Source organism: Lacerta agilis, chromosome 3 (assembly GCF_009819535.1).
Source record: "Lacerta agilis isolate rLacAgi1 chromosome 3, rLacAgi1.pri, whole genome shotgun sequence".
NCBI lineage: Eukaryota > Metazoa > Chordata > Lepidosauria > Squamata > Lacertidae > Lacerta > Lacerta agilis.
In genome coordinates this window covers 111,129,760-111,201,848 of record NC_046314.1, presented here as the reverse complement: position 1 = coordinate 111,201,848, position 72,089 = coordinate 111,129,760, and the positions used below count along the sequence as shown (strand labels likewise).

Below are 72,089 nucleotides of genomic sequence, written 5' to 3'. Positions count from 1 at the left end.
TGGAGGGCACAAGGAGAAGGGGACGACAGAGGATGAGATGGTTGGACAGTGTTCTCGAAGCTACTAACATGAGTTTGGCCAAACTGCGGGAGGCAGTGAAGGATAGGCGTGCCTGGCATGCTCTGGTCCATGGGGTCACGAAGAGTCGGACACGACTGAACGACTGAACAACAACAACAAGTCGCCAGGTAGGAAGCCGGTCACCTTTGACCTTTTATGCCAAGTTAAGACTTGTCTGCTGGTCCATTTATGAGGTGAGACTCTTTTCGGCAGCTTATTCAATAGCATTTTTTGGTGCACTGCGTGTGAGTGAAGTGGTGCTGGAGTCAGCACAGAGAAGGGCTCCCAGGGGCTTGTTATTGCAGGATGTTTGGCTTTCTGATGTGGAGATAGTTCTCACCATCAGGAATTCCAAAATGGATCAGTTGGGCAGAGGTGCCTTAATGAGGCTGCCTGCCACTGGTTAGCCTGGCCCTTGTCCAGTCAGAGATGCCAAGAAATATTTGTCACTTCTCCTCCTGATTCACGAGGATGGGTCCACGTTGGGGAGGCATCCATTTGCTGCAGTGATGCGTAAGGTGATTACAGCATGTGGCCTGCTGGCCAGCGATTATGCACCTCATTCTTTCCTCATTGGTATAGCCACTACTGCTTTGCACTGGGGCCTGTCCACTGACAGGATTAAGGATCTGGGCCACTGGAAGTCTGACACATACATACAGGGGTTATGTGCGGAAGCAGGGCTGAGGTGCAGTTATTAATTTTGCTTTGTTCATTCCTAGGTCCGCCTGCCTTGAACGTCTGGATAGTCGGGCACAGCATTGTCCACTGGGCTGGCAGAAGGGCAGCGGAGTCTGGATTCAGACGAAGGCTCGGACTCTCCAACCATGTGTGCGTCTCCTGGATATCCAGACGAGGAATACGTTGGGAGGAGCTTCTCCCAATGGTGCGGGCGAAGGTGTCTGCGGAAGGCACACCTGCAGCAAAGGTGGTGCAGCTGGGCAAGAACTATTTGCCGGAAGCTCCCGGCTTGAGCCTGCAGACCCGCATGCAGGAGGACTTGTAAGAGTTGAAGGCAGCTCTTCCTGGAATCAAAATATTTTGGTCGCAGCTGTTGCAGCGACATGTGTGACCAGGTAGCCAATGCCCAGCTGTCACCGAGAGAGCCAGGAAGCACTTTCAGAGCACAGTGGCCAAGAAGGTTCTGGCCTTGGGCGGGACGGTGATCCGTCACCCAGGCATTACCTTTCGTGATTCGTCCCTTTACAGGCTTGATGGGGTTCATCTTCTGTGATTGGGAATGAATTGTGGCTGACCACCGTGTCAGTGGGGTTAAGGGACTGGTTACAGGTATGAGTGGTTGGTGGTGAGCGAGGGTGCTCGTGTGGCAGATAGGCTCTGGTTCATGTGATAGGGATGGGAGAAAAGTCTCACCATCCCTATGTGAAGGGTATTCTGTTAAAGGAATCCAGGGACTCAACTTGGTTTGGCCCTCCACCGAAAGGGGGTTGTGTCCATGCCTGAGTCCAGGGGAGCATCTGAGGAGTGAAACAGGCTTTTCACCTGCCTCAGGTGTCCACACTTGACTGACCTATGATAGAGCTCTGGGACAGTGCTTCCTGCAAGGGTGTAGGGAGCTAGTCGAATAAAGTCAATAAAGTTGTGGCCTAAATTCTGCCTCTAAAAAACCCCTAAAATTTTAGTCAAATGTGTTTTCATTTAGGGGGAGGTCTCTGGGTTTGAACACACAACTGTATATTGTGTTTTGAAATACACACAACTGTATATTGTGTTTTGAAAAGTTTAATATTGGTTAGTAATAATGAGAAAAAGGTGGTGGTGAAGAGGAGGCGGAGAATAATAATGAATCATCTCCAGGATGGAGGTTCGTCAAAAGGACAAAATAACCAAAACAACCCAGAGCCCTCAGCTAAGCATACTTTATAGGGAAGGGCCATAACTCAGTGGCAGAACATCTTCTTTGCTTGCAGAAGGTCTCAGGGTCAACCTCTGGCACCTTCACTTGGGATTGTGAGAGAAACCGAACAGAAAGCCTGGAGAGACTGACCTAAATGGACAACCGCTGACAAGACAGACAAGGCTAAGTTGGATGTACCAATGATCTGACTCTGTGTCTGTTCCCATGAAACATTCATTCACAGCCAGCATAATTTTGAAGGCTTTTTATTTCCATTAATTTAATGGTACGCAGCAATGTGCCCCTTCATAGCAGGACATTTTTTTAATTTGGTTCGAAGGACAGTATTCTTCATTGCAGTAGCCTCCTATATTTTTACATAAAGTTTCAATTTCCTTTCTGTTATCCTGCCCTGCATAAAAGAAGAACAATTGTTTTAGAGGTGAAGGGAATAAATATACATCATTGTATGACCTCAGCTATCTCTCTCCACCCCCCAAATGAAACACTATTCGCAATGGATTTCAAAAGGGGTGGGAAAAACAATTTTTATTTGTTGAGATTGTCCAACATTATATAATGCTAGGTGCCCAGAGTGGCTGGTGAAACCCTGCCAAATGGATAGGGTATAAATAATAAAAGTATTGTTAAAATAATAATAATAATAATAATAATAATAATAATAATAATAATAATAATAATAAATGTGTTGGCTGCTTCTTACTTCTCAACATTTCTTTCCTTCAGCTCTTTCCTTAATACTTTTTGACCTATGTGTGCCTCTTACACTTTCATCTTGTGGATATCATCTCTGTCAGCCTAAATTTCTTTGTGAGCTCATGCCAGAATGAATTCACCTTTCATACTGAATTTTCTATATAATTCATTGGATTTATATACCAGTTGATTGTAAAAACGAACAAACCTCAAAGATTTGTTACATAAGATAAAAGAGTGAAATCAAGAAGAAATTGCAACCACACTTTAAAACAAACCAATGTTAAAATACTAAAACAGATCAATGTTACCACAACTCTCTAAGCATATGTGCAGCCTTTTATAAATAAGAATGCTTTTAGCAGACACTGAAAAGAATACAGATAAGGCGCCTGCTTGGTCTCAATAGGGAGGGAGTTTCAAAGTTTGGAATTCCCTCAACAAGCAGATGTTTTCCCAGTATAATAATTAATTCCCAGTATAAAAAATAATTTGTCAGGCTGCAAAGCCACAGATACAAGCTGGCCGTGCTGGTGTTAAATGACTTCTAATCCCATATTTTCCTCTTTCATTTATGTCTCAATGTGTGTGTTTTTTAAGTTCAATGCATGATTTACCTGCAGAAGACAGGAGCATCCCAGAAAACAGAAGGGCAAGCACAAAAAGCCAGCGCAAACGCATTGCTGAAGCTTTACTCAGATCTCAAGTTGAGCAGCAAGAGCAGACTACTGAGGCAGAATACTCTGATGATCACTCTGTGCCTCCTGGATCACTTAATAGCCACCTATTTGTAGGGTTTTGTGATCTACTGACACGTAAGCTCTGTGCATGGGTAATCCGGATGTGATGCACGTGATGACAGGAACTATTCATCAAGGATACAAAAGAGGAACATAAAGTGAAGTTCATTACATTAACCAAGAAATATTTTCACAGTTCAAGGATTCAATGGCATCTATTGTTTTAAGAGTTGCTGTTTCCTGCTTTCAGTATTGTGGTCCGTGGTTGTTGCTCCTCAAGGAAACACTGTGTATCAAACAAGGAAATACTGAACAGTGTGCATTAACTTAAGGAAGTTTTCCGGATTCGGTGCATTTTAAATTTGATTTTATAAGCCTTTGGTTGACAGCTGAGTGGAACACTAAGAGCACTATTGCTGTTCCGGGGAAATAGAGCCAGATGATGATGAAGAAGAAGAGTTTGGATTTGATATCCCGCTTTTCACTACCCGAAGGAGTCTCAAAGCGGCTAACATTCTCCTTTCCCTTCCTCCCCCACAACAAACACTCTGTGAGGTGAGTGGGGCTGAGAGACTTCAAAGAAGTGTGACTAGCCCAAGGTCACCCAGCAGCTGCATGTGGAGGAGTGGAGACGCGAACCCGGTTCCCCAGATAACGAGTCTACCGCTCTTAACCACTACACCACACTGGCTCTCGCCAGTGAGCAAGGTATACATGATAAAATTATTATCTCTGAGATCCAGCGCCGAGGGCCTTCTGGTGGTTCCCTCATTGCGAGAAGTAAGGTTACAGGGAACGAGACAGAGGGCCTTCTCGGTAGTTTCGCCTGCCCTGTGGAACGCCCTCCCATCAGATGTCAAGGAAATATGCAGCTATCCTATTTTTAAAAGACACATGAAGGCAGCCCTGTTTAGGGACGTTTTTAGTATTTAACGCTGTATTGTTTTTAATCACTCGATTGGGAGCCGCCAAGAGTGGCTGGGGAAACTCAGCCAGATGGGCGGGGTATAAATAAATAAATTGTTGTTGTTGTTGTTGTCATCTGAGAAAACTGTTGTGATACACAGGACCAAATGCCTTGAATGCAAAAGTGCTCAGTTTGCATAGGAGACTATAGGAAAGATGTTGTTTTGGTGCACTGAGAGCATCCACAATATGGTTGAATGTAACTGGGAGAGATTTCATAATGAGAGGAAACAACATTACATTTAGTCAAATCATTATTTCCTACTTTGGTACACTGTGTCTCCTTGAGCTGTAGTAGTCATGGACCACATCACCTATATCATTTTGTTAATACATTTATTAAATTTATGTACCACAATTTTATCTGAAAATAACAGGGTGGTTCACAACATTAAAATACAAAATGAAAACGCAAAATACATTATAAATGCATAATAAAACAAAAGAAGAACCAGAGACCAAATTGCGAACATGTGCTGGATTATGGAGAAAGCTAGAGAGTTCCAGAAAAACATTTACTTCTGCTACATTGATGATGATGATGATGATGATGATAATAATAATAATAATAATAATAATAATAATAATAATAATAATATAATACTCTGTGCTGAGATACCTGCATCTCAACTCTATAATTCTATGATCCAGCATCTAATGTCTCTCTCTCTCTCTCTCTCTCTCTCTCTCTCTCTCTCTCTCTCTCTCTCTTATGAGGAACAGTTGACGAAGCAGGGTATGTTTAGTCTGGAGAAGAGGAGACTGAAAGGAGATACGATAGCCAACTATACCTCAAAGGCTGTCACATGGAAGATGGAGCAAGCTTGTTTTCTTCTGCTCCAGATGGTACAACCCAAACCAATGGCTTAAAGTTGCAAGAAAGCAAATTCCGACTAAACATCAGGAAGAACTTTCAGATAGTCAGAGCTGTCTAAGATGCCTCACACAAGTGCAGTTGCTAAGGGGGAGAAAAAATAGCTGTTAGCTCAGTTTAAGTCCATCATGTGTAAATATGCCCCTCTCTTCCAAAAACTCACCCTGAGTACTTCCTTCACCCATAGCCTTGACAAATGCTCTTCTCAAAGCCCATCTTGAATAGCTTCTCACCAGTAAACAGCCAAGAGGACCGTTGAGACTAGAATTACACTGCTACAAAAAATCTTCATAGTTAAAATAATGTGTTGGGAGACTCTGCCACTGAAAAGGATCAGTAAAACTGAGAGATGATGAACACAAGAAGTCATTTAAAACGGGTTCATGTTCCAGTTATTTATGGAGTGGTTGAAAAGATATTATGTGCAAGATGTTCCATTTCTGTTGATTTGCTAAAACATTATCTGGCCACTGCTTGACCGATCAAAGGAGAATTGTCTTGTTTTTCTCCAGTGGAGGCTAAGGTGTATAAGAGACCAAATATGTCTGCGAATTGGTTAAAATATGCAGATATACGGCAACAGGAAGGCCAAACTTTTAAGCTGAAAAGCTATGAACAATTGAAAGACGGTGTTTCGGACTGGTTGCAGTATCATCAAATAAATGTTTTTAAGCTAGATAAAAAAAATTGGCTTTCAGATAGAAAAATCAAAATTGCTGAAGTGTTTCCATGCACATGTCTGTACTTTAAAGCTCTGTGTCCAGGGCTGTATTTAGCATAAGTGGCACCGGGGTGCAAAGATCCTCCTGGAGCCCCCTCCACCAGGTTGCCTAGTACCAGGCACAGAGGAGGGCGGAAGCGGGTGGCAGCCTCAGCGTCTAGCTGGCTTGGTCACCCACAAACCTGTGGTGCTGCTGTGGCGCTCCAACCAACGGACTCAATTCTCGGACCCCGGACTCAATTCTCAGACCCCAGACTCTTGGCTTGGCGCCCCTGAGAGCCCGGCACCTGGGTGCCCCACACCCCTATCACCTAAGGGTAAGACTGTGTCCAAGCACCCCCACTTTTCTCTCTCTTTTTTTGCACCAGAGCTTCTGTGTGAAAACTCACTCTTTAAAGCTGAATTGGAGCAAATATCAATTTGAGTTTCCCATGGATTGCTCCTGACAAGTGGTAACCTGTTAAAACAGGTTAAAAACTTTTTTTTAAAACCTAGGCATTCACTTCCAATATGATGCCTCCTGGGATAATCATTATAAACTTTCACTTAACGGAGTGGATACTTTTGCTCTGGCCATTACTTGTTTCTTCTTCAACAGAGGGAATCAAAATTGTAGGACCTTTCTGGGCTCTTGAGTGCAGGATCATGAACACAAAGAGGCAAGACGCCATGCAGGATACAACAGGTTTATTTTGGATTGCATATGCAAGGCAAAAGGTGCAGGGCAATTAGCTCGCCAACTGCACACCTAGGAACCGGTGTGCACGTCTTTTATACATGACTATAGGAATTCGAAACTTATTCATAATTACCTCACATGTTTTATGAGAAATCACATGTTTTCTGGGAATTCAAAGCCTTCAAGCCTCCCCCCAGAGCCCACCTTCTTGTCCATCGCATGATTCACATAAGAATGTGAAGGGGGTTTCCTGTCAGAAAATATCTCCTACAAGTTAGCAACACAGAAATCATTTTATGTGTGTGTCTGGCTTATGAGCACAAAGGTCCACTATTGTTTGTTCAAGGTTTAGCGCTCAGGTCTATTTATATTTGCACCTGGGCTTACTAGTCAGCAAGAAAGCAAGGGGCACGACTTCAGCTAACTAGCAAGAAACGTCTGGGGACCATTCAGAGTATTAGCAAAAACATTGCATCAAGCAGGGAATACAAAAGCATAAAAGCAATAATAGCAAGGGGCCTATTAACATTATGAAAATACCCCTAACGAACTTCAATTGAATATCTAGCCGGATACTTACAATATGATTAGGCTAATACTGAACATAAAAGCTCACTTAAAATATGAAGCTAATACATTGGGCAGCAACAGAAATCTCTTCCCTTTCTTGTCGATTGCAAACTGAGTGTCCAGGCTATTTTTGACTCATTAAACTAAGCTGCAGTTACAGGTGGGTAGCCGTGTTGGTCTGCCATAGTCGAAACAAAATAGAAAATTCTTTTCAGTAGCACCTTAGAGACCAACTGAGTTTGTTCTTGGTATGAGCTTTCGTGTGCATGCACACTTCTTCACGAAAGCTCATACCAAGAACAAACTCAGTTGGTCTCTAAGGTGCTACTGGAAAGAATTTTCTATTTTGTTTAAACTAAGCTGCATTGTTCTCTCATCTCTCTTAACAAGGAACAAGTGAGGGAGCCGTCCTGTCTCTCCCTCCCTCCCGACAGAGCGTGCATTCGCGTTATCTTAACCTTGAGACACTTGGCAGATATTTCTATACTGCGAGTGAGGGGCCTCTTGTCCTGCCAATTTTATGATTAACAATACGCCAACTAAGAACTGCTTTTACAGATCGAGGTATACAAAGAAAACTTAAAATCCAAGAAAGCTTTACAGAATAGCATAATGAAAGAGCTTAGAAAATATACTAGAAAATAAAACTCTTTTCCTTCAAAATGTCCCAGCTGCACTAAAGGTTTCTCAATGCCAAAGTAGGCCCAAAACGTCTGTATGGCGTACCATTATGGATCGGCGCAATTAACCAATCATTTGAACGCATCCAATCAAAAATTCTGTGCAAAATCCTGGAACTGCCAAATTGTGTGCTGTATGCAGCCATGTGTCTGGAAACTGGCCAAGGGCTTCTGGAAACCAAAGCGTGGTTCACCACTATTAAATTCTGGCTCCACTTACATTTTAAGTCTGATCCTTCTTCTTTAACTTTCCATATGCTGGAAGAATCCCACCACTCCAAATGGTTGGCTGGCATTAAGAGCAGAAAATCAGAACCTGTGGCCTATCCTTTGAGTCACTGCTTACTGTCCCACAATTGGAAGCATTCCAGACAATCAAGCACAGAATAATAGAGATTTTATTCCAAACCCTTAGCAGTGCAGCCAATAAAACCTGTTCCCCATTGGGGTTGGGAATTCCACCCTCATTTGGCCAGGATGCTCCATATTTACATCTCCTTTATTATTCCCTCTACGCAGAGCTCTTTCCCTTGCAAGATTTAATGTTTTGCCGTCTGCAAGGTGGGTTCTTGAGAATCCCATATTGTGAATGACACTGCCCTCGTGGCACAAAGCAGTTCAAATCCATCACACACGTTTTATTTCATTGCCCATTTTATGCAAAAATATATAAATATTTCTTCCCCCCTTATTGAAGGAGGGGATCTATCTCACCAACTCTCTCAAGGTGACCTATCTGTTCACTAATTGTAGGAACAATGTTGTGGAGAATGTGGCAAGATTTTTGAGTGATGTCATGAAATTGTGTCACCATAGGCCACCTTTGTATATCACGATGTCTGGACAATTTTATACTAAAGTGCCTAATGTGGTGGAATATTGCCTGCTGATGATTCAGTTCATCATGGGTTAACCTATCACTCCCATGTTAGGTAGGTGTTCCCTGGGAGGTGGAGCTAGTTGGCATATTAAAAGGAGGGGGAACAACCTTGAAAGGCAGTTGGGGGTTTGGCAGTTGGGGGTGGAGGGTTAGAGAGAGAAAATGAGAGGTTAGGCTTTGGGGACTGGGAGGAAAGGTCATTACCATTGCTAAAGGGATGCAGGAAATATTATAACAAAGCTGAATTACATAAGAAGATTTGTACCAGTAATAACCCGAGATATCCATGTTTTCAAGTTACCTAATAAAGTTAAATGTGCTTAAACGTTCGTTGACTGTGGCAGTGTATCAGTACCTTAAGAGGTGTGACTAAGAGGAGAGAACAAAGCTTTCCTGTGGAAGAGGAAACTGTTTGCTTATTCTCCTGTCATACAGAGGGCTGGACAGTGAAGCCAAGTGTGCCACTTATTTGCCTAAAGGGAAGGCAAACTGCAGTAGTTGGGAACCCTGGTAGGGAGATCCCATAGGTGGCAATAGGTATTCAAACGTAGAGCCCTGAGGTACCCCAGAGACAACTCCCATATGAAGGATTCATCCTAGCTGTTAGTGAAACCTAGGGAGAGTCACTGTTGGGGAAGTATTGAAGGGGAGGGAATAGGATCCCTCACACCTCCTACTATATTTTGTTACCTGTGCTGTTTTCCAATCTATGTATATGATGTACTCTTACTATGCCAACAAAGGAGACTGATTGATTCACTAAGTGAGTCAGAGATGGGAGACAAGGAAGAAGAAAACATAGATATTTCTTTTGATATTATAGGAATATGGTGACTGTTAATATTCTGGGTGCTTTAAAAGTGTATATATTTAGCTATTTGGTGTGATAACTGTATATTGTGTTTTGAAATTTAATAAAGTTTAATATTGGTTAGTAATAATGAGAAAAAGGAGGTGGTGAGGAGGAGGTGGAGAATAATAATGAAACATCTCCAGGATGCAGCTTTGTCAAAAGGACAAAATAACCAAAACAACCCAGAGCCCTCAGCTAAGCATACTTTATAGGGAAGGGCCATAACTCAGTGGCAGAACATCTTCTTTGCTTGCAGAAGGTCTCAGGGTCAACCTCTGGCACCTTCACTTGGGATTGTGAGAGAAACCGAACAGAAAGCCTGGAGAGACTGACCTAAATGGACGACTGCTGACAAGACAGACAAGGCTAAGTTGGATGTACCAATGATCTGACTCTGTATCTGTTCCCATGAAACATTCATTCACAGCCAGCATAATTTTGAAGGCATTAAACTGGGCTTTTTATTTCCATTATTTTGGTACGCAGCAAGGTGCCCCTTCATAGCAGAACATTTTTTGCCTGTGGTCAATAGGACAGTATCCTTCATCGCAGAAGCCTCCTATATTTTCACATGCATTTTCACCTTCCTTTTTGTTATATTGCGCTGCACAAAAAGAAGAAAATTGTTTTAGAGGTGAAGGGAATAAATATACATCATTGTATGACCTCAGCTACCTCTCCCCACCCCCAAATGAAAGACTATTCGCAATGGATTTCAAAAGGGGTGGGGAAAACAATTTTTTTTTTTTTGAGATTGCCCAACATTATATAATGCCAGCTGCCCAGAGTGGCTGGTGAAACCCTGCCAAATGGATAGGGTATAAATAATAAAGGTATTGTTATAATAATAATAATAATAATAATAATAATAATAATAATAATAATAATAATATGTTGGCTGCTTCTTACTTCTCAACATTTCTTTCCTTCAGCTCTTTCCTTAATACTTTTTGACCTGTGTGTGCCTCTTATACTTTCATCTTGTGGATATCATCTCTGTCAGCCTAAATTTCTTTGTGAGCTCATGCCAGAATGAATTCACCTTTCATACTGAATTTTCTATATAATTCATTGGATTTATATACCAGTTGATTGTAAAAACGAACAAACCTCAAAGATTTGTTACATAAGATAAAAGAGTAAAATCAAGAAGAAATTGCAACCACACTTTAAAACAAACCAATGTTAAAATACTAAAACAGATCAATGTTACCACAACTCTCTAAGCATATGCGCAGCCTTTTCTAAATAAGAATGCTTTTAGCAGACACTGAAAAGAATACAGATAAGGCGCCTGCTTGGTCTCAATAGGGAGCGAGTTTCAAAGTTTGGAATTCCCTCAACAAGCAGATGTTTTCCCAGTATAATAATTAATTCCCAGTATAAAAAAATAATTTGTCAGGCTGCAACGGGGCAAAGCCACAGATACAAGCTGGCCGTGCTGGTGTTAAATGACTTCAAATCCCATATTTTCCTCTTTCATTTATGTCTCAATGTGTGTGTTTTTTAAGTTCAATGCATGATTTACCTGCAGAAGACAGAAGCATCCCAGAAAACAGAAGGGCAAGCACAAAAAGCCAGCGCAAACGCATTGCTGAAGCTTTACTCAGATCTCAAGTTGAGCAGCAAGAGCAGACTACTGAGGCAGAATACTCTGGTGATCACTCTGTGCCTCCTGGATCACTTAATAGCCACCTATTTGTAGGGTTTTGTGATCTACTGACACGTAAGCTCTGTGCATGGGTAATCCGGATGTGATGCACGTGATGACAGGAACTATTCATCAAGGATACAAAAGAGGAACATAAAGTGAAGTTCATTACATTAACCAAGAAATATTTTCAGAGTTCAAGGATTCAATGGCATCTATTGTTTTAAGGGTTGCTGTTTCCTGCTCTCAGTATTGTGGTCCGTGGTTGTTGCTCCTCAAGGAAACACTGTGTACCAAAGCAAGGAAATACTGAACAGTGTGCATTAACTTAAGGAAGTTTTCCGGATTCGGTGCATTGTAAATTTGATTTTATAAGCCTTTGGTTGACAGCTGAGTGGAACACTAAGAGCACTATTACTGTTCTGAGGAAATAGAGCCAGATGAGCAAGGTATACATGATAAAATTATTATCTCTGAGATCCAGCGCCGAGGGCCTTCTGGTGGTTCCCTCATTGCGAGAAGTGAGGTTACAGGGAACGAGACAGAGGGCCTTCTCAGTAGTGGCGCCCACCCTATGGAACGCCCTCCCATCAGATGTCAAGGAAATATGCAGCTATCCTATATTTTAAAGACACATGAAGGCAGCCCTGTTTAGGGACGTTTTTAGTATTTAACGCTGTATTGTTTTTATCGATTGGGAGCCGCCAAGAGTGGCTGGGGAAACTCAGCCAGATGGGCGGGGTATAAATTTATTATTATTATTATTATTATTATTATTATTATTATTATTATTATTATTATCATCTAAGAAAACTGTTATGATACACAGGACCAAATGCCTTGAATGCAAAAGTGCTTAGTTTGCATAGGAGGCTGTAGGAATGATGTTGTTTTGCTGCCCTGAGAGCATCCACAATATGGTTGAATGCAACTGGGAGAGATTTCATAACAAGAATAAACTACATTACATTTAGTCAAATCATTATTTCCTTGCTTTGGTACACTATGTCTCCTTGAGGTGTAGTAGGCATGGACTCCAATAAAGCAGGAAATAACATATAGGCAGAAACTTTTAAAACAATAGATGCTATTGAACCCCAGAACCCTGAATACATACAATGGATAATGCCATGGACTTTACTGTCAGCTCCTTGAACATTATGGCTTCCCAATGAATAAAATACAGAATATATGGCGATTAACTTTTTTTTTCTCCCTGATTAAGTTTCTGTCATCATGAGCAGTACATCTGAATCATCCATAGGGCTTAGATGTCAGTATGTTACAATGACTGCTCCCCGCATCAAACGGGGTGCGCATTTTGCATGGCCGCGAGTAGCTTCCTGAGATCATGGTGCAGCTCCTGGCAGTTGGGTCTGGCACCACCTTCCCAGGTTGGATACCCGTGAGTCTCCACCCAATCCCGGCTGGGGAGGTGTTGTCGGGGGGATTGGCCAGGTAGAAGGAGGAATTATACAGTACACACAATAGAACCTGAGTCATACCTGGGAAGCGGCCGTTGGATTCAGAGCTTCCCCACCCACCACTCCCTCATTTGACGTTTACTCTGCAGGTTAACCACCTTCTTTTTCCACAGCCACACATGCACGCAGGCGCTGCTATGTCAAGGTCGCTGTTGAAGGGCCGGAAAGGACTTTCCCTGCATTGGCAGGTTTTGCGTTTCCTGTAGGATGTTTGTGTTACTGTGTTTTGTGATGTGGGACTATTGTCCTTTATTCTCTCTCTTTGCTGTCTGATGAGAAAGAGGAAGGAGCTAAGTTAGAATGCTCCATGTATTATATGTAAATATAATACAGAATGTTCCATGTATTATATGTAAATAAAAGTAGATTAGCCAAAATGCTGTGCTATTGAGTCTCTTACGCGAACTGCCAATACTCTGCAGGATCGTAAGTGTGCTAATGCTTCTTGGTATCAGTCGCTGTGATGTTTGGGTTGGAGAATGCTTTTGAAGCTCCTGAGCAAACAACCAGGAGGGAAAGAACATGCCAGTCGGGCATGTGTCTCTGCCAGGGTCCTACACGCGAGTAGGGTGATCCTAACACAGGGGTCCTTTACCTTTTTATAGTCACTTGCTGAAAGGGTCTATCCTGAGTCACAATGTGGTTTTGGAGCTCAGAGGTCAACAGCCAATATAATTTTCTCACTGCATCAGCTGTAGGAGAAATGCTGAAAATAAAGACGCCCTGTGTACACTGCCTTCATAGACCTGATGGAGGTCTTTGACCTTGTCAGCTGACTCACTACACTGCTCAACAAGATAGGATGTCCACCTAATTATATGAATACGATAAATGTTAATGTTATGGGTACTTAAAAAGTTTCTATAGTTATTTGGTGTGATTCTTGTGTATTTTTTTATAAAAAAATTATATTGTTAAATACTAATTATTAAAAATGAGAGTGAGGAAGTAGAGCAAAGGGAGGTGGAGAAGAATGATAATGGAGACGAGGCTGAGCTGGAGGGGCCCATGGTCTGACTCAGTATATATTCCCATGACACATTCATTCACAGACAGCACAATTAGGAAGACATTAAACTGGACTTTTTATTTCCATTCCATTCTGACTAGCTCTTAGAGGGTACGCAGCAAGGTACATTGCCGTAGCATAACTTTATTTCCCTGTGACCTGCAGGACAGAATTCTCCAGCGCAGTGACCTCCTTCTGTGATACATGCTTCTTTACCTTTAATCATATAATTCTTTCCTATACAAAAGGAGAATTGCATGAGAGGTGAAAGAAATAAATATAAACTTCAGCCACAATTCCCTCCGAAATGGAAATACTATTAGCCAGTGCTTTTTTCATATATGAAAATCACCATTTTATAGTTTAAATCACGGGAAATAAATACAGTAAATGGACAAAAGTACAAAGATTCACAAAATGTTTAGGGGTATGCGTACCCCTGTATCCCGCCAGAAGCACTGCTCTTAAAAATGGATTTCAGGGTCAAACAACGCTGACACCAAACCCTACATATATTAAGTAAAATAGAAACATTGTCACCCCACCCCATCCATCTCCCCATCCCACCCACCTCTTTCCCCTTTTCTTCCTAATGTCTCAACAACCGAAACTGACTTGTAAAAATGTTACATGGGGGGAAAATATGAGAGACATTGCACACACTTTTGTAAATCAAGAAAATCTTTAATGAAAAATATTCAAAAAAAATGGATTTCATAAGAGGTGATGGGGGAAATATTAACAAGGGACTGGTGGACAATGGTCAGAAGTGGAGAAGTTTCTGATTGGCTTCATCTAGTACTTTGGCCACCTCATGAGAAGAGAAGACTCCCTGGAAAAGACCCTGATGTTGGGAAAGATGGAGGGCACAAGGATAAGGATGAGATGGTTGGACAGAGGATGAGATGGTTGTACAGTGTTCTTAAAGCTACTAACATGAGTTTGGCCAAACTGTGGGAGGCAGTGGAGGATAGGTGCCTGGCGTTTTCTGGTGCATGAGGTCACGAAGAGTCAGACATGACTGAACGACTAAACAACAAAAGTTCAATGAAAGGAGAGGTTTTTTGTTAATGCAGGGGTAGGGAAACTCAGGCTCAGGATTCAAGTATATGCCACTGAAATTTACTCAGTATTGATCCAGAATAGATTACAATGTATAGTTAGCAGAGTAACAATTTAAACACATTGCAGGATTCCCCAAAAAATAGACCAGAGGCAATTCTATTTCATCTAGCAGAGCTTTACTGCTACTGAAAGCAAATGAGAATAATGGTCACAAATCCAATACATTCAGGATTGGCACTGTCCATAAGAAATCCAGTTGCAGCAGACTTAACTTAAATGTACAATAATTTATAATAATTATAAGTCTAAACCTTAACACTAAGCACACTATGTATAGTTACAGGTAGGTAGCCGTGTTGGTCTGCCATAGTCAAAATAAAATAAAAAAATAAAATAAAATCCTTCCAGTAGCACCTAGACACCAACTAAGTTTGTTCTTGGAATCAGCTTTCATGTGTATGCACACTTCTTCAGATACTTCAGGTGCTACTGGAAGGAATTTTTTTTATTTTTCATTTTGTGTTCACACTATGTATAGAACACCACACCAGAAGGAAAAGAGACCCAGACTCCTTCTGGCCTTACTTTTATAGTCAGCATGACCTTTGAAGAAGAGATAAGAGAACCAGTTCAAACCAGCTGTACTCAGCTTCTCTGAAGGAATAACCCAAACATCATGAACCTTCTGCTTGTTTCTTTCTCACAGAGAAGCATCCAGAAGTTTCCATAACCCTCTTGAATTAAGTAGAATAGGAAAGATCTCTACACATCAGATCAATGCTTTCTGCACTAAGAAATGCAAACTGACAGTATAGTCCACTGATCCTCTCTGTCAGGCCCTTGGGATTCTTCCCTATACGCCTCCTTGAGTGTTCTTGCATTTTTGGAATGTGCTCATAAACTTGTGGGCCTGGGTGGAGGACATGGGATTGTGTGGGTAGAAAACAACCTATGGGGCACAGTGATTACAACCCTCAGAGCATTCTCAGTTTCCCCTTGCAGCAAAGGACAGGGCTTAGAGCTGCTCATGGTCTCAACTTTTAGACCTAAGGACCCCTGTTCATCATAGGGCAGAATTTGGGACAGTCTCCATTCTTACCCTCTTCCCTAGAGATATCCTTCTGCTTCTCTCTTTCCTTTGCCCTCCATTCACTTCCCTCCTCTTTCTCTGTGGCTTATAAAGCAAAATGACCCCCTTCCTAGTTATTCCAACCTCAACTTCCTTGAGTCCACTTGAGCCTGAGTCCAGACAGGTGGTTTGGGATGGGAAGGAAACAAAGCCAGCATCTCCTCCATCTCCATCACACTCAATATCCTTTCCATTAATAATTTGTCAGGCTGTAACGGGGCAAGGCCACAGACACAAGTGCTAGATGACTTCGAATCCCATATTTTTCCTCTGTCATTTATGTCTCAATGTTTTTTAACTTCAATGCATGTCTTACCTGCAGAAGACAGAAGCATCTCAGAATACAGAAGAGCAACCATGAATAGCCAGCGCAAACTCATTGTTGAAACTTGACTTGGATCAAGAGTTGAGCAGCAAGAGCTGACTACAGAGGCAGAATACTCTGATGAGAGTTCTGTGCCTCCTGGAAGGTTGAATGTCCACCTATCTGTAGGGTTTTGTGATATACTGACAGGTAAGCTCTGTGCATGAGTGATCTGGTTGTGATGCACGTGATGACAGGAACTATTCATCAAGGAAAGAAAAGAGGAAAATAAAGTTAAATTCTTGATATTAAGCATGAAATTTATTCAGAGTTCAAGGTTTTAGTGGCATGTATTACTTTACACATTGCAGTCAATATAAAATTTGCAGCTTTCAGTATTGTGGTTCATGGCAAATGCATTTTTATTTATTTTTTAATATAATTTTTATTAATTTTTCTGTATTACAATTTCAGATAAACATTTCACATACTTAAAATAGCAATTATTTCCCTTCTCTTTCCATGGTTCATTTTGCATATCTTACATCCCTGCATATTTTACAAAAACTATACCAATCGGTTTTCCATTATTACATCCGTCAAAGATTATTCACACTGTTGAATTTATCTTAAAGCTGCCAGCGATTTCAGCTGTACACAGTTATTTTCCATATACTCAATAAACATTTTCCAATCTTCTTTAAATGTATGCTCTTCTTGTTCTCTTATTCTATATGTTAAGTCTGCAAGTTGTGCATTTTCTGTCAACTTAAGTTGCCGAACTCCTTTGGTTGGGACCTTGTTCATTTTTGGGTTAACCAAACACGGGGCACAGTTGTTACATACCTAAATAACCTTTGGCAGATGCAAATTTGGAGGAGCGCAACTGGTTTGCCAGCACTGGGCAGCAAGCTGAGAAGGCACCACAAGGGATGCTGCAACAATGAATTAGAGGTGAGAGGCAAGTGGGAGCTGAATTTTGTTATCGCACATGGCACTGCTGAAATATGAAAGCCCAAAACCTGCCACTGCCATGGCTGTTTCTCCTCAAGGAGCCACAGAATAACAAAGCAAGGAAATACTGAACAGTGTGCATTAACATAATGAAGTCTTCAGGATCCGGTGCTTTGTAAATTGGGTTTTATGACCCTTTGGTTAACAACTGAGTGGAATACTTGACCCAAACAGGGAAGGCTGTTGTGGAACAGGCTCCCACACCTTGGATGCTCAGGTTGGGAGAAAAATCTGTCTGTCTTCCAGGGGTTTTGGGTGTACTACTAATCAGTTTAAGCCATATTCATTATACATTTGAGAGCAACCAACTTCTGAATGCTCCCAGAGTACCAAAAGTTCATCTTTCCTGCAAAGAACTATTCACCTGTCCTGGGCTACTAGTATAGGAGGATTCAGACCATTCTCATCATTAAGAAGAAGACGAGAAGAAGAAGAGTTTGGATTTGATATCCCGCTTTTCACTACCCGAAGGAGTCTCAAAGCGGCTAACATTATCCTTTCCCTTCCTCCCCCACAACAAACACTCTCTGAGGTGAGTGGGGCTGAGAGACTTCAAAGAAGTGTGACTAGTCCAAGGTCACCCAGCAGCTGCATGTGGAGGAGCGGGGACGCGAACCCGGTTCACCAGATAATGAGTCTACCGCTCTTAACCACTACACCATACTGGCTCTCTTCCTGGGGTTAATGTGCAAATTTCCTTCTCTGCCCCTGCCCCCTCGGCTGCCCCAGTCACTCTGGGTGGCTGCCCTGGTCACTCTGGGTGGCTTCCAAGAGGATATAAAACACACATAATACTTCAGAGATAAAAAGCTTCCTGACACAGGGCTGCCTTGTAAGGAATCACCTGCCTTCCACTGGGTTGTAATCCAATAAAAGTTCCCTGACTGTTCCTGCTGCATCTCCAACACTGAGGCAATGCTTCATTTACTGAGAAGGAGTGTAGCTACGGCCCAGGCCACTTTCTCACCCTCTTTATAGAAGTGGTTTTCCTGTGGGTTTTTTTTTTTAGGATCCCTGCTGTTGTTATAATATCTTTCATAATCCGGTTGCCTGGGGGAAGCAGGGAATGTATATAACTGTATGGAGTGAGGGGGGAGAGTTCTTGGCAGCCTTGGGAACTGTTGCCAAGCGAATTGGAATCTTGGGCGGGTGACCCTTGTAGGGCAGTTAGGCCAGCGAGGAAGGAGATGGGGAGTAATGTTGAGCTAGTAAGAGAGAGGAAAGTGCTGTTGGGGGCTTTTGAATGACATCGGATGGTGGGAGACAGTGCTCAGAGCCTTGGAGTGGCTGCGATGGAAGCTGAACAAAACATCAAGGTGGAACAGAAATGGCTGCAGCCGTAGACCTTGGTCTTTCTTTCTTTATTCTTTATTCGACCGTCAGTCAGAAAAAAAATACATTTATCCTTACAAATTTAAAACATCTAGAGGAACTTTATATATATATATATATATATATATATATATATATATATATATATATAAAATTTTTCAAAACATCAACAAAATACAAACAAATACACTACAATACAACTATTACAAACAAACTACAATAAAAAACAGAAAATTATTCATTTAAACTGCTGCTTTCCTTAACATTGTAGATTGACTTCCTCACGTCTGCCCTTCCTGCGTTCATTGTCTCACATCTTTAGCAATTTCTTTACATTGTATAAACCTTATTTTGCAAAAAAAAAAAAATCCTATCCATTTTTAAACTATTATCTTAAATCATTATCTCCAAATTCCTTAACACTTAACATAATTCTAAATCTGCAGTCTAACTTATCTTCCAAGTTACATCTACATTTCAATCTTACTATAATTTTTTTAATACAATTTAAATTTCTTCCATTCTTCTCCCACCGGGTCGTCCCTCTGGTCACGAAGCTTCCCGGTCATCTCAGCAAGTTCCATCATCTAGAGGAACTTTAGAATAAAACATAGCCAACACTGGACTTCCGGCGAGGTCGCCATCACGGACGGTCGCTGGGTTGCCTCGGCAGAGAGGCGACCCAGTCCAGCCCGGGGGTTGGAGCCCCGCCACCGCTACGCGGGGCTCCGGTGAGGCGCGGGAAGAGCGTCCCGCGCCTCGGGCTCCCCGGCAGGCCCGCTAGGCTACGCACCCTTCCCTCGTTCCCCCTGTAAAGGGGGAGTGGGGGTGAAGGGAGCTCGGAGCCGGGCCATTAGGGGAAATGCCCCAACCGGGCGGAAAAGCGGCGAGTACTGGCCTTGATGAGCGGCGACGTTCTCCCTGAGAGATGAAAGGAAAAGAAGCCCGGAGGTCGTGAGTAATTGATTGGATTAACTGTTGAGCTTAAAGACTTAACGACCCGGGAGGCTTTAAAGAAAGGAAGCCTGCCTTTAACCCTTCGGTGGCAAGAAAATAACGGTCTGGGATACTGTTGCTACTGGATGGCTACATTGTTAAGATTTTTTATGAGTGAGACTTTATAGATCTCCCTTTGGGGAGGAAGAGGATGGAGAATATTCCTTTTGAAAGTTTTGGTCTTTGCGCCCCGGTTTCAGAGAAAATGGCTGCGAAAACTCTCAACCGAAGTGGAAAATTACTGTTATAAGATGGATAACATTGAAATAGAAACTGAAATTTGATACCTATCCCCGTCCTCACCATGTTGGGCTTTGTCTTTGAAATTGTTTTGAACTCTGGACTAACTGATGAAGAAAGGATTATTATATTGAAACTGGAACTGTTTAATCAGAAATTGAAGGTTTTGAGTGGGGGTATGAAGAAAAATCTACTTCCCACAGAGGAGACCTTTCAGATATTCGATACTTTGGAAGAAAACCTTGGCAAAGAGCTGAAGGAGATGATTGAAAAACTGAGAGAGACGGCATGGCGACTTCCGGAAAAAGAAGCGTTCCTCGGTGGTGGCAGCCTGGGGACGGCCAGAAATGATATATCCAGCCCCCGAGGTGAGAGCTCGGGAGCGAAGGGCAAGAAATTAAGACATATTCAAATAGAAGAATACAGCGTTGAATGGGAGAAGCCGATGGAAGATGAACAGTGTATCCTGATGCTCGATGCAAGGACTGTTGGGGACTGTGTCTGGTTCTGTGGACGTACAAGAAAAGAGGACATTTGGAGCAGTGGTTCCGGTGAAAGATGGAAATGGACAATGGACAGAGGGGGAATAGGGTGAAGTGTACTAAGTGTAGAATATAAATGGTCTGTTATGGTAATCTGAAATCGGAGGGTTAAGACATGAAGTTTTATTGTATGTTTCAATAAGAAAAGGGGTATTTTGAATTTTATGTTATTAGCAGCAGTTAAGAGATAGAAGAATTTCATATGGATTTGATATAAGAATAATTTGTTAAGATTTAAAGATTTGTTACTAACTATTAGGGATTAATATTATTGTCTAGATTTGAATCTTTTTAAATGAATTTAATTTTTTAGAGAGATGATGTTATTAAAGTAGATATGGATCTAAAACCGAAGGAGAGGAGGCAGGGGAAGTCAACCGTCAAGATTCGGAATTAGAATATTTTCTTATATGTGTACAAGAAGAAGAATAGTGATTATGTCTGTATTCGTTTTATATATGTAGGTGTGGGTGTGGGTTTATGTTTTGTTATGAAAATGTCAATAAATTCTTATAAAAAAAAAAACATAGCCAACACTAACATGAAGCTATACAGATAAACCCATGTCAATGCAATCAATTTTAGTCTTACGAGCTAGAAAAAGAAATTTGGCCACCAAGGAAGCTGTTTTTCCCATAACATTATTCAACAAATATAAAAACCTGTCTTTCTCTGGATAGAGAGCTAAGTTGAGATAAGAGTGGGGCTATCAGATTTTGCCTGAAATCTATATAGAAAGGGCAGCTCAGAAGAATATGTTCAGTGGACTCTACCTCTCCCAGGGCACAATGACAAGTTCTCTGGGCGTATGGGACTCCCCTGTACCCTCCCCACAATACCACAGATTCGAGGACATTTAATCTAGCCGCTGTGAGGAGTTTACGGTATTCCACATAGTGGATTTCCACGAGATAAGGAGCTGGTGTAACCTGATAGATCTGCTCCCCCAGGAACATCCCTGGTTTCACAAGGACTATGTCCTCTTGCTTGGTCTTTCAAATTGCAAGCAGCACACTTTGCAAGGCAAAAATGTTGTGTTTCCTTGCCTCTCACCTTCTGTTTACCTCAATTCACTATGCCATAGTTGCAATGCCTGGGGCACCCCTAGGCTCAGAACCCAGAGTGGTGGAACCGGTCACACAGCCCTAACTCTGCTTCCGACAGCTCTGAGGACAACCAGGAGCCCACAACACCAAGGAGTAGCATGGAGGCTTCGCCTCATGGGGGCACCCAGGCAACTCTGCAGCATCAGGTCTTGACATGAAAAAGAGACTCATGATTAACTTTTTTGTTTTTCAGGGATTTGCAGTGGCACCAGGTTTCTACTTCATATTTAAATTCTGAATATGGAGGAGATTTCATACCAAGAAGAAACTACATTATATTGAGTCTGATCATTATTCCATCTAGCTCAATATTATTTTCATTTTCATTTATTACCCACCCTTCATCCAGGGTGGGTTTCCAATAATTAGAAATGCAGTTCCAAACGAGATCACAAAAACAGGGTTGGTCTGAAAAGATACACCTCAGTCGTCTAAACAGGTTTGTGGAATGTTGGCTGCAGCTGCATAGACTGCCGTTTGACTCAATATCTTAAGTGGAAGAATGTATGCTATCACCACCTGAGACTTGACTGGGCCAAACAGTGCCACCACTTTCCTCTCTCCACCCACAGATCAAGCTTGACCGGGGAGTGGTGCTGCAGATGGTGGCGTTGGGCAATTGTATGAAGAAGCTGTCTCAGCAGCTCCCTTGCGCCAGAGCCAGGCTGGTTGCACCCCCTAAGAAAACACACACAAAACACCCAGTGCCATGGCCTCCCAGCCCCCCTACACTATGCCACTGACTGTCTTCACTTCAGTGTGATAGTAGGGATAACATTCGTTGTAGTACACCTGAGCATTAAAATCTAACAAATCCTTATACAGAACAAGACAATTATGAGCTTCAATGACATCACTCCTTTTAACTTCTGATTTCGTGTCATGTTATAGTCACATTTGCAGACTGAAACAGTTCTAAGAGGGTGGGGGTGTTGTGTTGCGGACTATAAAATTAGTCTCTGCTAGGCTCTGGAATGTCAGGTTTCACCGAAAGATAATATATGGCTGATCTATATTTGTATGTTTGCATGTGTATGTTGAGCTTCAGACCATATTTTGCGCTCTCTTCTTTCACCCTCATTAAAAGGTTCTTTAATTCCTCCTCACTTTCTGCCATCAAGGTTGTATCAAGGTTGTTCCATCACCTCCTGGAAAATAGAAGGGGAAGAAATGGAGGCAGTGAGAGATTTCACTTTCTTGGGTTCCATGATCACTGCAGATGGTGACAGCAGTCGCGAAATTAGAAGATGCCTGCTTCTTGGAAGAAAAGCAATGAGAAACCTAGACAGCATCTTAAGAAGCAAAGACATCACCTTGCCACAAAGGTCCGTATAGTTAAAGCTATGGTTTTCCCAGTAGTAATGTACAGAAGTGAGAGCTGGACCATAAAGAAGGCTGATCGCCAAAGAATTGATACTTTTGAATTATGGTGCTGGAGGAGACTCTTGAGAGTCCCATGGACTGCAAAAAGATCAAACATATCCATTCTTAAAGAAATCAGCCCGGAGTGCTCACTAGAAGGACAGATCCTGAAGTTGAGGCTCCAGTACTTTGGCCACCTCATGAGAAGACTCCCTAGAAAAGACCCTGATGTTGGGAAAGATGGAGGGCACAGGGAGAATGGGACGACAGAGGATGAGATGGTTGGACAGTGTTCTCGAAGCGACTGGCATGAGTTTGGCCAAACTGCGAGAGGCAGTGAAGGATAGGCATGCCTGGCGGGCTCTGGTCCATGGGGTCACGAAGAGTCAGACACGACTGAACGACTGAACAACAACAACAAATGTGTATGTTTGATTGGAAGCTCACAAGCAGGAACCGAGTGTACCAGCTTGCGCCCTCCACACTTGTAATTCCACAGCAACATGGCACTCGCCAGCCTACTGGCTCCAATCTTGAACTAATGATCACTGCTATACTCAGCACCACCCAGCTCATGAGTTTGTGTCACTCTATTTTAAAGCCATCCAAACTGGTAGACATCATTATATATTGTGGTTGCAGGTGTTATTCTTTCTCAATGTGCTGTTCAAGAAATACTCTCCCCACCCCCCTCCTAATGCCCTGAATCTTCCAACAACCTGCTTAACTGGATGGTTCTTATTAGAGAAGAAGGGACAACAACATATCTCTATCTGGCTTTTCTATGCCACACACCATTTCATACACATCTATCATGAGTCCCTGTTCCTTTCAGACCCATCATCCCAACCTTTCTGAATATAAGGCACGCCTTTAGTCTGTAGAGACACGAGACTGAGATCAGAACATTCAGTTTTTAAAGTGGGCTCTAAAAAATATGAGATTGAGGGACTGCAGTACATTTGGTTCCTCCCTATCACCCGTAAATGAAGAAACCCAAATAAGGAGTTGGTGCAGAGAAGCAAAACAGTTCAGATTATTCCATTTAAGGAACATTTGAGTCCATGTCCACCGGAAGGAACAAGATTTCCCTTTGATCTGCCGAGAAGCGACTGGATATATGCAGAAGCGCCATAAAGAGAACACTTCGTACAAAAATGCCCCCTTTAAGAACCTTTGCCAGCTTCATGAACTGTTGCAACCATCCCATGGAAAACGGCAGTGCCAACCTGCTTTTAAGGGCTTGCTGCGTTCTCATCTCTCAGTTTTGCTGATCCTCCTCAGCGGCAGAGTCTTCCCACCTGTCTTCTTCCAAACATGAAGATATTTTGCATCAGTTTATTTCTTGTCTCGGTGGTTCTCCCGGATGCATCTGGTGAGGAGCTATTCAAGATGGACTTTGGGGAAGAGCATTTGTCAAGGTTAAGGGTTCGCCAACCACTCAGTGGTTCCTGGGTGTATCGGTGGAAGAGACAGGGGCAAAGATACTCTCCACGGACTAAAACTGAGCTAACAATTGTTTTCTTTCTCCCTTAGCAACTGCTCTACAACTCTCAGGATTATTTGGGGGAGAAATCTGATGAGGACTTAAAAAAATAATAATGCTAGCCTATTCACGTCTTTATGTTGAGAGAAAATGGGCTCCCAGCATTCCATATCTTACTTTTTAGAGGTGTGCACAGACCACAAGATGCAACTTGTATCTGTAGCTTTGAGAATGGCTATTTTTTGCACCTCTCCAAAAATCTATCTTTAATAGAGGGTTTCCTTTCTGTAGGCTATATTGTTCCAGCACTAAAGCGATGTATGGATGCTGACGGCTATTGTGCTAATGAACTATGTCAGCCAGGTGATACATTTATCCAACGATGCTACAGAAGGAGGCCTTGCTGTCGAAGGTGAGAATATGGGGACGGAGGGACAAAATGGGATGGAAATTAAAAGTCATTGCCACTTTCCCCATGAAAACCCACTCTTTAACCCTTTCAGCAATCAGTGGAAAACCTAAATTGCTGTTGGTTTTGATTCAGCATTAAATATCAGGTTTTCCCGGGGGAAGCTGTGGGAACAAAAGGAAAGCAATCAGACATGGATGACAAAAGTACAAACTGGAGCAAGGCAGTGCCTTGGTGATTCAGATGTAAAGGAGGAAATCCTTCAGATACTGTATGTGTCTGATCAAAACTATGCTTCTAAGCTGACTGTATAAGTCAGAGATTTTCAACCTTTTTGAGTTCATGGCTCACTTGAGCAACTACATTCCTTCTGCGGCACCCCTGTGGGGCTGAGGAGCCCAGTTGTGTCACCCCTTGCCTGCAGAGCTGGCAGCCTCTCACCCTTTTTCAAACACCCTCCCTTGTGGAGGGTTCCCTCAGCCTCCTCTCCTCTCCCCTCTCATTGGGGGTCCTCTGGGCAGCTGCTGCTGCCGCTCCTGGTTTCTGAGCTCTCCCCACCCCACCCCAAAGAGAGGTGCCTCCTCACAGGGCCGGTGCTAGGGTTTTCTGCGCCCTAGGCGAGACCACCTTCTGGCGCCCGCCCGCCCCGCCAAAGCCTGCTTTAGCGGGAGGTGGGGGTGCTGTAGGGGGCAAGCCGCACCTCTCCGCTACAACTTGTCTGTCCATTCCCAACAGCAAGGACTGGCAGACTGGCTGGCTGTGCTCCCTTGCCCACCTGGTTGCTTACTCTGAGGCCACCTCAGCTGCTGGCAACCAGCCTCAGAGGCACCATTCACCTGGGGAGCTTGTAGCCAGGGCTGCTGCAACAAACAGCTGTGTAAGCCTTTGGGAGGCAGAGATGCTAGAGGGCATCAGAGGAGAGTGAAAAGGGACAAAACCAGTGTTGGCCACGGCACCCCTGGCCATCATTCAAGGCCCCCTAGGGTACCATGGCACACTGGTTGAAAACCACTGATATAAGGAAACACCAGGACAAGGAGAAGGGGGACAGGACAGCTCCTTCAAAACTGACAAGTGCAGCTTGCAATGAGAAGGCATGGTTCTACAAGCGCTATCCAATCAGCATGTTTTGAGTGAGGGAAATAAAAAAAGTGATATAATACATACCCTCCAACTTTCCTCTGAGGGAAATAGTTATGTCCTATTCATCATCACCATCATTATCATCATCATCATCATTACCCCACCCATCTGACTGAATTATCCCAGCCACTCTGGGCAGCTTCCAACATATATAAAAACACAATAAAACATTAAATGTTTAAAAACTTCCCTGTGCAGTCAGCTTTCAGGTGTCTTTTAAAGGTTGTATAGTTACTTATCTCCTTGGCTTGAGGGCAGGGAAAGAGCAAGTCAATCGGGCACCTGGGGTGGCGCACATGCCCTGCACCCGGGGGCAGGGCCAGCCAGGGCAGGATGCTCCACGGGGCCTCCGAGGAGTCTGCCTGCCTCCTCCCACTCAGCTACCCTACAGCTGAGGGGGAGGCAGTGAGCGGACCATTTCGGCAGCATGGAGCCTGCGCAGTGCGCACGCCCAAGCCAGACGAGTGGCTCGGGCGTGCTGCAGGCCCCGCGGTGAGTGCCGCCCAACATTTTGTCACCCCCCTCAGTTGTGACACCCCGGGTGGCCCACCCTCACCACACCCCCTTCCTCCACCCCTGCTTGAGTATCGCATAACTCCATTCTCTCCAACATTTATCCAGTGAAAAGAGGGACATCATAAGGAAATCCGGGATCAAATCAGAAACTGGGGTGGCTTCTGTAAATCCAGGACTGTCCCTGGAAAATAGGGACACTTGGAGGGTCTGGTAATATAATTGCTTTGCTTCCCAGCACTTCTTGGTCTTTGCATATGAGCATCTTCATTGTAATGGTAGTACTCTGTGACAGCTCACCTTTATTTCCATTTACAGGTAGGTAGCCATGTTGGTCTGCCATAGTCAAAACAAAATAAAATAAAAAATTCCTTCCAGTAGCACCTTAGAGACCAACTAAGTTTGTTCTTGGTATGAGCTTTCGTGTGCATGCACACTTCTTCAGATACACATTGTGTATGGAATCAAATGCCAACAGTGCCCTTCAGCTCTCTATATTGGACAAACAGGCCAAACCCTACGCCAAAGGATAAATGGACATAAATCTGATATCAGGAATTGCAAGACAGAGAAACCAGTAGGAGAAAACTTCAATCTCCCAGGACATTCTATAAAAGATCTCAAAGTAGCTGTGTTAATTCAAAGGAATTTCAGAAATAGACTGGAAAGAGAAGTGGCTGAATTGCAACTAATCACCAAACTTAAAACCATGGAGAAACCTGGTCTGAACAAAGACATTGGATTCTTATCTCATGATACATGACAAAGCTATCTTTAGCCATCTCACCCCTTGCCTTTCCCTGTAAGACCAATTGCAGTCGTTAACAGTCGTCAACAGGTTTTCCACACCTATCAGCTGATCACCCATTCCCACCACCCTTCTGAGTAATACCCCTCCCCACTCCCTCACTGTATTTAAGGGTTTGGTGACTTCCATCTCAGTGTATCTGAAGAAGTGTGCATGCACACAAAAGCTCATACTGTACCAAGAACAAACTTAGTTGGTCTCTAAGGTGCTACTGGAAGGAATTTTTTATTTTATTTCCGTGACTTTTGTGCAGTTGAGGTTCTCAGCACTGTGTGCTAGGCTCTCTAAAGAGTTAACAAGTCTGTGTTCTTAATATCCGCCTGTTTATAAGGGTACCCCTCCTTTCCCTGAAACACCTGCTGTGTGTTATGCTTATCTTCTTCCATCTCAGCAGGTCCCTGTGCTGTCATTGCAAAACATGTCCCCAGGAACAATTTGTGCCGTGGGGATTTTACTGCAGTTGGCTTCATGTAAAAATAAGCAGAATGGGCACAAGATGAAACTTTTTAGAAGGAAGTAAAATGTCCTTGATACCAGGGGAAAGGGGAGATATATCCAACCCAGGGAACCGAAAGTGGGAGTCTAAGCACAGTTTTGGGTGGCCTAGTGAGAAGACCCAGAATGCTGTTTTCCATCATTCCAGTCTTCATTATATATATCAGGTTAATTCAAAGAAACTAGTCTGTGGGCTGCTGAATCCGGAATGGAAGCAGCTAGACGCAAGAGAAGAGTACAGTAAATCTGGTCCAACTTGTTAATGAGATAATGACTTGTATGTATAAAAGTTAATCCATTTTTTTTATTAGGTCAGTAACTAATCAGGTCTAATCTCTAGGGTCTGGCACATCTCTGATGGCACCAAGAAGTAAGCCCTATCAAATGTAAATACCTGGGAAAGTAGGCAAATCATAGCACTGCTGGCTTCCCGCTTTGGGTTTCTAGGGAGAAGGTGAAAAGATAGACCCAAAGGAGACAAAGCCATCTATTTTTGATGAGGTCCATCACCACCCTTCTCCCCAATTCTGAAGCAACCCTATTCTTGTTGTCTCCATCTGGTCTCACTATTTCTCCCTGTCTTTTTCTTCTCCTTCTAGAAAAGACGACATTGAAGTCAAAGTCATTCCAGGTATAATGAATCTGTGTATACATGTAGTGGGAATGGCAATGATCCTAAACTGAATGTAGGTTGGAGTCTGATTGAGAGCAGTTTGCTATAAGGCAAATCCAGATGCATAGATGGAATACATAAATATACATTCGTCACAGTTTCAAATGGTTTACAAGCAGAAAGTTCTAAATACATAATTCCATAATATCCATATCCATAATAACTATATATATATATATATATATGGAGAGAGAGAGAGAGAGAGAGAGAGAGAGAGAGAGAGAGAGAGAGAGAAGATTGGACAGTGGGGATAGACATTAGGCAGCATGATACAACTATTTGACAATGGCAGGAACAAAAATGGCTCTCTGCTAAATCCTCCTGCTGAAATGAGGTTTCTGTGCTTCGGATCTTTAAACTCTTAAGAGTATGTCCTTGGCATCTGACTCTGGTTCGTGGAACGTGGGGTTGCAGTAGAAATTAAAGCAGTTCCTGTAAGCCTGATTTCTTCCCAAACCTGCTTTAATGGCTTTAAATGTGCTTCTGTTTTGTTCTTTTGCCTTTTCTGAGGAGTGGGAAATGGGAAGAGTGTGCCACTAATGTTCAGCCAGAGGGGCCCATCCGCAGCAAGTGATGGAATAGGGGTGCTGCATCTACAGCCATGCCCCACAGAGAGTGCATATTACTGCATTGTAGCTGCCTGACAATTAACATCCCTAACACAAGCCTTGTCTGTAATGCTTGAGAGATTTGGTGGGTGAGGAATCAAGAGTGCTCTAAAGATCATTATATTCAAAGCTAATGTCTCAGCTGCACCAACAGGGGACATCATAGGGGTCTGTTAAATGGATAGAGCATTTTTGTATTCTGAACCAGGGAGAGCTTGAAGGTAATGTTTGTTTCGGGATTGGAAATATTAGTTTATGGCAGCCTTCCTCCCCAACCTGGTGCCTTCCAAATATTTGGGACTAACAATCCCCATCAGACCCAGCCAGCAGTTGGTAAAGAGAGGTTTGTTGATCCATGCAAGAAGTTATTTTCCAAGGCTGATGCATCTGCAAACAAGTAAGTGAAGGAAGATCAAGCAGTCCATGAAACAGATCTCTGAGTCCCTCTGCCTGTACAGCCTAGAAATGTTACTGAGTATTGTGCTTTTCGGTGCTCAGGGTGCTTTAATGATTGTTAACAGACTCGGCTTTCACAACAGCTATTTCAGGTAGACTAGGTCATGGTTAGATCTGTCCATCTGTCAGTATGAAGCTAAGATATTGCCAGCCCAAGCTTTCTTCTAAATAGCCTGTAGCCGAACACAGGTCTGAAACCAGTGAAAAGCAGCTCCTACACAGGAACCTAAGGAATCCCAAATGTAGGAAATTAGTGTTAGATTAGCTGGTTCTGCATTTACAGATGCAAGACCTGTGCTCAGTTTTCACCCCTGTGTACCTGTCTAAAGGTTTTGAAATATTTAATAGTGAAGACGAATGTGACATTGTTGGAGGGGTCTGCCATTTGAATGCCTACAACCCTGGGAAGTGTTGGAGTCTTCGTTATATACCGCTTGGATACTGCATCCCAAAAGGTGTTTGCTGTAAAAGGTGAGTACAAAGGCTCACTCCCCATAAAATAAAAATTCATTGAGTTGAAGGTGGAATAATTCACATACTCTTGCCTGGAGTTATGGATGGGGGTGAATTTAATTCAGTTCACATTTAAAGGAGAGCTAGTGTGGTGTAGTGGTTAAGAGCGGTAGATTAGTAATCTGGTGAACAGTGTTCGTGTCTCCGCTCCTCCACATGCAGCTGCTGGGTGGCCTTGGGCTAGTCACACTTCTCTGAAGTCTATCAGCCCCACTCACCTCACAGAGTGTTTGTTGTGGGGGAGGAAGGGAAGGGAAAGGAGATTGTTAGCCACTTTGAGACTCCTTCGGGTAGTGATAAAGCGGGATGTCAAATCCAAACTCTTCCTCCTCCTCCTCTTCTTCTTCTTCTTCTCCTTCTCCTTCTCCTTCTCCTTCTCCTTCTCTTTCTTCTTACCTAAATCGTTCTTTCCAAATATGAAAACTATGAACACATTTCTGCTCTACAAAATATAGGGATCCTACTGATACCTACAGGTGAAACTCGAAAAATTAGAATATCGTGGAAAAGTCCATTTATGTAAGAATTGTTTTCATTAGCCACTGCCTGGTCTTTTACTATGTGCTATGGCCATATGGTTATGCAATAAATAAATTGATTGATTGAGCTACTGGAGTTTAATATATGAGATAGACTCATGACATGCAAAGCGAGATATGTCAACCCTATATTTGTTATAATTGTGGTGATTATGGTGTACAGCTGATGAAATCCCCAAAGTTGAAATTGTTAATTTCGGGTTCTCATCAGCTGTACCCCATAATCATCACAATTGTAACAAAAAAAGGCTTGACATATCTCGCTTTGCATGTCATGAGTCTATCTCATATATTAGTTTCACCTTTTAAGTTGAATTACTGGAAGAAATGAACCTCTCCACGATATTCTAATTTTTTGAGTTTCACCTGTATCTCCTGTGTGTGGGTGCTGCTGTTTTGGCAACTTGGTAGTAGTGTTCAGAGAATGAATTTGCTGCTTGTATCAATGATACCTACACAGTGGCTGAGAGTTTTGAAATTAGGACGGGATGGGTGAATTGTACATGTGGATGTTAACTCGGAATGTCAAAACCTCTAACTTTTAGGCCAGACAGCTCCTTGCCAGAAAACCTTCACCTTATGTATTAAGGCCAGCCGGACTGCCTCAAGGACTATTCACCATCTGAAGGAACACAATGGAATATTGGCAAAGTAATAAATGAAATGTAGTTGTGCTAATGCAAATCACTCTCTCTTTTTATTTGAAAGAGGTGGGTAGAGAATATTATACTTTTATCTGGAAAACCAGTTCGAACAAAAATGTCTAATGCACTGGTGAGGAATCTTTGGCCCACCGGTTGTTGATGCCATCCAGTTATGTCTGGGGGGTTACAACTTCCTACCCCTCTGTGGTCTCATTGAGAGTTGCCCTGTTCATGATGGTTGGGAGCTTGTTAAAAGGGAGATATTAAAAGCACAACTTCAGGCAATACCAGTGAGACGGAAACATGGAAGGTGCCTAAAGAAGCCAGGGTGGCTATCTAAAGAACTTTTAATTGAGTTAAGATTTAAAAGGGATAAGTACAAAAAATGGAAAAAAGGGGGTAGTACAGGAATACTTGGCTAATTTAGATGTATTCAAGTCTCCAGGGCCAGATGAACTACATCCAAGAGTATTAAAAGAACTGGCAGAGGTGATTTCAGAACCACTGGCAGTAATCTTTGAGAATTCCTGGAGAACAGGCGAAGTGCCAGCAGACTGGAGGAGGGCAAATGTTGTCCCTATTTTCAAAAAGGGGAAAAGAGAGGACCCAAACAATTACCGCCCAGTCAGCCTGACATCAATACCAGGAAAGATTCTAGAGCAGATCATTAAGCAAACGGTCTGTGAGCACCTAGAAAGGAACGCTGTGATAACTAAAAGTCAGCATGGGTTTCTGAAAAATAAGTCATGTCAGACTAACCTGATCTCATTTTTTGACAGAATTACAAGCCTGGTAGATGAAGGGAATGCTTTGGATATAGCCTATCTTGATTTCAGCAAGGCCTTTGACAAGGTGCCCCATGATATTCTTGTAAAGAAGCTGGTAAAATGTGGGCTAGACAATGCTACCATTCAGTGGATCTGTAACTGGCTGACTGACCGAACCCAAAGAGTGCTCATCAATTGCTCCTCTTCATCCTGGAGAGAAGTGACTAGTGGGGTGCCACAGGGTTCTGTCTTGGGACCCAGTCTTATTCAACATCTTCATCAATGATGGGCTTGAGGGCATCCTGATCAAGTTTGCAGAAGACACCAAATTAGGAGGGATGGCTAATACCCCAGAGGACAGGATCACACTCCAAAATGACCTTAACAGATTAGAGAACTGGGCCAGAGCAAACAAGATGAATTTTAACAGGGTGAAATGCAAAGTACTACACTTGGGCAAAAAAAGGATGGGTGACACTTGGCTTGAGAGCAGTACATGTGAAAAGGATCTAGGAGTCTTGGTAGAACACAAACTTGACATGAGTCAACAGTGTGATGCAGCAGCTAAAAAAGCCAATGCAATTCTGGGCTGCATCAATAGGAGTATAGCATCTAGATCAAGGGAGGTAATAGTACCACTATATTCTGCTCTGGTCAGACCTCACCTGGAATACTGTGTCCAGTTCTGGGCACCACAATTCAAGAAGGATACTGACAAGCTGGAACGTGTCCAGAAGAGGGCAACCAAAATGGTCAAAGGCCTGGAAACGATGCCTTATGCGGAACGGCTTAGGGAGCTTGGGTATGTTTAGCCTGGAGAAGAGAAGGTTAAGGGGTGATTTGATAGCCTTGTTCAAATATATAAAAGGATGTCATATAGAAGAGGGTGAAAGGTTGTTTTCTGCTGCTCCAGAGAAGCAGACACGGGGCAATGGATTCAAACTACAAGAAAGAAGATTCCACCTAAACATTAGGAAGAACTTCCTGACAGTGAGAGCTGTTCGGCAGTGGAATTTGCTACCAAGGAGTGTGGTGGAGTCTCCTTCTTTGGAGGTCTTTAAGCAGAGGCTTGACAGTCATCTGTCAGGAATGCTTTGATGGTGTTTCCTGCTTGGCAGGGAGTTGGACTGGATGGCCCTTGTGGTCTCTTCCAACTCTATGATTCTATGATTCTATGATTCTCCAGCCTAAACATATTCAGCTACCTCAACCATTCCTCATAAGGCTGGTTTCCAGATGCCTGATCATCTAGGTTGCCCTCCTCTGCAAAATTCCAAGATTGTGGGGATAGCCAGCAGATGGGACGACCAGTAATCCCGGAGTTCCTGCTCCCACTGCGTCATGAAAGGGTCCGCTGGCTATGATCTGAAGGTAGTTGTCATGAGTTCTGAAGGTTACTGAAGGTTTCCGAAGGTTTCTGCAGGTATCTGAAGGTTCCGGAGATTCCGGAGGTCTCTGGATAGAAAGATAGGCTAAGCTAGGTAGCGGCCAAAACTTAGAAGGCCAAATAAACACTTTTGAAATAAAAGAAATAAAAACTAAGAGACTGCAGTCAATGGTGAAGAAGCTCTCAACTGCTCTGTGCGGCTGGTTTTGCTTTCGATTTCTCTCTGGCTTGTCTCGCACTGATGTTTTCTCTGGCTTGTCTCGTGCGTTCTCCACACACGCTACAGAGAGCAGAGGTTATTTATTAAGAAATCAAACATCGTCACAACATTTACAAGAACCAATCACAACCTTGTCTCTAAGCTAGTTTCTGGGCGGGAAACTATCAACTGACCGTTACATTGACTAAATTGGCGCGCTTTGCCCCAAACACGGAGGGATCCATGCAGCAAACTCTCTGCTGGATCCTTTGCCCTTCCTTCCTAACGCGGAAGGTTACCTTAAAATAAACATAAACAAACAGGTGCAGGAGCACCTTAAAAACGTATTCCCACACAAGATCATCAATATCTTTCTTAAACTGTAGTACTAAGAACTGGACAGTGCTGCAGCTGGGGTCTGACTATCAGTTCAACATCAAACTTTGTTGGCCTGGTCATGTGTGAATGCCCAATTACTGTCTTCCAAAGCAACTACTCTATTCCAAACTTAAAAATGGAAAATGTAATGCTGGTGGTCAACAAAAGATGTTTAAAGACTCTCTCAAGGCATGTCCCCAATGTAGAAAGATGTGTGGATGAGAATTGTCCCCCGCAGTCACTTTTGGACTCGTTTTTAAAACTGCATATGGAAGACAATCTTACTCAGCTACAAGTGATAGAAGAAGAAGAAGAAGAAGAAGAAGAAGAAGAAGAAGAAGAAGAAGAAGAAGAAGAAGAAGAAGTTTCAGAAATTTATCTATTGCTGCATACCATTCTTCTTTGTTTTGCAATAGCTTTAACAGCAGCTGCAAAAGTCCCTCTGTCCCAATAATTAGCCGTTTTTCATCATTTTCCCTCTCAGCTTGGGAAGAAGACTGGTCTGTCGAAGTGCAGATGACTCAGTAATGAATCTTGTCAGTTCCTTGGGAACTTCCCAGACTCCTTTCATCTTTCCATCCAATGAGCTATTATACTTCGAAATAAATGAAATTCCAAGCCCTTTTAGCATTATTCAGTTCACTCCATAAATAATAAAGGATGGGGAAAGGTAAGCTCTGAGTTTCCATCGTAAACCTTTAGAAAATAGAGCTTCCCTCCTATTTCCTCTTTTTTTTTTACACACATAGTTCAGTTTAATGTCATATTCCATATCTGTAATCCAATTTCTTCCCTCCTCAATTGTAGAAATACAGTTTTAAACTAACATTCAAAGGGAGGGTTGTCAAATAATAAATGTAGAGAAGAAAACTTTATATAAAGAAACCGTAGGCTCCCCTCCGCCCACACCATGTTTTGCACTGAATGAAGTCTTATCTCAGTTTCAAACCTTAATGACCTTACAGCATGGCTCAACTTCAGTGGCCGGCTCCTCCAGAGCCCCTGACCTCCTCCGGACAGCCCACTGAATCCCGAAGATTTCATCAGGTCAATGCACTGTTCAGTATTTCCTTGCTTTTGTATAATGTGTCTTCTTGAGTGGCAGCAGTCATGGACCACAATACCCAAACCAGGAAATAAGACAGAAAATTTTAAAACAATAAGTGCCATTGGGCTTTGAGTGCATCTCATGCTTAATGACATGAATTTTGCTTTCTGTTCTTTGAATATTATTGCTTTCTGAAGAATAATGTGCAACATACACGGTAATTAACTTTTTTTGGTGAATAGATTTTGTCATCATGTGCATCATGCCAGTTCATCCATGCAGAGGGCGTACGTGTCAGTATATCACGAATCCCTATAAATAGTTGCGCATTCAGAAGACACAGAACTCTCATCAGAACATTCTACCTCACGATTCTGCCCTTACTGCTCAACTTGAGATCCGAATCTAGCCTCAACAATGCGATTGCACTGGCTCTTCATGGTTGCCCTTCTGTTTTCTGGGATGATCAAGTTTTCTGCAGGTAAAACATACATTGTAATTAAAAACATTCAAACATAAATGACCAAAAAGGGGGGGGGGTTGGAAGCATGTACTACCACCAGGCCCCTCCATGAGGCAGACTGAGGAAGCTGCCTCAGGTGGCATAATTCAAGGAAACCCTCTGTGGGCAACTCCAAAGTTGCCTCCTGTGTCACTGGAGAAGCGAGCAGAAATGGCTGAGGAGGCTTCTGGTTTCTACAGAGATCTCCTGGGAGCCCCTTGAGACCTCACTGGCATGTGGAAGCCACAGCTGCAAATCCCAGGTTAGCTAGGCTTAGGGGGGCGCCCAGCATGGGATGCCATCTTCCCTTTTCGCCTCAGGTGGTGAAACAGTATGGGCCGCCCCTGTCTATAGACATATGCCACTTTCTTTCTTAACCTTGAGTGTGAAGATATTGGCAAACAGTTTATAGTCGTTATTCAACAACGAAATGGGCCTAAAATTCTTAACATTTGTTATGTCCGATCCTTGTTTGGGAATAAAAGTAATAAACGCTTCTTCCCATGTTTTTGGAATCTGGGCATTCTTCATTGCATTCTTCATTACTTCCCTCAAAGGAAGTACATTTCTTCTAATGTAACTGGAATTTCCATTGGTGCTATATTGTTTTTCTTGTGGTATTACATTAGGCTTATGTTTTTTTTTTCCAGATAGCTCTCTATTCACTCTTTGTTCTCCTTGGGTGCTTTATACAGTTCTTCCTTATTTCTTTCGGCTTATCTATTATTTAATCATTCACTTTTATTTTATTTATATTGCTCTGACTTTGTTTTTTCCTCAGTTGCCATGCTAGCATTTTTCCAATTTTGTTTGCAGACTCAAAAAAATTCTGCTTTAACCGTTTAGTATTCCATTCTACTTCCTGGTTTATAATTATCGAGAATTGAGTTTGAAACAATTGGATAAATTGTCTCAATTTAAAATCATCTGGTTTCGTAATCATCTGTTTCTCTAGTTCCATTATATCATTTAATATCTCCTCTTTATTTATTTTTATTTTTTCCTCTTGAGAATGTTGTTCTGCTTTATGAAAAACTCTCCCATGACTGCCTTACTGACATCCCAAACCATTCCAATGTCCATACCTTTATTTAAGTTCATGTCAAAATATATATTTAGCTGTTCTTGTGCTCTTACGAATACCTCTGCATTGTCTAGCAAGTTTTCGTTTAACCTCCACTTGTAATATTTTTGTTCTTTACCCTTCATTTAAATGTTATAGCGTTATGATCTGATAGTGTCTTTGGCAAGATCTCAGCTTTTACCAATCTAGGGGTTAATTCCTTTGAAATCTAGATTTGATCTGATCTACTCCAACTCTGATTTGGTTCTGAGTGGAATGTATATTGTTTTGTTGTCAGATTTTTTTACCTCTATATATCTATCAAGTCCTAGTTTTCTATTAAATAAAAGAAGGATTTCAGAAGTTTACCCTGATTGGTATTAATTTGTCTTGTTAATTTATCCATTTTCAAGGATATTACACCATTCAAATCTCCCATTAGGATAATCTTCTGATCCATACATTCCATAAATTGTATGTGTGAAACTTTTGGAAAAGAATGGGAAAGATTTAGGATATATTTGAATAAGCTGTATGGAATATGAAAAAACAAAAATAAAACGCAAAAACTCATAGTTAATTAAAAAATTCTTTATTGGAAGACCAAAAAGAATACAAAATAATATTAAGGTGGCAAAGTTACAAATGGAACAAAATTATATCATTTAGCATTTCTATATACATAAGTAAAATCTATAAAAATATAAAGCAAAGTGAACAGAAATAAATTGGAAGGAGGGGTCTTACAGATGGGATTAGAACAACAACAGGGGACAGATGACAAATACAATAAAGAAGTGTAAAACCGTGGAGTCCCATGGACTGCAAGAAGATCAAACCTATCCATTCTCAAAGAAATCAGCCCTGAGTACTCACTAGAAGGACAGATCCTGAAGTTGAGGCTCCAGTACTTTGGCCACCTCATGAGAAGAGAAGACTCCCTAGAAAAGATCCTGATGTTGGGAAAGATGGAGGGCACAAGGAGAAGGGGACGACAGAGGATGAGATGGTTGGACAGTGTTCTCAAAGCTACTAACATGAGTTTGGCCAAACTGCGAGAGGCAGTGAAGGATAGGCGTGCCTGGCGTGCTCTGGTCCATGGGGTCACGAAGAGTCGGACACGACTGAACGACTGAACAACAACAACAACAACCCATCATTTGAAAAATAAATAAATCATAAAGTGCCACAAGACGTTATCAAACGCCTTTTCAGAATCAATAAAAATTAAGGCCGCTTGTTTATTTATCTTCGTTTTTAAATATTCAATTATATTCACAATATTACGCATGTTATCCTTTAAATGATGACCCGGTAGAAAACCTGCCTGGTCTCGGTAAATTTGTAATGCCACTTTCTTTCTTAACCTTGAGTGTCAAGATATTGGCAAACAGTTTATAGTCGTTATTCAACAACGAAATGGGCCTAAAATTCTTAACATTTGTTAGGTCCAATCCTTGTTTGGGAATAAAAGTAATAAACGCTTCTTCCCATGTTTTTGGAATCTGGGCATTCTTCATTACTTCCCTCAAGGGAAGTACATTTCTTCTAATGTAACTGGAATTTCCCTTTGTGCTATATATATTTTTCTTGTGGTATTACATTAGGCTTATGTTTTTTCCAGATAGCTCTCTATTCACTCTTTGTTCTCCTTGGGTGCTTTATACAGTTCTTTGTAAAATTTGTGTAAGTTTTTCCTTATTTCTTTCGTGTTATCTATTATTTCATCATTCACTTTCATTTTATTTATAATGCTCTGACTTTGTTTTTTCTTCAGTTGTCATGCTAGCATTTTCCCAATTTTGTTTGCAGACTCAAAAACTTCTGCTTTAACCGTTTAGTATTGCATTCTACTTCCTGTTTTATAATTATCGAGAATTGAGTTTGCAACAATTTGATTTCTTGTCTTAATTTAAAATCATCTGGTTTCTTAATCATCTGTTTCTCTAGATCCGTTATATCATTTAATATCTCTCTTTATTTATTTTTTATTTTTTCCTCTTGAGAATGTTGTTCTGCTGTATGAAAAACCCTCGCATGACCGCCTTACTGGCATCCCAAACCATTCCAATGTCCGTACCTTTAGTTAAGTTCATGTCAAAATATATATTTAGCTGTTCTTGTGCCCTTAGCAATATCTCTGCATTGTCTAGCAAGTTTTTGTTTAACCTCCACGTATAATATTTTTGTTCTTTACCCTTCATTCAAATGTTATAGCGTTATAATCTGATAGTGTCTTTGGCAAGATCTCAGCTTTTACCAATCTATGGGTTAATTCCTTTGAAATCCAGATTTCATCTGATCTACTCCAACTCTGATTTGGTTCTGAGTGGAATGTATATTGTTTTGTTGTCAGATTTTTTACCTCCATATATCTATCAAGTCCTGGTTTTCTATTAAAGAAAAGAAGGATTTCAGACATTTACCCTGATTGGTATTAATTTGTCTTGTTAATTTATCCATTTCCAATGATATTACACCATTCAAATCTCCCAACAGCATATATTGTTTTCAAAATTTCTTAATTGATTTTAACAATTTTAAGCACTTTACAATATCATTAAATTTTCATCTGTTCCCCCCCCTCACTGGGTCAATCAAATTTTCACTCCCCTCTCTCACCAGGAAAGACAATAAGCATTTCACATTTAACAATAATTAGCATACTCAATATCATTGCTTAGGCCTGGCCCATTTCTGTAGGCCAGATATTCTTCCTTTCCTCAAGTTCATTTTCGAGTTGACTTCCTCAGGTCCGTCCCCCCCGTTGAATTCGTTATCTATCCTCTTTATCAGTTTTCCAAATTCATAGACATATCTATTTTTACCCCAATATTACATTTTTTCTTTCCATTTCCTTACCCTTTTTTACAAAATCATATAACACTAAAATCATTTTCCTTCTAACCAATCCTATTTCTACTTAAACTAACTCCTTTTTTCTATACCTCAGCTCCTAACTTCTTCTGAAACTTTCCTAGGTCCTTATCATTTCCCCTTACTCCAACCTAATTTTATACTCCTAAATTTCTTCTATTTGCACCCTTCCCTTCCTCCAGTCTCAACATTTTTGGCTATTTTCCCCACCTCTATCCTCCTAATTTTTAAACATATCTTCATTAAAGCCAAAATCCAGTTCCAACCATATTAACCACTTATAGAGGGAAAAACAAATCAAAATACAGGTATATCCTTTTTATTCCACTCCAACCCTCACAAGTTCCCGAGCCTGACATTCAGTCAATGCTGTTTGCCATTCTCTTCTCTTCTTTTGCAGTGTACACTGTTTCTCAGATCATCATCTTTACGTGATACAATCCAAAATGTTTGCAATTCTCTTCCCTTCTTTTGCAATATACTGTTCTTTACATCCTCATCTTTAAAGATTCCTTCCTCTTTGTCTTCCTCTTTGCAAAACAGTCCTTCTGGGTTAAATGCCTCACCACTCCTTCCTGTTTTTTGTTGTACTCCGCTTAATGAAAAGTCTATGGTTGGTTTTATTTCTTTCACTTTTCCCTCCAATTCCTTAAGTTCCTCTGGGGCTGGCACTGCCATCTCCAAAGTCCAATTTGAGGCTCTCATAGTCTGTTCCAACTCTTGTAGCAATTCCAAAGTCTTTTTTTTTAAAAAAAAAAAAAAAAGCATCAGACCATTTTTCCTTTGTCATTTTCAAGGTCAAAAAACAACTTTGTAGTCAAAACAATCCGTTATACTGTAACACCAACCGCCATAATGTCTAAATTTATTGCTAAATCTTTCAAGGCCTCGGAAAAAGAGGGTAACTCTTTTCCAAATCCAAATTTGCAACAATTAAATCTTAAATCTCCCCCCCCCCTTTTTGGGAACCAGTCACAGAAGTTTTCCTTTTTTTCCACAACTTTTGGCAGCAGTTTTGGTTATGCTGTTACACTGTTCCTTCTGTTTCAACTGCAAGGGACCGACCTCCGTTATTTTAAATCCCTTACTTCTTCCAAATTGGTTTCAATTGCTTTTTTTTACTCACAGTTCGAATGATTCCAGTCCAAATTTAAATGAGAAATTGAGCACTCCTGACAATCAGCAGTCACAGCTTCACACAGCAAGGGTAGCCGCTGGATCTACAGTGCTGCGTCTCCCAGCTCGCTCACTCTCGGCAGCTCTTATTAGAGCTTACCAGGGAGCAGGGGAGATGTAACGAGCACCCGCCAGATCACCATGCCCCCAGGATGCTCTTCCAGGGGTTCTTCAGGGGTCCGCAGCGCGGTTGCGGGTTCCCCTCCTCCTTGCCGCGTTGGGGAATCTTGGAGCGAAATTCCCCCCACTGAACGCAATGCATCCCAACCGGAAGTCCCCAAATCTCCCATCAGGATAATCTTCTGATCCATACATTCCATACATTGTTTTTCTAAAATAAAAGTATGATTTCCTTTTTGTTGGGAGCATAAACCCCTACAAAAACTAATTTTTCACCCTGAATCGAAACTTGCACCCCTATTATTCAACCTTCATTATCTTTAAATAATTGCTTTGCACTATATTTATTTTTAACATATAACCACTCCTCTTTTCTTGTGTACGTTGGAGGAAATAAATTCATTTCCTAATTTTTAATTCCTTAAAACTCTTCTATGCTTCCACATCACATGAGTTTCTTGCAGACAGATTATATCCACATTCTTTTTAATAAATACGTGTTCATTTTTGTTTCTTTTAACTTTATTAGTCAAACTGTTTATGTTCCAAGATAATGCTTCCACTGCCATAGTTAAGCCCATTTAATTAAAAAGTTCTATTTTTTATTTTTATTTTTTTTAGAGTTGTAAGTCTTCCTCTTCTTCTTCTGACTTGTGTTTATCTTTCTCAAGTTCGGATTTTTCTCCCAGAATCTCATTCTCCTTATTTATCTGTCTAAATTTCTTTCCATTTCCCTCTCTTACAGGATTTAACGGAGAGAAATGTCGAAAAAAAGGATTTGAGTGTGTTACTCCCTACCCTTCTCAACCATGTCTCATACAAGAAGCTACAAATAACGACTGTCAATCTCCTCAATTGTGCTGTAAGCAATAATGATGTGGAGCTCCAGGCCAGTGCATGTTCCTTAACCTCGACTACCTGGGGGCGGGGTGAAGATGGATCTTCAGTCGGGGAATCCAAGAAAACTTATTTCTGCTCAACGCAGATAAAGCAATGTATTCCACCCATTAAAAACATGTAAGGAATGCAGGTGTGAAAGTCATTTTTTAATATGAGTTGCAAGATATGATTCCATCCCAATTACATTATAGAATATTCCTGATGTTTCCTGCTCAGGTTTGAACTTTCTCAAAATCCTGTTGACAATTGTTATGGTCAAGAAGCGTCCAACTGTATTTTGGATTAGCTGTCTTAGCAAAATAGTTTTCAAAGGCACCTCTGAGCAACGCACTACTTGAGTTCAATTTGGAGACTCTGAGAGTGTGAATGATCATGGCCAGTGTTTCTATCCAGATAGGACTATAGCAGAAAGATTGTCCCCAAGCACGTGATGTCACTTATATCTCCAGTGTCACAGCGGGATCCAAGAGGACCGTTGAGCTGTTCTGAGAGGGTCAACAATATCCAGAGATGATCTCCACAACCTTGGCTAGATGAGTACTGAGACAGGTGCCGAAAAGGTTCAAAGACTTCTGAGCACCAGAATTGCATGAAACTCATGGTCCTTCCATGCACACAAAACCACTCCTGTTTACCAAACAAGCCAAATATATTTTTTTCAACCAGTATCATTTAAGAGTCTGAATCCCTGGTCAATATCCTGAAAAGCACCCAGATCTAGTAGTTCCATCCTATCTTCTGCCCTCCCGCTGCTCATTATCTCCATCTTCACCAGACTATGTTCCAATTTAAACCCTTATCCGGTTCATTCCCAATTCATGGCACCAGTGTAGCACATTCACTGTTTCTCCTCACGTGCAATGAGCATTGTCAGGTTATAGAAAAACTTCACCAGATGCTTCTTATTGAGAAGCATCCAGACTGGACATCTAAACCTACTGCATCCATGTTGTGGATGATATGAACCTTTTAAATACTTGAAATAATTGGAAAATATATCATAACATGCTTCCAGAGCTTCACATGGTCAGGCACCCCTTGTAGGTTCAACAATAGCAGTTGTCACTATTGGGACCATGGCCAGTTGTGGCACAAGAGCATTTTCCTTTCCCGCTAGAGATCACTGAATAACTTGGCTAAATTCCCTAATCTCCATTGCAGCCAAATATTCCCACAACCCATTGCAGGTATTGGGGACAATTTCCTACTGTACCCCAATGAGCCTCTGGGTGTAGTTATAGCTTCTTGGAAAGTTCCTCCACCTTAAAAACAAACAAAAACCATTTGTGTTGCCTCCCTCTTGTTGCAATGCAAATCTGCTCTCTCACTAGTAGCATTAACTACTTGTGAGTCAGGTTGAAGAAAGAATCCAGAAAGTTTATTTACCGCAGTAAAGTGCTTCAGTGGGATTGCTCCACAAAGGCTGGAACCCCACCCCAGAGCCTGAGGGGGTTATTTATAAGTTTATTACACAAAGCATTAAGATTTTCCCCAATCATATGCATCATTAGCTCACTCAAGGAAGTATGTAAGCTGTCATTAACCAGAACCTATTCAGTTACATTTCATTTTAGTGCTCCTGTGCTTCTAGCATAAGCATATTTGTATTCAGATTGGTCAATTTGCTGACATAGCTCAACATCTACTGTGCATAAGCATAACCTTCGCATGGATACATTTAATAACAAAAGCTCTTGTGCTTTGTATTGTGTATGCTGTGAACCTGCGTGTATAGCTGCATTTATGGCTACTTGTGTTCTTGCAATAAGCATTTTAGCTACTCATTTCCCAAGGTAGTGGCTACTTTCAAAGTGAAATGCTTTCTCAGCCGTTTCTTTAAAATAATAATAATAATAATAATTCATTTTCCAATAAAAATCTTAACAAATCAATTCAAATCATACCAAATCATATACAATCTCGCCAATTATATCTTCCAAATTCAGGTAATTTCAAAAGGGGGGACCTTTCTTACTTGTTGGTTCCGATTTCATAATTCTGATTAGCCATACTTATCTTAGCAATCTATCAGTGACCGGTTTATGTCTCTCAATCTTGTTTTAACGGGTCTTTAAATCTAATTAACACGCAAGGGGCTTTTGTTCCACAATTTTCCTCTGTTAAATTATTTTGAAATGCAGTTCTCTCTTGGTGACCCCTCCTTCCTCTGGAGTTCCTGGGCAACCGTTCAAAGTTAAGATTAACGACGCTGTTTCCTCTTTCATCTGTTTTAATGAGGTTATGTTCCAAATGTGCCGGGCTTTTAGGGGTGCCAGAGCAAGAGTCCAGGGCTCGAGAGTTGAGTCCAGGGAAGAGCCTGCCTGTGTGTGTGTGTGTGTGTGTGTGTGTGTGTGTGTGTGTGAGAGAGAGAGAGAGAGAGAGAGAGAGAGAGAGAGAGAGAGAGAGAGAGAGAGAGAGCTCATAGGGAACCAGGGATTATTCCATGCCCATTTTCCCTGGAGAGATCAGCTTTGCTGCCAGGGTTTAACTTTGAAATACAGTACTGCACTCTCTCTCTCTCTCTCTCTCTCTCTCTTTCTTTCTCTCTCTCACCCTTCCTTCTTTCCTTCTCTCTCTCTCTCTCACCCGTCCTTCCTTCCTTCCTTCCTTCCTTCCTTCCTTCCTTCCATCCATCTCTCTCTCACACTTCCTTCCTTCCTTCCTTCCTTCCTTCCTTCCTTCCTTCCTTCCTTCTCTCTCTCTCTCTCTCTCTCTCTCTCTCTCTCTCTCTCTCTCTCTCTCCCTTCCTTCCTTCAATTGGCCGGGGGGGGGGGGGCGCCAGAAGGTGATCTCGCCTAGGGCGCAAAAAACCCTAGTACTGGCCCTGCACACACTCTCACCGCTCAGGGTTCCATATGTTTGCATTACAGCCTGAGCAATGGAAGTCACCGACATGGTTTTGAACTACAGCACGTTCACATCTTGAAACTGGATTTACAACCTGTTCTGAATTATAGTCTGTCCTAAGCCAAACAGAACCTTGCTTGTGTGAAGCCCTTTAGCTGCCACTGGGCAAATTGTGTTTACTTGTCCAGGTGTCTGATCTGAAGGTGATCCGGGAAAGGGGAACAAGAGTGATGGCTGCATGGGTCGTCTCCATGCCTACCTGGGGCATAAAGCAAAAATGGCTGCATGGAAAGGGTTACTCATATTCTTAATCAGGGCATAGGATAGTGGAAGGACTAGTCAAAGGGGATGCAGAGCAAAGGCCCATTGTTATCCATGGAACTTCCTTGTCTTGTATAATACCTGTATTACTTCAGCAAACAAAATAGTACAGTCTCAGATTTGTGAGATCAAGGCCTCATTTCCTTCCACCAGATGCAGTATGAGCTTTGTCATACCCCACAACAGCCACTCCACAATCCTCAACGTGGTCACCTTACCTTATTATCAACTGAAACTTTCAAAACAAGAAATACTATAGATCCATATGACTGCATTTCATATTTTCTACATAGCGACAAGAAACATACATAGGGACATACATAGGTACAAGAAAGGTCTCGCTTTTTTGTGCTAAATCGCAGCTAACGTCAAATCCAACCAAATGGCCATTTGTTCAGACTGAGCACTAAAGAACGGTTTCCCCATCCTATTTATTTTTTGTTCTTCCAATGTATTTTTGGATGAGAAGAGATGAAGAAAAACAATAACTAGTGGAAGAATCTTTCCTTTTAGGAAGCTCAGCTTTCTATCTACCATGATATGATCTACCATTGTCTAAGTCTCCAATTTTCAAATTTACAGTAAATTTTAGAGGCCATTCCATGTATACTCAACTTGGTCTATGATTCTTTGTATAGGGATTGTTGAGCTTTGTGTGTGTTGGTACAAACAGAACTAGAGTTACAGCTGCTGGGACATTTTAATAGGATCTTAAAATTTTTGAGTTGCAAGGGAACCCAAGGGTCAATGCAGGAATCACTGTTAAAGCATCCCTGACATCTAACCTCTGCTTAAAAGATAAAGGTAAAGGGACCCCTGACCATTAGGTCCAGTCACAGACGACTCTGGGGTTGTGGCACTCATCTTGCTTTAAAATCTCCAAAAAAGGAGAGCCCACCATGAGTCTGTTCTACTGTCAAATGGCTCTGAATGTCAGAAAGTTCTTCCTAAAGTCTAGTGGGAATCTCCTTTCTGGTAATTCTGCTGCTCCAGAGGGGAAGAACTGGTTCAGGTCTTTCCCTCTGGAGCAGAAGAAAAAAATGCTTGTGCCATTTTCTGTGTGACACTCCTTCAAATATAGATGGCTGCCATATCACCTCTCGGTCTCCTTTTCTCCAGGCTAAACATATCCAGCTTCCTCAACCATTCCTCATAAGGCTGGTTTCCAAACCTCTGATTATCTGGGTTGCCCTCTTCTGCAAAATTCCAAGATCATCAATATCCTTCTTAAACTGTAGTACTCAGAGCTGGACAGTACTGTAGCTGGTGTCTGACTATCAGTTCAACATCAACTTTGTTGGCCTGGTCATGTGTGAATGCCTGATTACCGTCTTCCAAAGCAACTACTCTATTCCAAACTTAAAAATGGAAAATGTAATGCTGGTGTTCAACAAAAGAGGTTTAAAGACTCTCTCAATGCAAATCTAAAACAGTGTAGTATAAACACGGACAATTGAGAAACACTGGCCTGCGAGCGCTCCAGTTGGAGAACAACCTTTACCAAAGGTGTCATGGGCTTTGAAGACACTTGAACTTAGGACGCAAGGGAGAAACATGCTAAGAGGAAGGCATGCTTGGCAAATCAACACTGTGATCAACTCCTGCCCAGAAACCAATATCCCCAATGTAGAAATATGTGTGGATCCAGAATTGTCCCCCACAGTCACTTTTGGACTCGTTAAAACTGTGCAAATGGAAGACAATCTTACTCAGCTACGAGTGATTGCATAAGGAGGAGGAGGAGGAGGAGGAGGAGGAGAAGTTGTTTCAGAAATTTCTCCATTGCTTCATTCCGTGCTTTGTTGTTTTGCAATTATTGTCCCAATAATTAGCCTGTTTTTCACTATTTAACCTCTCAGCTTGGGAAGAAGGGCGCTCTGTCGAAGTGCAGATGACTCAGTATTGAACCTTATAAGTTCCTTGAGAAGTTCACAGACTCCATTAATCCTTCCATCCAATGAGCTAATATACTTCCAAATAAATGAAATTCCAAGTCCTTCTAGCATTATTGAATTCACTCCATAAGTAAGAAAGGATAGGTTCTAAGTTTCCATTGTATACCTTTGGGAAAATAGAGCTCCCCTCCCTTTTTCCTCTCTTTTTTCACACACAGTTCAGTTTAATGTCATTTTCCATATCTGCAATCCAATTTCTTCCCTCCTTAATTATAGAAATACAATTTTGAACTACCATTCAAAGGGAGGGTTGTCAAATCATAAATGTAGAGAAGAATACTTTATATAAAGAAACTGTAGGCTCCCCTCTGCCAACACCATGTTTTGCACTGAATGAAGTCTTATCTCAGTTTCAAACCTTAAATGACCTTACAACATGGTTCAACTTCAGTGACCGACTCCTTCAGAGCCCCTGACCTCCTCCGGACAGCCCACAGTATTTCCTTGTTTTGGTATAATGTGTCTTCTTGAGTGGTAGCAGCCATGGACCACAATACCCAAAGCAGGAAATAAGACAGAATCTTTTAAAACAATCAGTGCTATAGAACCATTGAGCTTTGAGTGCATATCATGCTTAATGACATGAATTTTACTTTCTGTTCTTTGAATATTATTGATTTCTTAAGAATAATGTTCAACATACACGGTAATTATCTTTTTCTTTTTTTGTTCTTCTTCGTGAATAGATTTTGTCATCATGTGCATCATGCCAGTTCATCCATGCAGAGGGCTTGCGTGTGAGTTTATCACGAATCCCTATAAATAGTTGGGCATTACAGAGACATAGAACTCTCACCAGAGCATTCTGCCTCACGATTCTGCTCTTGCTGCTCAACTTGAGATCCAAGTCAAGCTTCAACAATGCAATTGTGCTGTCTCTTCATGGTTGCCCTTCTGTTTTCTGGGATGATCAAGTTTTCTGCAGGTAAAAAAATACATTGTAATTAAAAACATTCAAACATAAATGACAAAAAACCCCACAAAATGAGGTTGAAAGCATGTACTACCACCGAGCCTCTCCATGAGGCAGGCTGAGGTAGGTGCCTCAGGTGGCATAATTCAAGGAAACCCTCTGTGGGCACCTCCAAAGTTGCCTCCTGTGTCACTGGAGAAGCGAGCAGAAATGGCTGAGGAGGCTTCTGGTTTTGATAGAGATCTCATGGGAGCCACTTGAGATCTCGCTGGCATGTGAAAGCCACAGCTGCAAATCCCAGGTTAGTTAGGCTTTGGGGGCGCCCAGCATGGGATGCCATCTTCCCTTTTTGCCTCAGGTGGTGAAACAGTATGGGCCACCCCTGTCCATAGACATTTGTTGTTCAGTCGTTCAGTCGTGTCCGACTCTTCGTGACCCCATGGACCAGAGCACGCCAGACACCCCTATCCTCCACTGCCTCCCGCAGTTTGGCCAAACTCATGCCAGTCGCTTCGAGAACACTGTCCAACCATCTCATCCTCTGTCATCCCCTTCTCCTTGAGCCCTCCATCTTTCCCAACATCAGGGTCTTTTCCAGGGAGTCTTCTCTTCTCATGAGGTGGCCAAAGTATTGGAGCCTCAACTTCAAGATCTGCCCTTCCAGTGAGCACTCAGGGCTGATTTCTTTAAGGATGGATATGTTTGACCTTTTTGCAGTCCATGGGACTCTCAAGAGTCTCCTCCAGCGCCATAATTCAAAAGCATCAATTCTTCGGTGATCAGCCTTCTTTATGGTCCAGCTCTCACTTCCATACATAACTACTGGGAAAACCATAGCTTTATCTATACGGACCTTTGTCAGCAAGGTGATGTCTCTGCTTTTTAAGATGCTGTCCAGGTTTGTCATTGCTTTTCTCCCAAGAAGCAGGCATCTTCTAATTTCGTGACTGCTGTCACCATTTGCAGTGATCATGGATCCCAAGAAAGTAAAAATCTTTCACTGCCTCTATTTCTTCCCCTTCTATTTGCCAGGAGGTGATGGGACCAGTGGCCATGATCTTAGTTTTTTTTATATTGAGCTCCAGACCATATTTTGCACTCTCCTCTTTCACCCTCATTAAAAGGTTCTTTAATTCCTCCTCACTTTCTGCCATCAAGGTTGTGTCATCAGCATATCTGAGGTTCTTGATATTTCTTCCGGCAATCTTTTTTTTTTTTTTTTTTTAGTTGAAAGGATCTCTTCATTTTATCCTTAGTATAGTTACAAAAACAAACTCCACTATAAACAAGGAAAACAAATACAACACAAAAAGGGGAAAAAAATTCACAATCCATATAATTATTATTCTTATACCCACCCTATCCCTCCCCCCTCTGCTTCCCCCCCCCAAGTGTGATTTGGTACCTAAATTATCCAGTTTCTGTTACTTTCCCAGTTGCTTTGTTACAAAAAAATAAATAAATCCATTTTGTTTCACATTGTTTCTTGTCGTTATTCTCCCGTGCACTTTCCCAGCTCCTTTTACCACAAAGTTAATTCAGAACAGTACCTTTCCATGTATTCTTTAAGCCCTTCCCACTCTTTGATTAACTCTTGGTTTGACCGACCCCTAATGCTAGCTGTCAATTTGTTCAATTCAACAAATTCTATTAATTTACATCTCCACTCTTCTAATGTCGGGATCTTATCTCCCTTCCATTTTTTTGCGATCAGCAATCTTGTTGCCGCTGTGGCATATAAAAGAGTATTTTTCTTATTTTTTGGAATACTCTCCGGTACTAGTCCCAGCAGGAATAGATCCGGGTTTTTTTATTAAAAGTAATTTTCAGTATTTTCTTTAGATGTTCATAAATGTCATTCCAAAAGGGCTTTAGTATCTTACACTCCCACCATACATGCAGAAATGTACCGACCTCACCTTTACATCTCCAGCATAAGTTCGAGTAGTTCCGGTACATCTTCGATAGTTTTTCTGGTGTGATATACCAGCGATAAAACATTTTTATCATATTCTCTTTTATCACGGAGTATGCAGTGAAATTCATTTCGATTGACCATAATTTTTCACATTTCGCTAATTCAATTACCTGGCCTAATTCTCTTGCCCACTTTATCATAACCTCTTTTGTGGTTTCCTCTTTAAGTTCCCATTCAAGCAGAAGGTTATATACCCTGGAAATGGTTTTCTTTCTTGGCTGAATCAATTCCGTTTGTAATTTTGATGTTCCCAATTCAAACCCTTCCTTCTTATCCTGTCTAAATCTTTGTGTTAACTGATGGTATTGTAACCACGTGGTGCATACGTTCTTTATTTCTCCATACACTCATAATTTAATTTCGTTCCCCTCTATTATTGTCAGATCTTGATACGTGGGCCAGTTCACCTCGGTGTTCTGTTTCTTTATAGCTAATGCTTCTATGGGCGACATCCATTTTGGAACTTTAGGTTCGAGCAGCCATTTATGCTTTTCCCATATTTTGTAGAGTGGTTTTCTTATTACATGATTTAAAAATTCCTTATGTACTGCTACTTTATTATAAATCAGGTAGGCATGCCATCCATAACTGTTGTTCCACCCCTCCAAATCAAGAATTTCTGATTTCCCCCCCCCCCGGCAATCTTAATTCTGGCTTGGGATTCATCCAGTCCAGCCTTTCGCATGATGAATTCTGCATATAAGTTAAATAAGCAGGGAGACAATATACAGCCTTGTCGTACTCCTTTCCCAATTTTGAACCAATCAGTTGTTCCATATCCAGTTTTAACTGCAGCTTCTTGTCCCACATAAAGATTTCTCAGGAGACAAATGAGGTGATCCGGCACTCCCATTTCTTTAAGAACTTGCCATAGTTTGCTGTGGTCGACACAGTCAAATGCTTTTGCGTAGTCAATGAAGCAGAAGTAGATGTTTTTCTGGAACTCTCTAGCTTTCTCCATAATCCAGCGCATGTTTGCAATTTGGTCTCTGGTTCCTCTGCCCCTTCGAAATCCAGCTTGCACTTCTGGGAGTTCTTGGTCCACATACTGCTTAAGCCTGCCTTGTAGAATTTTAAGCATAACCTTGCTAGCGTGTGAAATGAGCGCAATTGTGAGGTAGTTGGAGCATTCTTTGGCACTGCCCTTCATTGGGATTGGGATGTAGACTGATCTTCTCCAGTCCTCTGGCCACTGCTGCGTTTTCCAAACTTGCTGGCACATTGAGTGTAGGACCTTAACAGCATCATCCTTTAAAATTTTAAACAATTCAGCTGGAATATCATCACTTCCACTGGCCTTGTTATTAGCAGTGCTTTCTAAGGCCCATTTGACTTCACTCTCCAGGATGTCTGGCTCAAGGTCAGCAACCACGCTACTTAGGGTGTACGAGGCCTCCATATCTTTCTGGTATAATTCCTTTGTGTATTCTTGCCACCTCTTCTTGATGTCTTCTGCTTCTGTTAGGTCCTTCCCACCTTTGTCCTTTATTATGGTAATCTTTGGATGAAAGGTTCCTTTCATATCTCCATTTTTCTTGAACAGATCTCTGGTTTTTCCCATTCTGTTGTTTTCCTGTATTTCTTTGCATTGCTCATTTAAGAAGGCCCTCTTGTCTCTCCTTGCTATTTTTTGGAAATCTGCATTCAGTTTCCTGTATCTTCCATGATCTCCCTCACATTTTGCTTGCCTTCTCTCCCCCGCTATTTGTAAGGCCTCATCAGACAGCCACTTTGCTTTCTTGCATTTCCTTTTCATTGGGATGGTATTCGTTGCTGCCTCCTGTATAATGTTATGAGCCTCCATCCATAGTTCTTCAGGCACTCTATCCACCAAATCTAAATACCTTAAACCTGTTCTTCACTTCTACTGTGTATTCATAAGGGATTTGATTTTGATTGTATCTTACTGGCCCAGTGGTTTTTCCTACTTTCTTCAGTTTAAGCTGGAATTTTGCTATAAGAAGCTGATGGTCTGAGTCACAGTCAGCTCCAGGTCTTGTTTTTGCTGACTGTATAGAGCTTCTCCATCTTTGGCTGCAGAGAATATAATCAATCAATAAATATATGTACATTAGTTTAAATCTTATCACGAATATCTAGGATTGCTATTATGCAATGGTTATATAGATCCTGGGACGCTGAACCTTAAAGAGAGAAGTTTGTTCTTTACAAATCCAGACTTCAATGCTCTGGCACTGAGCTATGGCCCTTCCTTATTATGTGTGCTAAACTGAGGGGCTCTGGGTTGTTCTTCTTTTTGCCCTTTTGCCTGATTTCAGTTCTTAAGAGAGATGATAAATTGTTCTTTTCCATCACCTCCTCCACTTGCTTGCTCTTTCACATTCTTATACCTCAAGGCCATATGACCTGGAAAACTGTCTGTGGACAAACACCGGCTCCCTCGATCTGATATGCCGCAAACGCATAGTCGCCTTTGACTGGACTTAACCCTTCAAGGGTCCTTTACCTTTAAAGTTTTACCTGAAGGAGCATCTCCATCCCCACCGTTCCACCGTTTAGCCTGGATACTGAAGTCCAGCTCCAAGGGCCTTCTGTCAGTTCCCTCACTGCGAGAAGCGAGGTTACAGGGAAACAGGCAGGGGCCTTCTTGGTAGTGGCGCCCGCCCTGTGGAACCCTTGCATCAGATGTCAAGGAAATAAACAACTATCTGACTTTTAGAAAACATTTGAAGGCAGTCCTGATTAGGGAAATGTTTGATGTTTTATTGTGTTTTTAATATGGGGAAATGCAGGCAGATAGGCAGTGCATAAATAATATATTATTGTCATTGTCATTGTCATTGTCATTGTCATTGTTATTAAACAATCTTAAATATCCCAAAAAAGTATATTGTATTCACAGCACATAGGTAAATGGGCACATAATATAAATACCGTTAACACCATTTCGAAAAGCATTCCAAATATCTAGCACTGGCTTTATGCCACAGTTATCTTTAATCACAAATTCACTGTCCTCTTCTCTCTATCTTCTGTGCAACCGGATAATTGATTGCAGGATTTTAGCACAACTGCTGTCATTCATAGCATTAGGATTCCATTTGAAACTCTGAACCTTGCTAATGTTGAGCTTACGGTACACTCTACTATGTTGAGGAATTTTATTTCCCCTTCCAACTCTTTTACATAAGCTTTTTTATTATTCTATAAAATGTATGTATACACTTTGTTTTTGATTAATGGTATTTATTGGTTTTACAAGTTTTACAAATTTCACAGTCATAATACATATCTTATTTCTTTTAACCTTTATGCTTTTACTCTATTGAGCTTGTACTTCCCTCTCTCCTTCTTCTGGTTTCTCTGTATTTCCTTTATTTCTACACATTTGTTAGATTTACATTCTACGTATACTTAATACTAAAAAATAGTACTGCCTAAATTTTATTAATGTACATCCCTCATTATTACATTATATTGATTCAATTCTCAAAGTCCAATCAAATTATTTTTAATAAACATTATGAGGTCTATTTCAATCCTACAAGTGTCTTTATTTGTGTACAGTTCTTCTCTATGTATGTTATAAATGACATCCAATCTCTTTGGAATATTTTGTCACCCTGCTTTCGATTTTTTTTCAGTCTGTTTTGCTTTTTCTGCATACTCCATTAGTTTCCACTGCCACTCTTAAACTGTGGGCATTTCATGTTATTTCCATTTTTGTGCGAGTAACAGTCTCGTCACTGTAGTGGCATAAAGGAACAGTTTCTGGTCGATCTTTGTTATATCATCTCCAACCATACCAAGCAAGGATGCTTCTGGGTTTGTTTGTTTTTGAAAGGTGCATCTGAAAATCTCTTTTAACTCATTATATATATTTTCCCAGAAGACATTAACCTTACCACATAACCACCACATATGAAATAAGTTTCCCTCTTTCAATTTACATTTCCAACAGTTCTTATTTTTCATTCTACACATCTTTGCTAGTCTGGTTGTACACCTGGATATCATTTTTAATAGGTTTTCCTTCAAGGTCACACAAGCAGTAAATTTTATCCTGTATTCCCGAACTTTATCCATTTATCATATTCAGTGTTATATCCTATGTCAACTGCCCACTTTATCATGACCTCTATAATTTCTTCATCCTTTGTATGCCATTCCAGCAGAAACTCATATATTTTAGACAGTTTTTGTACCTCCTTGTATTAAATCAGTTTCTAACCTAGATCTAGCATGCTCAAAGCCATTTTTATCATTTAGAAAAACATCATTGACTTGATGGTATTCCATCCATCCTGTTAATTTAGCCTTAAGATCCTCATAAGGCCTGATTTTAATTATGTTATTTTCTTCTATCAACAGGGTAGGTTAGCCAATCTCCTTTCATGTTTAGTTTTTTTTTTTACTGAAAAAGTTTCCAAGTGAAATAACCACCATGGTTTCTTTCTCTCAAACCACTCTTTATATCTTATCCATACTTCATACAATGGTCTTTTATAATATGGTTTATATTTCATCCAATCTCCCAACCATGTTATACAGGCAGCCTTGTAGTATAATTTAAGATCAGGCAATGAGAATCCACCTCTTTCCCTTTTGTCTTTAAGAAGCTTAAATTTTATTCTGGGCTTCTTCCCTTGCCATACATACAAACCTTGAGATTACCCTCTGCCACTCTTTGAATTGCCCTAACCCAGTAATTATTGGGATAGTTTGAAACAAAAAGAGCATTTTGGGTAACACTTTCGACTTAAGCACACCAATTCTCACCCAGAATGATGAGTCTATTCCATATTTCCAAATTTCTTTTAACTTCTTTCCAAGCTATTTCATAATTATCTTTAAATAAGTTTGTATTCTTTGGAGATAACCATATGGCCAAGTATTTTACTTTTTTTAACCACCTTGATTTCAATTTTCCTTTGTAATTGGTCTATTTGCTCATCATTCATGGTTTTTTTTTTTACCAACACCGTTGTTTGCACTTTATTAATTTTAAATCCTGCTAGTGAACTGAATTCCTCAATTATTTGCAGCGCTTCTACTGTGCTGGTTTGTGGTTCTTGTAGTGGTAACACCAGGTCATCAGCGAAAGCCTTTAATTTATATTCTTTTACTCCTAATTTTATCCTAGTAATTTCTTTTGTTTGTCTTAAAATTTACAACAACACCTCCAACACAGCTATAAACAATATAGGCGACAGTGGGCACCCTTGTCTTGTACCTTTTGATATTAAGAAACTCTGTATTAATACATTATTTACAGTAAGTTTTGCATCCTGTTCTTTATATATTGCCTCAATGCCATTCATAAAATTCTCACCCATACCCATCATTTGAAAAATAAATAAATCATAAAGTGCCACAAGACGTTATCAAACACCTTTTGGGAATCAATAAAAATTAAGGCCGCTGCTTTATTTATCTTAGTTTTTAAATATTCAATTATATTCACAATATTACGCATGTTATCCTTTAAATGATGGCCCGGTAGAAAACCTGCCTGGTCTCGGTAAATTTGTAATGCCACTTTCTTTCTTAACCTTGAGTGTCAAGATATTGGCAAACAGTTTATAGTCGTTATTCAACAACGAAATGGGCCTAAAATTCTTAACATTTGTTAGGTCCGATCCTTGTTTGGGAATAAAATTAATAAATGCTTCTTCCCATGTTTTTAGAATCTGGGCATTCTTCATTTGCATTCTTTATTACTTTCCTCAAAGGAAGTACATTTCATTATTATTATTATTATTATTATTATTATTATTATTATTATTCTAATGTAACTGGAATTTCCATTTGTGCTATATATTTTTTCTTGTGGTATTACATTAGACTTATGTTTTTTTCCAGATAGCTCTCTATTCACTCTTTGTTCTCCTTGGGTGCTTTATACAGTCAGTTCTTTGTAAAATTTGTGTAAGTTTTTCCTTATTTCTTTCGGGTTATCTATTATTTAATCATTCACTTTTATTTTATTTATATTGCTTTGACTTTGTTTTTTCCTCAGTTGTCATGCTAGCATTTTCCCAATTTTGTTTGCAGACTCAAAAAATTTCTGCTTTAACCGTTTAGTATTCCATTCTACTTCCTGGTTTATAATTATCGAGAATTAAGTTTGAAACAATTGGATATCTTGTCTCAATTTAAAATCATCTGGTTTCGTAATCATCTGTTTCTCTAGATCCATTATATCATTTAATATCTCCTCTTTATTTATTTTTATTTTTTCCTCTTGAGACTGTTGTTCTGCTATATGAAAAACTCTCCCATGACTGCCTTACTGACACCCCAAACCATTCCAATGTCCATACCTTTATTTAAGTTCATGTCAAAATATATATTTAGCTGTTCTTGTGCTCTTACGAATACCTCTGCATTGTCTAGCAAGTTTTCGTTTAACCTCCATTTGTAATATTTTTGTTCTTTACCCTTCATTTAAATGTTATAGCGTTATGATCTGATAGTGTCTTTGGCAAGATCTCAGCTTTTACCAATCTAGGGGTTAATTCCTTTGAAATCCAGATTTGATCTGATCTACTCCAACTCTGATTTGGTTCTGAGTGGAATGTATATTGTTTTGTTGTCAGAATTTTTTACCTCCATATATCTATCTATCAAGTCCTGGTTTTCTATTAAAGAAAAGAAGGATTTCAGAAGTTTACCCTGATTGGTATTCATTTGTCTTGTTAATTTATCCATTTCCAAGGATATTACACCATTCAAATCTCCCATCAGGATAATCTTCTGATCCATACATTACATAAATTGTATGTGTGAAACTTTTGGAAAAGAATGGGAAAAATTTAGGATATATTTGAATAAGCTGTAAGGAATATGAAAAAACAAAAATAAAACGCAAATACTCATAGTTAATTAAAAAATTATTTATTGGAAGACCAAAAAGAATACAAATAATATTAAGGTGGCAAAGTTACAAATGGAACAAAATTATACCATTTAGCATTTCTATATACATAAGTAAAATCTTTAAAAATATAAAGCAAAGTGAACAGAAATAAATTTGATGGAGGGGTCTTACAGATGGGATCAGAACAACAACAGGGGACAGATGACAAATACAATAAAGAAGTGTAAAATCGTGGAAACAATCAAGGATGGCAAAATAAAACAGAAGAAGAATGGGGGAAAGCAGAAGGGGGGAATTTTTTTTTTCTTTTTCTTTTTCTTTTATATTTTTCTTTTGGGGGGGGTGTAAGTACTTCTTGTGAGTTGGTTTTTTTTAAAACAAACTGAAACAAGAGAAGATTAAAAATGTATGTATATTAAATAAGGAGATTCAAGTGGTGTGTATAAGTTGTATACAAGCTATGTATATGTATAAGTTATAAAAAATTTTATATTTTTGTCTGAGTTATAATTATGGAAAAACTCAATTAAAATTATGGGTGGGGGAATTCCTTAAAACTCTTCTATGCTTCCACACCACATGAGTGTCTTGCAGACAGATTATATCCACATTCTTTTTAATAAATACATATTTATTTTTGTTTCTTTTAACTTTATTAGTCAATCCGTTTGTGTTCCAAGATAATGCTTTCACTGCCATAGTTAAGTCCATTGTTTAATTTTTTAAGAATTGTAAGTCTTCCTCTTCTTCTACTGACTCTTGTTTATCTTTCTCAAGTTCAGATTTTTCTCCCAGAATCTCATTCTCCTTATTTATCTGTCTAAATTTCTTTCCATTTCCCTCTCTTACAGGAATTAATGGAGAGAAATGTACAAAAAAAGGATTAGAGTGCGTTTTTCCCATCACTCCTCGACTATGCCTCAAAAAAGAATCTACACATGACGACTGTTCCTTTGCAAAAAGATGCTGTAAGAAAAATGATGTGTAGCTCCAGGCCAGTGCATGTTTCTTAACCTCGACTACCTGGAAAAAAAGATGAATCTTCAGTCGGGGAATCCAAGAAAACTTATTTCTGCTCAATGCAGATAAAGCAGTGTATTCCACCCATTAAAAACATGTAAGGAATGCAGGTGTGAAAGTCATTTTTACAATATGAGTTGCAAAATATGATTCCATCCCAATTACATTATAGAATACTCCTGATGTTTCCTGCTCAGGTTTGAACTTTCTCAAAATCCAGGTGACAATTGTTATGGTCAAGAAGCGTCCAACTGTATTTCGGATTAGCTGTCTTAGCAAAACAGTTTTCAAAGGCACCTCTGAGCAACACACTACTTGAATTCAATTTGGAGATTCTGAGATTGTGATTGATCAGGGCCAGTGTTTCTATCCAGACAGGACCATGGCAGAAAGATTGTCCCCAAGCATGTGATGTCACTTATATCTCCAGTGTCACAGCAGGATCCAAGAGGACCTTTGAGCTGTTCTGAGAGGGTTCAAGAATATCCAGAGATGATCTCCACAACCTTGGCTAGATGAGTACTGAGACAGGTGCCGAAAGGTTCAAAGACTTCTGAGCACCAGAATTGCACGAAACTCATGGTCCTTCCATGCACACAAAACCACTCCTGTTTACCAAACAAGCCAAATATATTTATTCCACCAGTATCATTTAGGAGTCTGGATCCCTGGACAATATCCTGCAAAGCATCCAGATCAAGTAGTTCCATCCTATCTTCTGCCCTCCCACTGCTCATTTTCTCCATCTTTACCAGACTATGTTCCAATTTAAACCCTTATCCAGTTCATTCCCAATTCATGGCACCAGTGTAGCACATTCACTGTTTCTCCTCACGTGCAATGAGCATTGTCAGGTTATGGGAAAACTTCACCAGATGCTTCTTGTTGAGAAGGCCAGAAGATGCCCTGTCCAGACTGGACATCTAAACCTACTGCATCCATGTTGTGGATGATATGAACCTTTTAAATCCTTGAAATAATTGTAAAATATATCATAATATGCTTCCAGAGCTTCACATGGTCAGGCACCCCTTGTAAGCTCAACAATAGCAGTTGTCACCATTGGGACCGTTGCCAGTTGTGGCACAAGAGCTTTTTCCTTTCCCGCTGGAGATCACTGAATAAGTTGGCTAAATTCCCTAATCTCCATTGCAGCCAAATATTCCCACAACCCATTCCAAGTATTGGGGACAATTTCCTACTGTACCCCATTGAGCCTCTGGTTGTACTTATGGCTTCTTGGAAAGTTCCTCCACTTTAAAAATAAACAAAAACCATTTGTGTTGCCTCCCTTTTGTTGCAATGCAAATCTGCTCTCTCAATAGTAGCATTAACTACTTGTGAGTCAGGTTGAAGAAAGAGTCCAGAAAGTTTATTTACCGCAGTAAAGTGCTTCAGTGGGATTGCTCCACAAAGGCTAGAACCCCACCCCAGAGCCTGAGGGGGTTATTTATAGGTTTATTACACAAAGCATTAAGATTTTCCCCAATCATATGCATCGTTAGCTCACTCAAGGAAGTATGTAAGCTGTCATTAACCAGAACCTATTCAGTTACATTTCATTTTAGTGCTCCTGTGCTTCTAGCATAAGCATATTCGTATTCAGATTGGTCAATTTGCTGACATAGCTCAACATCTACTGTGCATAAGCATAACCTTCGCATGGATACATTTCGTAGCAAAAGTTCTTGTGTTTTGTATTGTGTATGCTGTGAACCTGCGTGTATAGCTGCATTTATGGCTACTTCTGTTCTTGCAATAAGCATTTTAGCTACTCACTTTCCAGGGTGGTGGCTACTTTCAAAGTGAAATGCTTTCTCAGCAGTTTCTTTAAAATTATTATTATTATTATTATTATTATTATTATTATTATTATTATTCATTTTCCAATAAAAATCTTAACAAATCATACCAAATCATATATAATCTCACCAATTATATATTCCAAATTCAGGTAATTTCAAAAGGGGGGACCTTCCATGTCCTGGTTTCCGGAGATAATTTCTTTTCTTTATTTCCTGCTTTCTTACTTGGTGGTTCCAATTTCATAATTCTGATTAGCCATACTTATTTTAGCAATCTATCAGTCACCGGTTTATGTCTCTCAATCTTGTTTTAACGGGTCTTTAAATCTAATTAACACGCAAGGGGCTTATATTCCACAATTTTCCTCTGTTAAATTATTTTGAAATGCAGTTCTCTCTTGGTGACCCCTCCTTCCTCTGGAGTTCCTGGGCAACCATTCAAAGTTAAGATTAACGACGCTGTTTCCTCTTTCATCTGTTTTAATGGGGTTATGTTCCAAATGTGTCCAGTAATTGCAGTAATTACAGTTAGAACTGGATATGGAACAACTGATTGGTTCAAAATTGGGAAAGGAGTACGACAAGGCTGTATATTGTCTCCCTGCTTATTTAACTTATATGCAGAATTCATCATGCGAAAGGCTGGACTGGATGAATCCCAAGCCGGAATTAAGATTGCCTGAAAAAATATCAACAACCTCAGATATGCTGATGATACTACCTTGATGGCAGAAAGTGAGGAAGAATTAAAGAACCTTTTAATGAGGGTGAAAGAAGGGAGCGCAAAATATGGTCTGAAGCTCAACATCAAAAAAACCAAGATCATGGCCACTGGTCCCATCACCTCCTGGCAAATAGAAGGGGAAGAAATGGAGGCAGTGAGGGATTTCACTTTCTTGGGTTCCATGATCACTGCAGATGGTGACAGCAGTCACGAAATTAGAAGACGCCTGCTTCTTGGGAGAAAAGCAATGAGAAACCTGGACAGCATCTTGAGAAGCAAAGACATCACCTTGCCGACAAAGGTCCGTATAGTTAAAGCTATGGTTTCCCCAGTAGTAATGTATGGAAGTGAGAGCTGGACCATAAAGAAGGCTGATCGCCATAGAATTGATGCTTTTGAATTATGGTGCTGGAGGAGACTCTTGAGAGTCCCATGGACTGCAAAAAGATCAAACCTATCCATTCTCAAAGAAATCAGCCCTGAGTGCTCACTAGAAGGACAGATCCTGAAGTTGAGGCTCCAGTACTTTGGCCACCTCATGAGAAGAGAAGACTCCCTAGAAAAGACCCTGATGTTGGGAAAGATGGAGGGCACAAGGAGAAGGGGACGACAGAGGATGAGATGGTTGGACAGTATTCTAGAAGCTACTAACAGGAGTTTGGCCAAACTGCGAGAGGCAGTGAAGGATAGGCGTGCCTGGTGTGCTCTGGTCCATGGGGTCACGAAGAGTCGGACACGACTGAACGACTGAACAACAACAACAATTGCAGTATGGTGAGGTCTACTTCACAAACAGTAAATTAGAGATAGTTTTCAGCTCTTCTATCACTCACCAGCCTTTCTTGGCCCTAGGAATACTGGCGGAGGGCCAGAATTTGCTGATACTTTTCAGACCATATGTAAGAACATTCCATGCAAGCAAACACATTTTAATATAATGTAGAACCCATTTATAATCCAAAGGGTATTTCCAATCTCCCTCAAGAAGAAGAAAGTTGCTTGTTTTTGTAAGTGCATCACAACGGCTGTCACCATTTTATCACTCTCCTCCGCCCAAGTCACTTCTATATCTGATCTTGTTTTTCCAATTCTAATTGAGCTCTCCTGTCGAGAGCTGTACAGCTGTACATCCAATTAATTTTTACAGCTCCTGCATTTCCTCTGAGAAATTAAATCTTTCTTGGTGAGATTCGTCAAATCATAAAATTGCAAATTGAGCAAAAAGAAAGGGACAGCAGCCACTTTTTAGTTAAACCAAGCTGAGAGTCTCTTTAAAATCCAAATTTATCATCCCATGGCTGTGTTGTTGTGCAGATTGTTTCTTTTATCTGTGTCATTCCAGAACATGACTATTTTTTTGTTCAAATCTTATTAATTATTAGGAAACCTTTATCCTCTGCTCGATGGATTGACTGTGGAGAGTTCCCATTGGCTCTGTGCCAGGCTTTGTGCCCAGTGTCCTCTGCCCTCGCATCTTGCTGCGAGCGACAGGTAATGGATTATCTGCGGGTGAGACAGCCCTCTCCCTACCCCGGGTGGGGGGTGTCAACATGGCTAATTACCCTCATATTAACCCTGGATTTCTGACACAAGTGGGGGTCCTGTCGTCTGGGAGGCAGCCATTTCCATCCGCAGGAAACAAGGAAGTCTTTCAGCAGTTTCTTAAAGAGATAGACTACTATAAGTTCCTTTTAACAGTCACATTATCCACATTATCACAAATTTGGCCCTCCACATTCCCCCCCCATTCCCCCACAACTGTCAACTTGACAACCCTGGGACATTAGGTGATACAGCAAAAATAATTGCCCTGATGGACACCCTGTTGTTGTTGTTGTTGTTCAGTCGTTCAGTCGTGTCCGACTCTTCGTGACCCCATGGACCAGAGCACACCAGGCACGCCTATCCTTCACTGCCTCTCGCAGTTTGGCCAAACTCATGCCAGTCGCTTCGAGACCACTGTCCAACCATCTCATCCTCTGTCGTCTCCTTCTCCTTGTGCCCTCCATCTTTCCCAACATCAGGGTCTTTTCTAGGGAGTCTTCTCTTCTCATGAGGTGGCCAAAGTACTGGAGCCTCAACTTCAGGATCTGCCCTTCCAGTGAGCACTCAGGGCTGATTTCTTTGAGAATGGATAGGTTTGATCTTCTTGCAGTCCATGGGACTCTCAAGAGTCTCCTCCAGCACCATAATTCAAAAGCATCAATTCTTCAGCGATCAGCCTTCTTTATGGTCCAGCTCTCACTTCCGTACATTACTACTGGGAAAACCATAGCTTTAACTATACGGACCTTTGTTGGCAAGGTGATGTCTTTGCTTTTTAAGGTGCTGTCTAGGTTTGTCATTGCTTTTCTCCCAAGAAGCAGGCCACCCTATTTTCACCCAAAGGGATGTAAATACCATTGCACTATTTGGATCAGGGCTGTTGGTGGGTGTGCTTGGGGATTTAGAGTCTGGGGCTGAGGTAATAAAACTCTTTCGTCCTCTAGAAGCAAAATCTTTCCACCTCCCTCTACTCTTCAACCTTCCCCTTCCGCGTAGAACAACCAGCTTCCTGTGTGGTTGAAGCGGAGGGTCATTTTCTCATTGCCAGTGTCTTGACCCACTCTGGGGTGAGGGCAGGTTCAGGGGTTCCACTGGTGCAGTTCTAACCTTAGTCAGACTCTGAGTCCTAAGCACATGTCCAGGTGCCTTCAGACCTCATATGAAAATGGGTGAATCCTGGAGCAACCCCTGCAAGCTTGAACAGGATGATAAATGGACCTCTCCAGCATGGTGCCAGTGGTTTGTCCTCCCACTCCTTCATCCCAAACCTCTTCACCTGGCTGGGACTGAAGCCTATATGGGGCGCAATCCAGGACCCACTTGTGGAGAAAAGACAAAACAGCAGGGAGAGAGACTGCACTTGTTCTCATAATGCATTCATCTCCTCTGTTTCTGACTTAACTGCCCTCCAAGTGTCACTCTCCAAACCCGCTTGGCAATGGTTGTCAAGGCTGCCCAAAACTCCTTCCCTTTACTCGTTACACTATTATTCATTCCTGTTTTCCCCAGGTAAAATAACATGAATAGATAACATCATCTGCCATACACTATCACTTCTCAGAAGGAGAATGGTTAGAGGAGGAGCCTTTTCTGGATTACAACCCACTGGCAAGCCAGACAACTCCTTTCGTGAAAAATTCTGAGGGGCAGGGGGATAGAGATGTGCACATTATTCCGAAGGGGGTGAGAAGAATGGGCTTTCCTGGGGAAAGCAGTGGGGCAAAGGCAAAACTGCTCAGACCCATGCTTTCTAGGCACAGGACAAATGCAAGTCTGGGTGAATCCTAATATTACTGAAAGCCAGTGTGGTGTAGTGGTTAAGAGCAGTGGACTCGTAATCTGGGGAACCGGGTTCGCGTCTCCGCTCCTCCACATGCAGCTGCTGGGTGACCTTGGGCTAGTCACACTTCTCTGAAGTCTCTGAGCCCCACTCACCTCACAGAGTGTTTGTTGTGGGGGAGGAAGGGAAAGGAGAATGTGAGCCGCTTTGAGACTCCTTCGGGTAGTGATAAAGCGGGATATCAAATCCAAACTCTTCTTCTTCTTCTTCTTCTACAACTCTATACTACCTTAGTCAAGTCCCTGCTGTGTCCAGTCTGGGGCACCACAGTTTAAGAAGGATATTGACACAATCGGACATGTAGAGAGGGCGTGAACCAAGATGGTCAAGGGTCTGGAAACCAAGCCTTATGTGGGAGTTGGCTATGTTTAGTGTGAAGGACAGAAGACTGAGAGGTGATATGTAGCCATCTTCAAATATCTGAACTGCTGTCATATGGGAAATGGACCAGAGGGCAGGATCTGAACCAATGAACTCAAATTTACAAGGAATGAGATTCCAGCTAAACATTAGGAAGAACTTTCTGACAGAGCTGTTCAACAGTGGTACAGACTTCCTCATTTCTCAGGAATTCTAACTCTGATTCCTGCATTGCAGGAAAATGGATGAGATAACCCTTGAGTTCATTCCAACTCTACTGTTCTACGATTCTTTGACTATATTTTTCCACCCAGTTGTTAACCAGCTTTCCAATCTGCTGCACCTTCAGTCATTCAGAAGCTCAATGTACTGTTCAGTATTTCCTTGCTTTGGTACACCTTGTCTTCTTGGGGGATAGCAATTGTGGACCTCAGCACCTAAAGCAGGAAATAAAATATAGACAGAGAGTTTTAAAAACAATTAATTTGTTCCTGAACGCAGAATAAATATCAGGGGTAATGTCAGGAACTTTATGTTCCTTGAAGATTATGTCTTCCTGAGTAATTACAAGAAACGTATAAGATTTTTTTTTCTTTTTTTACTACTTCTGTCATGACATGCATTGCATAAAGATCATTACGTATCTGTATGTCGAAAACCCTATAAATAGGTAAGCATTCAACCTTCAAGAAGACATAGAACTATCATCAGAGCAATCTCCCTCAGCTGACTTCATTTGCTGTTCAAGTTGAGATCCATCTGAGTCAAGTTTCAACAATGCATTTGCACCGTCTTTTTGTGGTTGCCCTTTTGTTTTCTGAGATGCTTCTGTTTTCTGCAGGTAAGATATGCATTGAAATTAAAAACATTCGGACATAAATAACAGAAGAATAAAACGGGGTTGAAAGTCATCTGTTACCAGCATGGCCAGCTTGTGTTCTATGAGGACTCGTAATCTGGCGGACTCGTAATCTGGTGAACCGGGTTCGCTTCCCCGCTCCTCCACATGCAGCTGCTGGGTGACCTTGGGCTAGTAACACTTCTCTGAAGTCTCTCAGCCTCATTCACCTCACAGAATGTTTGTTGTGGGGGAGGAGGGGAAAGGAGATTGTTAGCTGCTTTGAGACTCCTTACAGTAGTAATAAAGCAGGATATCAAATCCAAACTCTTCTCCTCTTCTCCTTCTATGGCTTTTACCCCCGTTGGCTGAAAAAATATTAATTGAAAAGTTATTGAGTTGGAACCAAACCCATGTATTCTGCCCAGCTGTACTACAAGAGGGTAGAGGTGGAAGAAAAATAAGGAACCATCCTTCTGCAATAGTCTCTGATTATGAATATGGTTTGTATGTTTTTATTTGTAGACAGAAATGCACAAGTACTCAGGATCTGAGTCCAAAATGACTCCCAGGCTGTGCACCTGGTCCTTCAGGGGGACAGTTACCCCATTCAGGACCAGGGAGTCCTCCACACCTGCCCATCCACTGTCCCCTCAAAACAGTATTTCTTTCTTGTCAGGATTCAGCCTCAATTTGTTAGCCGCCATCCATCCATATTAGTAAAATGCAGTACTAATAGTGTTTCTTTTTTTGTAGAAGATATGGCTGGAGTAGGACGACTGATTTATATGTGTTTTGTTCTCCACTCACAGAATCCAACATCAATAGAATGCTTCTTTTGTGGAGGAGAATCTCCAAATGAAGCTTAAATTAAGATATAGGGAGGAGCCAGGGGCAGAGCTGAATGCGGCAGCAGCACAGCTTCAATGGCTGGGAGCTCCTCCTCTCTGGCAGTCAGCCCCCTCCTCTTCCTCTTCCTCTTCCTCCTCCTGCTGCCGCCATCAGCCAGAGGCTGATTCCTCCTTCCTTCCCTTCCGTGGCAGCAGCAAAGGGAGAGAGAACCAGCCACTGAAGCCATGGATGCTTGGTTCCACGCTTGGCCTCCTCTGCTTGATTTTTTGGAACATGGTGGGGAGCCAGGCACCCCCAAAATTATTGGGAAGCCAAAAGGGCTGGGGCCCTAGGATTTGGTGCTCCTGCTGCATATTTTCCTAATAGCAAGACAAAATGTGATGGAAAGTCCAGTTTAATGTAATTACAATGGCTGTGAATGCCGGCCACCCCACCCCTCCCAATTCTCCTGGAGGGAGGAAACAAAATGTTAGGTGCTATTAATGATACTATGCTTATCACTACTGCACAAAAGATTTCAATTATTGGACAAGTCCACCAAATTCATTTCATATCTGCCCTTGAGTGTCTGGTCCTATACCTTTGGTAGAACAGTTTGTAGTGATTTTCTCTTGTGTTAATGTGCTTCATTTGTGTAGGAGAAACTGAGAATGAAAAGTTGAGAAGCATACAAGCATGTGAAGCTAAAGGAGGGCGCTGCGCTGACACCCGCTGTCCTCAGGGAACCTTGGAAATAAAAGTCTGCTATTACCTGTCACCTTGCTGCACACCTGCCAAATAGCAAGGCACAATGGAATGGAAATAAAAACATCCAGTATAATGTCTTCATAATTATGCTGGCTGCATATGAATGTTCTGTTTTGCACAGAATCTCCAATGTTCCAGTCCATGGACTCCCTCAATCCAGAACCTGGTGCCTTTTGAATGCAGACTATGTGTCCTGCCCTTGAGAAGGACACAGAAACTTCCATTGGTCCAAAATGCAGTGATCAGATTACTGGCTGGGGTTCATCCAGATCTCAGGTGTTTGAGGGAGGTCGCAGCTCGGAAGCAGATGAGGAAGAAAGTTGGGAAATCATGGGAGAGCCAGAGCATCACCTGGCTGACACATTTTCACTAGAGGGCATTCCAGACCCTCCATCTCCCGGAACCCAGCAAGCCTTAAAAGTAGGAGAGCAAAGAGCTCAAAGACAGAGGGCATGTAGCAGCACCCGTAGAGGAGGTGATGAGAATGATGAATGAGGAAGTGGGAGAGATTGGGGGGGGGTAAGATTTACTCAGGATAATGCCATTATCCAAAAGTCTGGGCTCTATAGCCTCTCTCTGTAAAGTTCCCTTTATAGTTTCCTGGGCAACCAGCTGGGAGCAGCTGACAGTATCCTGACAGAATGATACTGAGTAAGATGGAATGAAGGTCTAACTCAAAATGAGTTAGACCTTCATTCCATCTTAGTTGGTCTCTAAGGTGCTACTGAAAGGTGTTTTTTATTATTTATTTATTTATTTTTAATTCAAAATGAGAAAGTTGCTTCTCATGAAATCTTCCTCTGTTTGAGAACAACCAAACATGATCTTTTAGATCGGATAGCTAATGATGTGTCCCAGGCCCATAGTATAGGACGGTTGGGACTTTTCTCATTGTTGAGCTCTTCCTGGGGATAATGTGCAAATTTCCTAATCCCTCCACCCCACTCCATTCAATATACGCTCCTATAAGGAATTTATAGAATCATAGACTCATAGAATTGGAAAGGACCCCAAGGATCATCTAGTCCAACCCCCTGCAATGCAGGAATCTCAACTAACGCATCCATGACAGATGGTCATCCAAACTCTTCTTTAAAACCTGCAAGGAAGGAGAGTCCACCACCTTCCCACATTTCCAGGCTTGGCCTTTATTTGTAATCCAAAAGAGTTCCATGTCGGTTCCTACATCATCTCAAACACAGAGGCAACTCTTCATCTTCTTAGGAACACTTTATTTCAGGTCTATGTCGCACTGGCTGCCTTCTCCTCCCTAACCTCTCACCCTTTTTATAGCAAACTTGGGAGGGACAGTGGGAAGATGTGCCCCGGGGAAGATGTGTGACAGGGGGGAGGCCACACTCCCAGTGTGCAATCTGGAAACACTTTGGCCAAAATGTGTGTCAAGACCCTCCAAATTCCATGGAGCTGCCTGAGTGTCCTTCTGAGGTTATGCTCCCGTGCTTCTCCAACATTCCTGTTTTGCATGGTCAGGCAGAGTCCCCCCAAACCACCACTTCCCAGGTATGACTCAACTTCTATTGTGTGCACTGTGTCAGGATTGTGTCAGGATTGGGCAGCTGCTGGAGTAGGTGGAGACCACAGGTATCCAGGCCGGGATGGTGGTGCCAGGAGCTGCCCCGTGATCCCAGGAGGCTACGCGCGACCAGGCAAAATGTGCACCCCATTTGATGTGGGGAACGGTCATTGTTCACCAAAGTCACTCCACGATCCTGAGCACTCTCCCCTGTCATCAGATGTCCTGCTAAAGGCAGTTTATTTTTTCTCAGCAATCTGCTCCCTTGCTGACTAAATTATCCTGCAACCCCCACTCGCTCAGCTTTCTGATTCCCTTTGCAGTGGTTGCCATGGTTGCCCAAATCACCTTCCTCTCATTCATTACAATCTTATCCCCCCCCCCCCGCTTTCCTCAAGAATTTGTTGTTTGAAACATATCCAAACAGCAGCGCGACTATTAAAAAGCTCAACAAAGCCAGATGAACAGACAGCTTTGGTCTATTTGGTGTCTCTTTGAGGGGTAGCAGCTATGAACTACAATATTTAAGGTAGCAATCTATCTATAGACAGAAACCTTTAAAATAATAACAACTACCGAACTGTTCAACTCTGAGGAAATATCACACTCAATGTCATGAGCTTCTTTCTGCTCCTTGGACATTATGGCTTACTGAAGCATAACGTTTTTGCCTCTTTCATGAATTATTTCTGTCTTCACATGCATTGCATCCAGATCATTCACACAGGGTTACATGTCAGTATATCACAAATCCATATAAATAGTTGTGCACCCAGGCTTCCAGAAGACACAGAGCTATTATCAGAGCATTTTGCCTCACTATTCCAGTCTTGCTGCTCAACTTAACAGCCAAGTCAAGCTCCAACAATGCATTTGAGCTGGATTCTCATGCTTGCCCTTTCTGTGCCGCTTCCGTTTTCTGCAGTTAAGACATACACTGGAATTAAAAACCTTCAGACATGAATGGCAGAACAATGAAATGGGGTCGGAAGGCATCTAGTACCACCATGGCCACCTTTGGCTTTTCCTCCTTGCACCCTGACAAATTACTAATTGATAGGTTTGTGGCTCTGATAGAGAAGGTGACGTGTTTGCTTCCTACCGACCAATGCTGCCTGCTTGAAAACAAGTCCATAGGTACTGCAAGAGATTGATGTTTCAAGAACAGAGGTATAGATAAGAGTAGGGTTCTGCTTTTCAAGCTGCAGAGAAAGAAGGATGAACAACAGTGAATAGAGAAATGCAGGCAAGACATCTTTATCAAAAGAATGAGAATGGCTAATACTGTATGTTTGTAGGATGGAGCGAGAAGGAAGCTGTCCTAAATCCTGCCTTATGATGAATTGGGGCTGTTAGGTCCAAGAGCAGGGACCACAAGCAGCTCCAAGCGCCACCCTCTGCCATAAGAGGAGTCTGAGAATGCTTTGAAGGATGTGATCTGGTGGAGAATACTACACAGGTCATGGGAGATATTGTTCAACAATGTCTGGAGGGTACCATGTTGTGAATGAAAGAATAACTCATTTTGCCACGAGTTTGTTGAGAATCTCCAGGTGGCAAAGGAGTGAGGTTCAGACGATGTCTGGTACATTGTGCACACACAGGTAAAAGGATAATGAGGAAGAAGCTGGAGAAAATAAATGTTAAGAAAGTGAGGTGTAAGAAGCATGGAACACACCTGGTTCCTATACATGGCTGGGGTTCTGGGCAAAATGTAAGATGCTGTTGATACTTACTATGTCTGCCCAAAAGGTTTTTATTGGGCAAGTCCACCAAATATGCTCCATATTTGCCCTGGAGTGTCCACATCGCAATCACTTTCCACTGCAGGTAGCATAAACCTTCCTGAGTCTGTGTGGAGTAATGCACCATCGGCTGAGCTGTTTAATATTAACATGAAAAGATTATGCTTGTTCCAGAGTAGAATCAGAATTGTAGAGTTTGAAGTCACCCTGAGGGTCTTCTCATCCAGCCCCCTGCAATGCAGGGATCTCAGCTAAAACATCCATGACAGATGACTATCCAACCTTTGCTTAAAAACAGCCAATGAACAAGTGTCCACCACATTCCAAGGGACTCTGTTCCACTATCAAACACCTCATTGTGATATTTAGTATCCTGAATTCATTGGCTTGGATCCTACCCTCTAATACAGGAGAAAACAAGCTTGATCCATCTTCCATGTGACAGCCCTTGATGACTATCATATCTCCTCTCCGTCCCGTTTTTACCATGCTAAACATACCCAACTCAATCAACCGCCCCTCATAGGACTTGGTTTTCAGATCCTTGATCATCTTGTTCACCCGCCTCTGCACACATTTCAGCTTCATAAATTACAGTGCCCAGAACTGCCTAACAGAACCTCCAAAAAGTTGCAGAACCCTGAATGCAAACTCCATTGTCTTCTGAGTTAGAGGGATGCCAACCAACCTCCTGATGCCACGGAGCTGCCTGGGTGTTGTTGTGAGGTGTAACAACAACATCATCATCAACAACGACAACAACATTTATTTATTTATTTATTTATTTATCCTGCCAATCTGGCTTGGTTTTCCCAGCCACTATGGGCGGCTCCCAACAGAATATTAAAAACACGATAAAACATCAAACATTAAAAACTTCCCGAAACAGGGCTGCCTTCAGAAGTCTTCTAAAAGTCACAGGGTGGGTGCAACTACCGAGAAGGCCCTCTGCCTGGTTCCCTGTAACTTCGCTTCTCAAAGTGAGGGAACCGCCAGAAGGCCCTTGGCGCTGGACCTCAGTGTCCAGACTAAACAATGGGGCCAAGGCCATTTAGGGCTTAAAAGGTCAGCACCAGGACTTCCAGTTGGGCGCCATTCTGCTCGGTCAGGAGAAACCTCGGCTCCGAGGTTTCTCCGTCGCTGCGGGGGAGGGGGGAGTCGAAACTACTCCTCGACCCCCCAAGAAACTCCAGGTAGAGCATCCTGGAGGCATGTGATCTGGCTGGTCCCCCAAGGCACCTCCCTTGCTCTCTGGTAAGCCCTAGTAAGGGCTGTCGTGACCGGCGAGGTTGAGGTGCGGGGGCTGTGGATCGAACACTATCCTCGCAGCAAGAAGTAGCAGCTGCTGACAGAGAGAGCGTCCAATTCTTCCAAGATTCGGCTAATTTGGACCTTGTAAGTACTGATCTCTTAAAAAGGAAAAAAGCGATCGTAAAATTCGGCTGTTTTGGGAACTTTAAAAACAGAAGTCGGTTCCCGGAGCGTTGAAACAAAAGGACACAGTGTAATTATCAAGTCCGAAGCTTCTGAATAACTTTGTGTCAAGGAAATTTCTGAAGCCTTTAAGATACTACTACCCTCTTTGAGGAGATTTTGGATGGCTGCATGTGCAGCGAAGAAACTTTTGGACTGCATAAGCTTTTTAGACTTTAAGGATGCCTAAAAGGAAACGGTTGAAGGACTTTCAAACAAAGGTCTTAGAACTTTTGTACAATTTAACAGTGGGAGTAAACCAGCTAAATCAGCTAACGGGGACAGTGGTACCTCTGGACTTGGCTTTGCAGGAAAATGAATTTATGACTTTTTGTGAAAGCTATGAACATAAAACTACAGAAGAAGAGAAGATCCAGGATAAAAAATCTATGGTTTCAACCCACGAAAGGGAAAGAGAAAAGTCAGAAGGGACAAAACAAGAAGAAGCAAGAATGGGAAGGCTGCAGTAAGGAAGAGAGCTCAATCGAAGGCAGTACAGAGCCTGGGCAATGTTGAAAAAGTTTCAAGGACATATGAGATAAGAAAGGAGCAGATGCCAGTTTCCCAGGATTGTGGGGTTTGGAATTTGAAAGGGTGGGCATGGGTTAAAAATGAATGTTTTTATGGAAATTCTCTTTATGTTATGGTACAGACATATGGTTTGGTAATGGATAATGGTTAACGAATAAGAATTATAATTGTAGGGAGTATAGGAGGAAAGGGGGGAAGAGTTAAAATGAAATTAATTTCAAAATGGGTTGTTGTAATGAAATTTGGAATTAGGCAATGGAGGCTCAGGAATATAGTGAATGCAGAGGATAGGCTAAAATGATAAATAAGACGCGTAAGATCAATAATTATTTAGTAAAAGAATTAATTAAGAAAAATGTGAGAAGGAGGAAAAGTAATATGGGGATTAATTGGCAATAACTGTGAATTAGGGTTAATTTGGAAATCAACGGGGGGGGGAATCGGGGAAGTCGGAAAAGGCAAAGATGATATGTGCAAGGTAAGTGGTTAAATTGGGAAAGAATTGTTGATCACCCCAGTGAGAGGGGGGTTTGTTTTGTATGCTCCCCTTGGTGAGAGAAAGGGGAGTTTGGAAAAAAAATTAATCATGTATTGTAATTTGGATTTAATTGGAAAAACCTTTAATAAATATTATTTTTTTAAAAAAAATAATAAACTTTGAGTTCTGGATATAAAAAAATAAAA

At 41.5% G+C, this 72,089-nt stretch overlaps 1 long non-coding RNA gene across 1 annotated transcript; it reads left to right on the top strand.

The window, feature by feature from the left end:
* Positions 1 to 28,285: 28,285 nt before the first annotated feature.
* On the top strand, positions 28,286 to 31,159 carry LOC117044739. Its single transcript, XR_004426330.1, has 3 exons — positions 28,286 to 28,317; positions 29,753 to 29,894; positions 31,021 to 31,159. It is a non-coding gene; the product is annotated as an uncharacterized LOC117044739 (long non-coding RNA).
* The last annotated feature ends 40,930 nt before the right edge of the window (positions 31,160 to 72,089 follow it).